The sequence below is a fragment of the Calypte anna genome, chromosome 1 (genome assembly GCF_003957555.1).
Source record: "Calypte anna isolate BGI_N300 chromosome 1, bCalAnn1_v1.p, whole genome shotgun sequence".
Lineage (NCBI taxonomy): Eukaryota > Metazoa > Chordata > Aves > Apodiformes > Trochilidae > Calypte > Calypte anna.
Window position 1 is genome coordinate 110724131 of NC_044244.1, and position 54131 is coordinate 110778261.

Genomic DNA, 54131 nt, shown 5'->3' on the forward strand with positions numbered 1-54131 from the left:
CTGCTTCACAGAATAAAGTTCTTAGGAGAGTAAACACTATGGGATCATTAAATTTTCAGAGAGAGATATTTCGGACATAACAGTGATTAAAAGTTTATTCAAAGTATTGTAACTTAGCCTTCTATGAATAAAAAATTACTGTTAAAAATAGTTTACCACAAATAAAAAACATTCCCTCAGAAATTTCCTCTTTTTTTTGGCTCTTTGTCTTTAGTTGTAGCAAATTACTCTGCTTCCTTTGATTCATCCTAGGAATCCTCTAAAGTATTAGCTCCTGGGGAGACAAACAAGACATAGAGATGCATTTTATTATAAAATACTAGTAACTAGACAAGAGGAACAACATATTGCCTGATCAATTATAGATGTAGACTTATGCTGAAAAAAATACATAAAATCCCACTCTTTGATTCAAGAAATAAAGAGCTAGAAGGAACTTTGAGAATATCTATCACCTTCCTGTGTTTTCACGTGTTGGAATCTGCATCTATGATGTCTCTTACATGGGTCCATGTGATTTTTTTTTTAAAAAAAAACAACTCAAAAAAAGTCCTCAATGGGAATACAATAACTGCTTCGCTGTGGTAGGCCAGAACATTTGTTAGAAGCAAGTTCACTCAAAAATGGTTCTTTGAGCCCAAGAGACTTTGAGACAAACCAGGTTCAATGAACTTTTGCCAAATTCAAAGCACAACTATGCGGGAAACCTGCTCAGATTTCCTATGGCTATGATCCAAGCCCAGAGATCCTGTAAGATGTCAGCCCTACATACCCCACCAGCCAGTTGGATGCACTCCTAAAGCAGGAGTGCACCTTCAGAGGTGATGGGTAAAAACTGAGAGCAGATATACTATAAAAAGTCCAAGAATTGAATGTTTAGTGTATACCTCTAGGCATTTTCACACAGTTTAATCATCTTTCTTTTCCCCATGGATAGTGCTTTGCTTTGATTTACTGTAAATTGGACTGATTACAAAAAGATAAATTTATCTTATGCTTTCATACATCAGATATGTAAGCTTGTAAATCTTCACACTTAATAAACACAAAAACCACAATTCAGTGGAGGCCTATAGGCTAAATATTAGTAAATATAGATGCATGGTTTTGTTGCTTCTTAATACTTCTGTATTTAAAACAGGCTTCTGAACTGTCTGGAAGAGAACCTAGGTATCTGAATGCCAAATCTCTTTGGTTTGTAAAAGAAAAAAATCAACCAAAGACTGATTAAACCACAATGCGTGACAATACCTTAAAATTTGTTTCTTCAGATTTGTTTTGCCTGCTTTTAAACTTCAGTTGGGAGAATAAGAATACACAATTCCACTCACAAGAGGAATATGAAGTGCACAAACACCCCCACGTATTTCCCAGATTTTGGAATCTTCTCTTATGTTTGTAACAAAAAAATGTTAGCAAATGCAAACAGTTACAAACTCAGCCCTGCAAGTTCTGTCAGCTGTACATGCACAGATGTGTCACTTCTAATTTGTGCTGTCACAGTGTATGAACTTGACAAATGAAAACCAGGTTACATCTACAGAGGACTGGCCCCCTTATGAGAGGTAGAGACTTCCATGGTCTCTTCAGCTTGATAATGGACCTCTCAGCAGCAGTATGACACTTCAAGCCCTGACTGAAAATGGAAGAATGAGCGTGCATGCCCCATGCCTCACCTTCTTCCTCCCAGTCTTTTTTTTCTTCTTCCTCTCCTGCAGCCACTTCTGGGGTAACATGTTCACTGTATTCTTCATTAGCAGAAGGCTCATCATCCCTACCTTCAGTATATTCATCAGTGACTGAAATAAGAGAAGTTAGAAATTCCAAAAACTTTAATTCTCACAAAATTGCAGTCTTTTCATTTAGTAGCTAATAACTCCTACTAAAGCCTGTAAGTTTTACTCATATGAGAAATCCCACAAAATCTTATGTAATTATTTATAATCAAGTTTGTATAACACTCCATGATATAGACTAAAATGATTCACAGACTTCCCAAGGCAATTGTTATCTCATTATGCTGTGAGATAAAGGACACACATCTATTGTGCACTTCATGAACAAGGCTTAGATGGATTTAAGCATCAATATTTGGAAAATTATTGAGGAAAAAAAACCTCAAAAAAACCACTCACACCACTTGCTACTAAACTTGAAAGCCACAGTTTCAGTTGATAGTCAAAGCATGAAGTTTCCAGCTGTCCAGCAGAACAAACCTTCAGCTGATGGTGTTTTCTCCTCTTCACTTGCTGGTCCTACTTCTGCTGCTTCTCCTGGTTTCACTTGGGAGGGTTCTTTGGGAGAAGGTGGATTTTCCCCATGGGGAGTCCAGAGTGTTAAATTGGTAGTTTCTGATGCTTTCCATTTTGGTACAACAGGTAATGTGGGTTCCTCCTCTTCTTCTTCCTCTCCTTTATCCTAGAAGATAATTCATGAAATCCAGCACCTCGTGGGTATTAAGGGAGTAATTAAGAGGAGTGAGTTGTGTACTGAAACCTCCTTATCTGGGCTCAAAATGGCAATGGCATGACCTTCTAAAGAGCTTACAGGGGGAGGAACTTCAGCAGCCACAAGTCTAGGAAGAGAACTGGCATCATTCTTTAAGGCAGAATTTTAGGCAGAATTTTGTCTCTCCCTTAAAGAGAATGGCTGCGAGGAGCCTAAGTCTCATCTTCTATGCCTCTCTACAGTAAAACAGTGACAAATGAGACTTGATGTCTGGTAGATGCTACACTATCTCACACAGCAACAGAGTGGCAAAATGCTCCTTCTGCCTCAATCTGCTTCTCTTCTGCTTAGGGAGGACCTTGGAATGGATCTACGAAGCACTAAGGTACTGCACAAAGGTTATGGTTTTGAAATTTGAAGATGTATTATTATTTTTTAAAGATCATACTTTATATTATCTGTATATAAAGGAGCCTTACTAATGAGAACATTACCTGTATTGCAAGCTAATTTATTTTAAATGGCCTTGTTCTGCAGTTACTACAACAACTAAAGAAAAAAGAAAAAAATTAATCTTACTTTTAGTGTCAGTACTGACCCTTGTTTTAATCAGTCACTACAGCCTTGACAACAGAAGAAATTATTGTTCCTAAAAGTAATGATTTTGAAGGCAAGTGCTCAACCTCAGGTTCTCAAATTCATGTTTACACTCTCATGTCAGTGGCCTATTATTCCCAACTCAGCACATCCAACAACTCCCAACTGAACTGAGGATAATAGATACACAACACTTTGGATATCCCAATGAATCTGATCTACTTCAATATCAGTATCTCTAAGGCATTTTATAGATAATTCAATAGATTTTATATAATGAGTTCTCTGATCTTCAGTATCATTTGCACCATTTCTTTTACCTGTACTGATTGTATGTATTCACCATGCTGTTCACATCCAATGTCAAAGACATATTTGCCACGACCTACAGGCTGCTCAAAGACACAAAAAAGTCAACAGAACTATGAAGTTAGTACATTCTAAGCATATATATATGCTTTAATACAAAATTCAAACAATAGTCAATAACAAAATATTTTAAAAGCAAAGAGAAATTTGGTATTATGTCCTACAGATTAATTTAGCTTTATATGGCACAAGAAATACTATGAAAGATTAGGAGCCTAGCTTCTCATTTTAAGTGGAAACAGATCATATTAAAGCAATTCCAGGGTAACTACTCAGTTGAATAGAGAGTTTTCCAGTACACTTACATTTCCATTCAAAAACTTGCCCTGAAATCTATGGTTTATGTGGATAAGTTCAGCATGTCCTTCCTGTTTTCCATCTACCCAGGCACCAACATACTTAGATCTTGTGTCATTATAGATATATGTACCTTGTCCATGTCTAAGGAGAAAATAATAATTTAGGTTTATATTAATGAACATTAAGAATTTAGGATGCTGTTACACTAGTGTGTGAAAACTGTATTATTATTTAAGCAGCTGAAATGGCTCAAGTTGGGCTAAATTGCCAAGGTTATTCAGTAGCATTTAATTTCTGCAGTCAGCCGTGCCTTGAAAGCAGCCTTTGCATTTTAATGCCACTGAGTGACTTGAAACATCAGTGTTAACAATGAAACAAACCTATTGTGGTTAAACCATTCTCCAGTATAAGTGTCTCCATTCGGGTAAGTGTACTTCCCATAGCCGTGCCTCAGGTCATTCACCCAGGAACCTTTAATGAGAATATAACAGAAACAGAAGAAGAGGTGGTGTAGTGGTCAGTTTGTAATGTTACCATAAACAGATTCCTTATCATTCCTTACACCATTCCTTACTCTAAGCCCTTGCTCTTTTTTCTTCTGCCTGTCCCTCTACCCACACACATATTTATGCAGCTACCCGACTTCCTTTTCATTTTGTCTGCCACTGTCTGTCTCCAGTTCTCTCTCTTCCCATTATAAACACAAGAAGCCATGTATATCTGTAGTGCAACAAAGCAATCAGACGCCTCTGATTACCGAGAAGTGGGTGTGAGCCGGTATCAAATCCACCTGTGCCCAATTAGGGCAGGCCCCTATTGAGCATGTGCAAGACCAGGGGGCCAATAAAAGGTGAAACTCACAGCCACAGACTAGCTCACTCCCAAGCACTGTATTACCTTTATTGCGTCACTAGTGCCCATCGCCTCCAAGGTGAGGCTTTCTGTGGAGTCTCAAACCCGGGGCTTTCGGTATTGCAGTACTGGGTCTTAACCAGCTGTGCCACGAGAGCCTCACCTTGGAGGCATGTTGTGTTGTGTTATGTGTTTTAGTTACTCTTCTTATTCAAACTTAAAATATTTTTACAATTTTAAGATAAATAAACACAGGTACATATGCTCCCATGAGACAAGTTTGAGCTGCTCTTTTTGCTCTCTGCATCTAACCCTCACAATATGAATATTCTTTCTTGCCTAGCTTAGGAAGGAAAGGAGAAAATATTGCCCCTTGATGTATTTCTATATTCAGTGTTTCAGGTACTCTCCTGGAAGAAGGGAAACAATGCAAGTTTCAGCTTCTTCAAACTTCAGAGACATCCCCACCCCCAAGTAAGTACTTGAATCAGTAGACTATTTTTTAAGGATGGACCCAATAAAGTCCTACAATACTTTATACTAAAAACATCTGTGGTCCTAGTTATCATTCAGAATTAAATAACTATACTCTCTTCTACCAAGATTGCACTTATTCATAAAAGATACTTAATATTTCTTAGGACCTGAAATGCCTCACTTGAAAGGAGACCATGACAAGAATGAACCACACTTCTCACAATAGTTTATGTCAGTTTCCACAAATAAAGCCCACACTTCTCAGAGCTTGTAGTAAAAATGAATAAAAGGAAAACATTTCATGGCTAATGAATCTTCTCAAGATTATACATTCTCCAATTCACCTGAAGTTCGGGGAGTGGGGGGATGAGGGGAGGAGTAATTGAGGGGCAAATATGTCCTTTCAGTTACAGAAATCCTTGCAACTGGATTCAGCGTTTTACCTTCGTATTTTGATCCATCTGGATAAAAAAAAGTACCATGGCCATGCTTTTTGTTTTGAAGATATCCTCCAACATAGAAAGCACCATTTTTAAATCTGTAGGTCCCCTGAAAGATAAAACACTTGTCAGTTCTTAATCTTGCTTCAATACAGTGCCTAAGCTAACAGGCTAACAGAACTGTGGAAAAACAAGCACAAACACTGCCTTTTGTCAACATCTTACCTGCCCACTTCTTAAACCATGTTCATATTCTCCATCATACGTATCACCATTGGGCAGACGTGCTTTTCCGCGGCCATGCCGTTCACCTTCTGAATTGCGTTCCCCGTCATACTCCTGATCAAAAGTGGAAAAAAGAGAGAAAAAAAAATATTCGTTTTATAGGACTAGACCTGGTTGAATCTAAAGTCATCAAACAAAGGAAAACAGGTGTTTGCTCAAAGCTGCTCCAACTCGTCTTGGATCAGAGACTACACGAGCATCTGGCCAGCAGCGGTACTGCTTGTCCGGACACCGTCGTCACCAGATCTTGGCATCCCGAGGCTTCCCTCCCTTCCTGACACTTTTCTGGAGAAGAGGGATGCCTCGCTTGCATCCCGCGGAGAAACAAAGGCAGCTCCCAACGAAAACCACCCAGTCCCACTTCCAGCACTCCCGCACCCACAGAAGAGCTCTCGGGAGCTTTCCCCGGCTCGGCACGGCCGAGTATATGAGCATGCGAGACACATTTGTAAGCACGTAAGACCCCCTGAGAGGTAACGATCGCTCTTCCCCGCTGCCGCTCCCCCATCCCCTGCCCAAGGTACTCGTCGCCATCAGCCCCTTCTTCTCCCCATCTCCCTCGGCGGCGGGTGCCCCCAACAGGGTCGGGCCCCTCGCCGCAGCAGGGACTCGGGAGACCGAGCCGAATCGCCTCTGCCCGTGCCGCTGCACCCCTCTCGCCCCGGCGGACCCCCAAATCGTTCTCGGCCTCTTCTTCCGCCTCCGAGCTCAGGTCCGACATGGCCGCGGCGCCGCTGTCACCGTGGCAACCGAGGCGCGCGGCGGAGAGCGGGGCGCTCGACGCCGCCGTTTGCTGCCATGGCAACGCCCGGCGGGGCCCGGAGGAAGGGGGCGGGGGGGCGGGGCTCGCGCTGCTGTCCCGGGTGCTGAGAGCAAGCACCGGGCACGCGCCTCGGGGCGGGGCGGGGGACGGGGGAGGGAGCGGGGTGAGGGTCGGAACCGGCACGTCCCGCCACGTCCCGGGTGGCTGACCAGTGCCGGTTCGGCACTGAGAGGATTCGTGGGAGGGCACCTTGCCGGGAGCGGAGAGCCCTGTCTGCCCAGGAGGCTGCGCGGGGGCTCTTGACGCGGAAGCGGTGGGAGGAATGAGGCGGCGGTCAGAGGACGGTCATGTTAATAAAGGCGGGGGAGGGGGTTCGGGGTTCGGGTCTGCGCCTTACACCGGCACTGATCTCCCTCCTGCTTCCTGCGTTGGGCTTTTCCCGACCTGTACCTTCAGCAGCCTGAAACAGGCTGGTGGCGTTTGAGATGAGACCTCGAGTCTTCAGAGAGCTCCCTGTAATCTGGCCTGGAAACGACGTCGTTTGGACTTTTTATTCTGTTTTGATGTTGGTTTTTTCGTGTGTTTTTGGTTTTCTTGTTTGTTTTAGTTTGTTTTTGGTCTTGGTTTTGGCTTGGTTTTTTTGGTTTTGTTTGCTTTGTTTTTTGCTTTTGTTTGTTTGGTTGGTTGTTTTGGTTTGGAGTTTTGGTTTTCTGTTTTGTTTTGATTTGGTTTTTTCCTGTCAGGATTAATTATGTTCAAAAATTCCAGCCCAGGGATCTTAAGGGGTTTTTTTTCCACCTTATGGTTTCAGCCTGATGCTGAGCCCTCGTTCACCTGCCCAGCAGGCCTGACATGTTGCCTCCATGAAGCTTGGTGAATCCTGATGGAAATTCAGTGCTCTCCTTAAATTGGAGCCAGAAGGCCAAGAGCTTTCAGCTCCAGACCTTGAAATCCCACTGGATTCCCACAGCTAACTTGGCAGCACACACCTGATGGTGCAGTTAGAGAGAGAAGACCCCTCCGGAGGCACCACAGGAACAGAAATCCTGGGACACTGTAGTGCTGTCAGCAGTCAGGGTCTGTATTCTGTATTCTGGGGTGCTCTGAAGAGATTCTGTTGTTTTCTGTGCAAAGCATAGCAGAATGGTCTATGTGGGTAGGTTGAGGGTTAGGACAGAGGTGGAGAAATACTCTGGCATTAATCACTGCTGGAGTTTAGCCACAGGATGTCATCGAACTACTGACAGGAAAACCCAGTGTTTCTGGCAAAAATGAATGGAGGGAGTACAACCCAACTGCTGTGGTGACAAGGGCCCAGTGAAGTTCTAACAGTTACTGATGAGACAGCAGCAACAATGCGTCAGGTTTCTACATCACATAAGCATCTTCTGTCATCCCTACAGTAACTTTTACTTCCACTAATATTTGTTTTCTCCTTTACTAACTATAATGGTCTTAATATGTCAGAAAATCTCTGAATGATGACCCTCCAAAACCCTCTTCTTGGTCAGCCTCAGTAGTGGCTCACAAAACTCTGATGACAAGCTCAGTCACCTCAGCCAGTCAAGATCCTCCCGCACTAATACGATTACAGTTAAATCCATGCTGGGAGGCAAGAAGAGGGCTCTCCTTTTTCAGAATTACAATAGTGGAAAAAAGTAGCTCACAGGGCAGAGGAGAGGGGATAGTACACCATAGTCAGCCTCACTCCATGTTAATATCCCATAGGGAAGGAATCTGTTTTGCATTTCATGTCACTTATATTTTAAATGTTTTTTATGTGAGCTGCAGTACTTAGAACCAATCACTCTTTAAAAAGATCTTATTTGCCTCAATATAAGATAGTGCTTTGTTATTCTTTACAGAGGAAAATGGCCTAAAATTCTGCCTTGGCTAAGGGAGTTGATGCTGACTGCATTCTAGCTCATGTCACCTCCAGCAGGGGTTGGGGACAAGTTGTCATGATGAATGCCAGGGGCACTTCACTTCTCTGCAAAGCAGCAGCTTCAAAGTGCTGGCAGAAGCTTAGCAGGACAGATCAGTTTGCACAGTAGTTCAGTGGCTGAGGTTTTATGAGAGGAGCCATGGGAGGATGTGTGTGATGAAAAGTGGTTATTGGATGAAGCAAGGGGCAGAGAAGGTGATGCTTCTGAGGCAGCAAAAGGAGGGACAAGTGGCTGGAAAATGTGGTGAAGGTCACCTTATGCTCTAGATCAAACCAGGATAAACCAGGGTCATCTCTATACAAAGATAAAGGATATATTCTGGTAATGTTATTAGTTTTCATAGGTGGGAATCTACCTAGTATTTAGAAAATAAATAAACAGTATTTATGTATTAAGATGTGTTGCTTTTGTGTCTTTTTGGTTGTAGTTGGGCAAAGATGAAAAAGGAAGAGAACTATTGTTAAATACCATCAAACAATTTGGGCTTCTGGGTCAACACTGCATTCCCAATTTGAGAGTGCTTTTCATTTGAGAAATTCAAAACTGCTGAAACTGAAGTTTGTTAGCTGGCAGAGCATTAACAAGCTATACATTTATTACATCATAATTGCATGGCTATTTCTCTTCCCTGCATGTCCCCAGCACTTCACTGGGAAGCCTGACTTGCATAATGGCTGCACTGTTAATAAGTAACTGCAGAGAATGCAAACTACTGCTCCAGTCACTCAGCTCCAGCAGAACTGGATGTGAGTGCACATCACCTGAAGCACAGTTTGCCTGCCTCCTCCTTTCTCATTCTTCATAATGCCTTAGTTTCTTCTTTTACTTAAGGATGTCTAAATTCTTTTATCTACAGTAAGGCAATAGGTCTAATTATAAAACTGGTTACCTATTCTGTGAGTGGCACACTAATTATAAGCAGATACTGAAGCTGAGACTTGTAAGGGAAAACATGTGTGGGATGCATATAGAGGGATGCACTCTCTTAAACTCACTGGCAAAAATAACCAGATATGTCTTTTGGCTTTGAACTTGTCCACAGGATGGACAGCCATGACACAGACTGGACTCAGTGACATGCCATCGGAGACACTCCCCCTAATGATCACTGCTGCTCTTGGTCTTTTTGCTGTTTCAGAGTCCTGAAGGAGAGGGTCGGAGGGAGAAATAGCTTATTTTTATTGTGAAAGAGAAAGGAACTATTCCTTCACAAAATTTAAACTGCTCTGTGCTTAGACATGACAGGTAGCTCAAACATCTGTGTCAGGATCATATAGGTCAGACTGAATAAGGGAGGCATAATTCGAAGTTTTTATTCCAAGAACCTGTCTTATATGGATGCATGTAGTTAATGACAAGGAGAATGTGTTTTTTAGTTTCTGGTTTTGTTCAATTTACATTTAGGTGTGTTTCAATATCCGATTAAATTTAAGCTTTAAGTATATTCATAATGAAAGAAGGGCTGCTATCATTCTGTCCTCTTCTGACCAAGGACCAATGTAAAACCATAAAGATTCCTAAGGTCCTGCTGATCTTGTACATAAATCTCATTTGGCAAAAGGCTCATGAGGATTAGTGTATGTGCTGATGATATGCTCTGCTTTTACTGCTGGTTCAGCTGGCAGCTAGCACTGACTGCCATTCACCCTGGCAGGAGAGGGCAGGAGATGCCATAGCTGCCAGTTTCCCTAGAAAAGCTCCTTCTTTGCAGATTAACCAGAGGCCCCATACAGATAAAGAGCTACAGGAAAAAAAAAAAAAAAGAAACACACTCTTATTGCCTGAGGTGCTTACAGACTGGAGGGGACAGTGACACAGGCAAGCAAAAGGCTGCTAGGCACAGGGCCCCATAAGGTACTCCTGCAGAAGACAGCCCTGACTGTCCTTTTCTTCTGCTTTGCAGGTCCTCACTTTGAATTTAGCCAGAGAGATCCTTTGTGGAGAAGAATGGCCAAAAGGCACATTTAAGGCCTGCCATGCCCCCGAGCTCTCTTTGGACTTTACCCTTGTGTTAGGAGTGGGGAGACTTTTGACAGAGAAGAGATTTTGCAGGCAAAATGCAGCAGCCTGGCCTCAGGGACTCCTTCCAGCACTGGCCAAATTTTGAAAATTACACGTTGCACAATGAACATTAGAAATGTCAGTACTACTTGGTTGCCTCCAAGTAATAATTAGCACCTCACTTCAAAGAGTTACTAAAAATACAGCAGGTTGCACAAAATAGGTCTGATGTGGTAAAGGTGCTAACTCATTCACATGAGTCCAGCTTTGGCATTCCTGCCCTCAAGGATCTCTGTCCTGCCATTCATCCTTCTTCCAAGGGCAATGATGCCTCTGTGAACCAGCTTTTCTTCTCCTGGCCCTAGGGAGATGCCTTTTCAAATTCTGCCTGTCAAAATTAACATGGAGAGTGGAGGTGATTTACCTGATTCACAGGATGGTTTCCTTACATTACATTACTGGCACAACTGGTTATGTTGAGAGGGCCAGTCCTCAGGCTATCAAGTCAATTTGAGTATTGCTCTGGGCTAAATGAGAGATGCAAATGTCCATTTTTTTGCTTTTGATAGGGGAGGGAAGGCTTGGCCAAGATTATGTCTTTTGGCAGCTATTTAAAGAACAGAAATCCGCAAGGAAATATTTTGTTATTGCTTAGAAGACAATTTAAAACTTTCTTCTTATAAAAGCTAAAACCACAGTCTTGTGTACTACATGGTCAGTATAAGATAGTAGCAAAATTTAAGCAAGAGCCGTCTGAAAAAACTTCATGAAATAAGCTCTCTTTCTCCTGAAACTTAAATATAAACCAGCGGATTCTATCCGCCTTTTGGAGGAAAATTTCAGGATAAAGGAATAAAAAATAATATCTACAGAGGGGTTCTTGTTTGGGAATAAACATTTCAGGTCCCTTTATACATAATATCAGGCAGACTTAAAGAATTCAAAATATTTTGAACAAAATATTTTCTTAGATTTTGTGAACATACAGTGGACAAAGCAGAAGTTACAGTAAGTAAAACTGTAAGTAACTGACAGTTACTGTGGGTAACTTCAGTATTTTGGAGGGGTTTTTTTCTCTGATTCAGAATGAAGACAGACTGAAATGTCAAAATCCTTTGCAAAATAGGAGCTTCTCTCAACACATCTCTTTTAAAGCCTATTTACAGGAAAAATGATAGCTGCTTAGTATGCCGGAATGCCAACTAAAGGTAGCCTCTTTTTGTGTCCATAAGCAAGCTAGAAAAACATGTAAATGACCTTTCTTCTCACCCAGTGCACAACTGCCTCCAAGTACAAGTAACAGAGGGATATCCTGAAGGCTGTGTGATAAGAAAAGAATAGGCTGTATGAAAGCTGTTCTTGAAATACCAGCAATATTTTTATGCATCTTTGCTAAATATAACCCTCTGGTCCCTTCCTGCAAAACGTCCAAAGGAAAGTATTCTGTTGTATTTATACCGTGCCTTCCATTTCCCTGACCTTACTGTTCATTTTGAAGTGTGTTATGAAGAGTGTTGAAGAGTTATGAAGAGTGCATTACATTCCTCAGACCTATGAGAAAACTGTCAGGTTTCTCTTTAGCATTCAGGATCTCCCTTTCCACTAAAGTTCAATGCAAACATATACAGGCTGCTTCTATTCCATTTAGGAGGTTGCTGCTCATGCCATTTCTCAAGACTTTTATGACAGTCAGTATTACTACTGCTACCAAGAAAATAGTTGGCATTCATGGGATGAAAAAATACGTTACGTTCAGTATAAGAATAAAGCAGTGTTAATATTATATTTTTCTCTGCTTTTCCCTGGAAGTGTTTTGGTTTTTTTTTCATTAAATAAACAAAACATCAAATTTAAGCTCCTTTATTTGGGCATAGCTTATACTGGCATAAAGCTATGGCAGCCCAATCCCTTTGTACATGCCATCTCAAATCTTAACCTGGTAACATGGAATTAATTCAACAGAAGAATCAAACAATTGAGGTAGATGGGACTAATTTGCTGTGTCCTCATTCTTGGCAGCTTGATACCTTCATAATTCATCTTCTCATACATGACTTGTAAAGCAGCTGCTTTAGTGTAAGCTCTTAGTTCTGGTCTGCTTTCTGTTTTACAGTATTTGTAACTGTTCTGGTATTTATTTTCTATTAAAAGATGCCTCAGTCCTCCCTTCTAATATAAATACTTTCCAGTGATTACATCTGCATGCATGGAGAAATGAAGTTTATCAGTAGTCTACCTGCCTATTTCAGTCTGTTTACTCGTCAGCAGTTACTTCTGCAGCCATTTCTTACTCTACCAGTCAGCTTTCCACTCAGTTTAAGAAGAGTAGAAATAAGGACAAAGTAACAAGATAAACTCTCCCATTTCCTGCTGGAAGCAGGATGAAATTTTTCAAGATAAGTTCCTCAAAATAGATGTTCTTTTGTAATAAAAAGTGGTCTCTATATTGCTTACAAAATCAATTCCTAATTGCAGAGCTTAGTTGTGTTTTGTGGTTTGTTGTTTTTTGTTTTGTTTTAATTCTGTGTTCTCAGTACATTCTTGTTCATTTTTCTGTGAGCAGGTGGCTTGAAGGTATGAGTGCTGATCTGAGCCTCTAACTACAGAACCTCCAACATAATTATAGGAGTCACCCAACCCTGTAGCAACAGGTCTCAGGCAGCAGCTCTCCCTGGGACTCTCTCCAGTAGATCCTACCTCAAAAGGAACCACCTTTGTTATAACTGCTTTTTTTACAGCTCTTTCTCTAGACAGCCTGATTTACCAGCCCTCTACCCTTCTGGAAAGCCTTGGGGAGCATACTGTCAGCACTGCTGAGCTCATTTTTTTGAATGGAACAAGAGACTGATCAGCAATTCACAGGGTTCAAATAAATACTATTATTCCTAAATATCTCCTGCACTCAGAGCAATATCTATATTTATGCAGGAGGCCTGAAGGCAGTTTTCTGCCCTCCCAACCCGCACATTCCACTTGCTGATGATTTTTTTTCTTCCTAAGCAGCCTTTAGTACTCAGGTACCAGCCTGCTCTGTCTGGGGAAAAGGCTGTGTGGGAGCACTGGTCTTGTCCAATGGTCCCTTTTCCTAAAGCTATGGACTGTTGTTTCTCACTAGCTTTCTGGCAAGCTAGATGTGATGAAAGTACCAGTCTGGAAAGCATGTAGCCATATTAGTGTGGCACTCTGCCGGCACTGAAATTTCCCATTAAAAGGCAGGACATACTGTACATATACTTCCAGACCACATTTGGCTTACTTCCAGCCCTTTCCAAGTGGCTACATCAGGGCTATACCTGTCTACTCCCAACCCTATGGGCATACCCTTCACAGCCTCTTTCTTTTTTTCCTTTTCTTTTGATTTTATTTTTTTTTTTTTTTTGTCTGCTGAAGCTCAATGGCAGATTACCTTTGGATGGCACCCAGCCTTGATGATAACTGTTTATACAATATCCCAGCTGCTCTGTTGGGAAAATAAAGCATGTAAAACTAATAAAGGTAAATAAAAGCCTCGGAATCCTGCTATTTGTGTGGAATACAGTCTGAGTAAATATTGATTTTTAAATAGTAAAATGATATTCAAGATCCCGTTATTATATAAGGAAGTTGTGAACTTTTCTAATCCCCTAGAACAAAGAGACCACTCAGTGGCTAAACAGATTAGCCTCTTCCATCTGTACACTTACGAATCATAGAACATACTTGTGCTATTTACTGGAAAGAAAATAAATACATTCATCAGGTAAAGGATGCAATAGCCTGTGTTAAGACCTCTGCTCAGCCAGCATCACCTATCCAGCAAAGGAAACACTATGCTGACACCCCCTGACCTCAAAGTGATTCACTACATCAGATCTTGAGGAGGTAAGAACACTGCTCTTGTTCAGCAGAAGAAAAATTTAACCAGGAAATTATATTCTCTTCTTTGAGAGAAGTGCCAGCAGAAGCATACATAGGCATCTGTCAGTGTGTACATCTTCACTGCTGTAAAAATGATTTTGCAAAAAAGAACACACCCTTTTCTGTTTCCTCTAGTATAAACATTGCCAGAGACTTAGAAAGCCAAGCAGCTGCCACACTTGCTACCCAATACAGGAATTTACTGGACCATATCCTTAATTTTTATTTCCTCTTGCAAAGGAACTGGCAAAATGTCCTTTCTATTATTTTCTGTGAGGCACTAGATTAACATACGTTCAAATTTTTTTTGTGTGTGTGTTCTGTTTTTTAACAGTTGACTCCTGGCTGTAGACCTCCTTTTTCCCCAATGGACCTTTGGCCTTTCTCTGATACCCTACACCAGCAGGCTCTTGTGCAACCAGCAGTGCAAGCTCATGCTGTCCCTCCTATCTGTGTTATTTATTTGATGGCTTCTGGCCACTGTAGCTGCTGGTGACCAGCACTGGCATAGCAGAGAGAGCAGCTGTGCCAAGGGTGGCAGCCAGGTTTCAGTGATGTTAGAGGAATAGATTAGGAGGGACCTTTATATTAATGGAACCTGAAGTCTCAACTTTTAAGTAGGAAGAATACCAGGTCTTTCTGTTGGCTGTTTGACTTGTCCTTTTCTGCAAGTTGCTTGTAACCTTACTCAAGCAAGGTTAAATTCTTCAAGGTATTTTAAAAAGGCCAAGCCAATACCAGTTTTAAAAAATGTGAGGATCCTGCAAGATGATTATAGTTTTTGTGGTCTTTTAGGATGATATAATAATAATACACAATATATACATAATAATATATAATAATATTAATTATACATACATATAAATACACTAATAATATATACATATAAATACACTGTGGTAGGTCTGACCTTTTCTGCTGTAAAGAGACTAAATCTTCATTTGTGTGTGCGTGCACCCCAGTCAGAATAGACACTGCCTGGGTGCCTTCCAAGTGCAACCACATAATTCCTGCAAATCACTGCTCTTGGAGGAACATCCCTTGTCCAGATTTATCTATACTAAATGCTTGTTGTAGCAGAAATCACAAGCATCAACATACACAGATGTTCTGCTCTGGCTGTGTTTGTCCCATCTCTATCTGATGTTAGCATGTGCTTTTGCACTCCGGGGAACAAACGCCCTCTCTGTAAGACAATGGCATTTCCATGATAAGCCTCATCAAAAGAATTAAGAGGCTCAAAGCCCTTCCTCGTTGCATTCATTCACCATCACACAGTAAATGTGGGGAGCTAAAGCAGCTCTGGGACATGCTTGTTTGCACTCCAGCTTCGAGTGTTATGAGTTTCTAAACTTAGCCTTGCTGCCCAGGGCATCAGCCATTTCAGCCCAGCTGATAGTGATTTGGGACAGATGATTTTTCTTTTGAATTCAAAAGAGACACAGCACTGTATTGTCAAAAAGCAACTATGCACTGCCATTTCCCTGAGGCACTGAATGGAAGTGTAGTCTTATACTGCAGGATAGCTCTGTAAAAACTGCAATAATCCAAGACCTTTTGATGCTGAATATGGGCATCACCTTTTATCTGTGAGCCAAAATCATACGGTAAGAGTGATGCTAAACAAGTTTTTCAAGTAAGAACTTAGTAGCATTTGTAGAGGTGATGTGAAAACTTCTTTTAGCCTCCAGTTCACTACTTAAAAATCCCTCCTACAAGGAAGTGAGCCTGAGCAGGAATCTGCCAGTGACAAGCTGAAAAGCAGGAGATTGTGCAGCATCCACCTGCATTTGAAACAGTCTGGTGCAGGGCTGAGAGCAAACATTATTGTAAGGGAGAAGGGCTTGCTTGTTGGGTGGGATAAAGCAAAGATGCGACTAAGATGGTGCTGCAAAGCTGAGCACTCCTGTGTTTGAAATGTGGGGCCTAAGTATTATCAAACTGGGACTTAAGGAGTTTATTTTAGTGGTACTACTGGCATAGCCAATGTGAGATGAGAGGGAAGAGATAAAATGAACCTGGACATTTAAGTGAGTATGGTCTGGGTTTCTTGTGCCAGCCAGATAAAATAGAAGAGACAAGGGGTTGTGCAGATAAATTAAGACCTGCATGAGGTAACTGTTAGCAGCTACTCAGCAGCTGACAGTTTTCAGATGACCCGGTGTGTGTTTTCTTAATGCGAATTTCCTTCGCGAAATACCCGTGCCAGCAGCCTGCTCAGGGTCGCGCTGGCGATGCCGGGCCACCCCTCAGGGGCTCCGGGAGGAGGAGAGGCCGCCGAGATGACAGGTGGGTCGGCAGAGATAGCTGGCAGCACCGGCCCAAGGAGCGGCTTCTCTCTCCGCAGCAGGCCGGGGGCGGGACCCCGCCGAGGAGCCGCCGTCGCCCCCTCAGCTCAGAGAGCGGCTACCGGCGCGGAAGGCCGGGCCGGGCCGGGGGCACCGGTGGCCGTGGCAGGCTTCAACCCGCTTACAGAAGCGGGACGGAGCCTCCGCGGGGCGCGCTACCGCTACGGACCGGACCGGCCCGGCCCGCCCCGGGGCTGTCAGCTGAGCCGTGCTGCGCTGATCCCAGCCGTGGCTCGGCCCGGCCCGCCCCGCCAACGTGGGGCGCCCTCCTCCTCGTCCTCCACTGCACGGCGCGGCGGGGAGGGGCCCGGACGGACCGGTCCCGTCGGGAAGCTCCCGCGGCCGGGCGCGGCTGCGGACAGCCGCCCGGCCGATCGGCTCGGCTTGGCTCGGCTCGGCTCGGCTCGGCGCAGCGCAGGCCAGGCAGGAAGCAGGAAGCTACCGGCGGCGGGAGGGTGAGAGAGCAACGGTGGCGGGTGGGCAGCCAGCGGGCAGGGGGCGGCCGCCGTGCACCTGCCGTGCCCGCTGCGGGGGCGGAGCGGGGGCGTCGCTGCCGCTTCCCGCCTGTGCGGCGGCGGCCCCTTCCCCTGCGGGACTGCTCGGGGGCGGCGGCCGGGCGGGGGTAACGCCGGTTCTCTGCCGGAGGCAGGGAGAAGCGGTGGTGCGGGGGCTCAGGCGTTCATCTCCTCTGCCGCCCGTTTCCTTCACCTTTTGTCTTGCTTTTCCCCTTCTATTTCTTTGAGGCTCGGTTTGCTGTAAGCCCCCCTCCCCTTCCCCCACCCCAGCCGGCGCGGTCAGGCCCCGGACCGGGTTGCTTTGGGAGTGCCTCCGGGTGCGTGTGGTAGCGGGGGGGGAAGCCGCCGGCTTCTGCCTTTCAGGGTGCGGGGGGTGCAGGCAGGGGCTCGCCGAGCACTTTGTAACCCCCGGAGGCAGAGGCCGGTGCCCTGGGCTGGCACTGACCCGCTGGAAACCTCCCCGCGGAGGTTCCCGGAGGCCCCAGCACCTCGTACCGCGGGGGAAGGCCGCCTGGCTGCCGGGCTGGCCCCGCAGGGTGAGGGTGTGCGGCCCTGGGCCTGGATGGAGGTTAAGGTTAGGTGATGACCCCACCGGGTCATTGGGTGATGCGGTAGCTCCCGGTGTGGTGCAGGGGCCGGGATGTAGGTATGTGGGTCGCTGGGTGTTCGCAAAGACTGTTGTCCCCCGTTGTTAAACCGGGCTTAACTATTTTCCACTTTTCTGTACTTAGAGGAAGGAACGTGGTCATTTCAGGCACAAAGCTGATAGGATTTGGTTGTTTATGGCTTAGGTGCTGAGCTGCTGGGATATTTAGCACAATGTACATTTGATCCACGTGTGTTAAAAGGCCTTTTTGAGTCCTTAAGGGCATCCTGATGAGGACTTGCATTACTCGCTGTTTATACATACACAGAATTAATGTCTACTCTCCAGGGATGCTGTGCCCCAACGGGGCAGGAGCTTCAGGTTCTCCCTCCAGTGCTCAGCACAGCCGGGACAAGGTTGGTAGTGTTGTTAGCAGTGGTAAAGGCCTGTCACAAATGACTGTATTTCCTTGAAACAGGGAGGGAACTTTGTTTCAGCCACCACAGTCAAAAGCATGAAAGAGAAATAAAAAGTTTGGGTGGAAAACAATGGTAAATAGAGTGAGGGTGAAGTTCTCTAAGTGCTGCTGGTAGTCCAGTCATCTGTCACTCTGGATTTATGGCAAGGATGTGCTGTTAGGAGTGGTGGTGGGGTATGATCTCTGCAGCAGGTGCATAGATGTGCCATCTTGTGTGACCACTTAGCCCTGAAACCTTATGTAAAATGAGTGAAGTTTTTCTGCTTACACTAAAGCTGTTAAATAGTAACCTGCTAAACAATTACTTTCCTGCAATGACAATCATCTTGTCACATTATATTTTAAGGAAACCACTTAAAGAGGTTTATGACCTCAGACTTCATTGTTTGCTGGCCTTTGCTTGTTTGCCCAGTAGATAGCACTTTTTTTCCCAGTAGATATCACTTTTTTCCCCAGTGGATATTATTTTATTCCCAGTGGATATCACTTTTTTCCCAGTGGATATCACGTCACTTAAAATATAGTCAATTAAATTATAACTTTGGTGTTACAGATAGCTGTGAGAGAGGGGAAATGGGTTTTGGGATCACCCTGAAACAGGTCTGTTACGCTCCTCCTCTTGGATGCTTGTGCCCACCTCTTTTGGTTATTACTTTTCTTCCACTGGCACTATTCTTCCACTGGCCACTAGTTCATTTCAATGAAGCAGAAAATTACTGACAAGCAGTTGTTGGTCTGAAATCAGAGTTCAGGTGACTGAACTATCTTGCCATGGCTGTAAAGGGCAGTCTCACCTGTCCTCCCTACCCTTATGGTCTTGCTGCCTCATATTCATCCCGTGTAGCAGGTTTTGTGGCCACAGTGTGAGTTAATAATCGGCTGTTGATCAGCTGTTTTTCAGGACAGGATTTCTGATGGATCAGCCACTTGAATGACCTGTGCAGGACTGCAAGGTCTGACTCAGAGGGAGTTGGGGACCTGAAGCTGGGGGTGGGAGGACAGTTGTACTTTCCCTAATCCCAGCAGCACAGGAGGTAGGAAACTCATTGAGTGGGAATGATTATGGGGTTTGCTGATGAATCGCACAACCAGTTATCTGATGCAGGGGATGGAGGTGGAACATGCCAAACAAGATTTGCAAGTTAATTCACTTTTAGGGGAGCAAGGTGTCAAACTGCACCAGGCCACTGTGGAAAACTTAAAGGAATGAAAAAAATGTAGCTTAAGGTAGCAGACCCTTGATCTTTTGATAGGCTACTCTGGTATGTGGGGAGGTGGCAGTTTTCCTCCATTCTTGAGGAAAAAGCCTATGTGGGCAATGAAGCTTTCAAGTTGCCAATTTTGACACAGCAGATGCTCTTTGGTGTTGATACTTAGATGACTGAGTAGTAGTTTTGATTTCTATACTAAGATGGGGGAATAAGATGAGAGAGACTCAAACCTTTGCCTGCCCTGGGGCAGCACCTAAAATTCCCTGGGTAAGACAAACCTTTGGTCTTGGGAGGTGTGTTCTCCTCAAAGGAGATTTTGCTTTAGCTCTCCTCCTGTTGTTCACCAGGAGACCCAGTCCTACGTTCTGCCAGCTTCCTGTCAGGAGTAGGGCAGTGGCTGGTGCTGACTGTAAGCCCCACTTGCTGGGCTGCCAGGAGGTTAAGGGTGGTTAAGTTGCAGATCCTGGTGTGTATTTTGGCATCCTGCTGGGGAGGCTCTGCTTCGAGCACACAGGGGAGGCTTGGTTTGCATGCATGAGTTGCAGTCACACCTTTTGTCTGCAGTTCCTTTTGTCACCTTACTCAACAGTTGGCTGGGGCTTGCTGGGCAATAACAGTGCAGCTGGTTCCTCTTGTGGTGTGTGTGCTAGAGTACTGTGCATCTTTTTCTGTTGAGTGGCTTTGGCCAAAATGTCAAGAAATGTGAGGAACTCTTTTTGAGATTACAAACAACTGAACTGATGCTGCTAAAGTCTCCCTCTTTTCCTGCATGCCACGTACACACAAGAGCCTGACTTCTCCCTGGTGTTGGGTGAGCTGGTGTAGGGAGCTCAAGTGAAAAACTTGTTTTTCTTTTTCCCTGACAACGTGGTGGTTTGTTCAGTGCTGATACTGGGACAGGCAAATAGGGCCCGCACCCACTATCAAGCTGAAAGGGTCTCTTCCAAGGTGAAAAATACTACAGCCATTTTGGAACAAATTTCAACCTCATGATTGTTTCTGATGTGCTAAAATAGAATTTTGTAAGGTGGGGAGTTGTCTGGTTTTAGTCCTTCTGCAATTAAACCAGAGCGTTTTGGTATCAGCTGGCTTTGAATCATGTTCTAAGTACATCTTTGCCTTGTGCCCCCTCTGCTTTATACTGTGCTGACTTCTCAAATTAGATCATACGTGATAAAATTCAGAAAAGGGCTGCAATTTACATTGGGTTGAAGTTCTCTGTTACACTTCTGTGTCTGGATGGTTATTTATGGTCGTTACTTGGCTCTGAAATAGATAATAGCTAATTCAAATGTTATTATTAGAAAATATTACAATAACTTGATAAGAATATTTACTTACCAGCTTCTCTTATTTGAAGATCAGCAATTTAAAAAAGCAGACTGAAGAATTTGCCACGTCGTGACTGAAGGTATAAGAAAAAACCTACAGAGAGATCAACTCAGCAACGTATCTTCCACATTTGTTAACAGGCTACCTTTGCACAGCTTTGGGAGGATTTTTACCCCACATTCTGAAGAACAGAGAACACTGTTGCAAGTGTATAATTGTGTTGCCTAAAATTTGATACCAGCAGTAGAGTAGATGGCTCAGCTTCCTCCCGGGATCCGCTTTATCACTTCATTTTCACGAGATCAGTGGTAAGACTTGAAGTATGGTGGTGATCTTTGTTTTGGACAATGTGAGTTTTTATCTAGGGAAATTGATACTGTTGCTTTGTTCTATTTTTGCTTTTTCATGTTTTAATTAAGAAAACATAGTTACATAATAAATAAATATTACTGACATTAAAAAGGGAAATACTTGTTTGGGGAGACCCAAACAGACCCTTACTAGTCAAGTGTGCTAAAAAATAAAGCCTTTTATCCTTTGCAAAGTATGTCCTTTCAAAGGATAAATTTCAGATTTTTATTTTCAGATTCTTAGATGGGAGGAATGCTTGAGGTTAGTTTTTCTTTCCTTAACCAGAAGTGTATTTTCTGCCCCATAATTCGATGCATAATATATAGTTGTAGAATTACAGTTTTAGTTCTTGCTGCTGTAATATTTAAAGCAAACCAAAACAAACTCTTTGCTTTAGGAAAATGAATCCTAGAAGTTGAATGGCATCAGTTCTTGTGCTTTCTGAGATGGAATACAGAGTCAATTGCCTGTGAATAACAAAAAATAACAAATGAAAGGCCAAGCACTTCCCATTTGAGCAATTTTATTACATGTTTTTCTAGTAGAGCAGCATGAACAAAGTCATTTCAGTTTTATCACTGTGAAGATATTTTCAGTGTGGTAGTAAATAACTCACTAGATAACTCACTATTATTGGTTTTTTTTAATATCTCTATGAATAAGCCAGAAATAGAAAATCCCTTGTTATAGCAACATTTATAATGTTATATCAACATTATAAAATTATGGGAAAGAGTTGATTAAAAATTAGGGACCATAACAGGCTGCGTGATATCAAATCTTTTTATATATTTACTTTTATTTACAGGTGTTAATTTAAAGATCAAAGCTAGAAAGGACCAGTATCTACACTCTGGTCTCTGCATTGTTTTAAGCAAAAATCCAAAAAACACTCTCCCTTAACAACTACACTGCTTCAGGTAGTGAGTAGAATAGATCAGATTATCTTTGTTTAAAGCTTGCAAGGAAGATGCCCTTTTAATTCAGATGAACCACAGAGAAAGACTCAAGGATGCCAGTGAGGTACAAGGGAAAATTCCTTCCCAATCCCAAAGCTGCTTAGTTATGTTTATGTGTCCAGCTGACAGCAGATACAGGCAGTGTCAGTCCCCTGTCTGTCTGCAGAAATAGCTGATTTCTGTGGTTACAGAGGATGGCAGAAGCAAAGCAAAATCCTAAGAGCAGTAAGGAAAGAAAGAATAAGCCAGAATAATCAGACTGACAATTCACAGAGCTATCATTTGTCCTAATTGTACCAGAAAAACAGATGAGGCAGGGAAATGTGAAATCTGACTAGCAGTATGTTTAATTTTGAACTGTCTTTTAGTAGCTCTCTAGGATAGGTTGCAAAGAAGGCATATCAACTCTGTGGACCCCAGAGCACTGCCACATTGTCCTATCTGTACCTCTGTGCTACCAAGCTCCTTCCCAAAGCCAAATCAAAGCAAATGTTGTAAAGCAGTGTAAGTGCTAGGGTGGTTTTCAGAGAACATGAAAAAAAGTTTTCTTCTTCTATTTCAAGATTACTAGTGACTTCTATCATGTAACTTAGTGCTCAAAGTAATTCTGAGCAAAACAATTTTCAAATATTCTCTTTTTTTTTTTTTCTTATATTGTAGGTATAGAGCCTTCATTTTCTCTCTTACTTTCTTGTTGTATGCCAGCTTCCATTTATCAAGGAAACCTATTAGCATAGTTAAGGTAAGCAATGTTGCATCCTTGTTTAAACATCCTTCTTCTCCTGTCAAACACGGAAGTAGTAATCTTCTTAAGGATTTCCTTTTGTGAAAGGCAGAGTTAAACTTTAACTTGCCATGGTTTAAAAGATGAAAAACTGATAAAGCTAGTATGAAGTGACATTTACTTGATAAACTTTAGTGAGGCCACACCTAGAATACTGCACGTACATGTAATCTCTGGTTTTACAACTATACTTACACTTAATTCATGTGAGTGAATTTACATTCATGTTTGAGAAAAGTTGCTCATAACTGGTGAATAAAACATGGTAAAATTCTACAAGACTGTTCCAAATACTGTTGAGCATCATAGTCATAGTTGTCTGTGCACTTGGGACTGTTCCCAGTGAAGCTGGTGGCAAAATATTATCTAATTCAAGGTTTGTTAGTTTAATCTTTGGCCTCTATAAATTTCCAAACACAAATCAAGCCCCCAGGGCTGTATTGTTTATAACTGATGAGTGACAGTGGACAAAGTAGTGTGATGTTAATGAAGAATTTTGAAATTCTGCAGCATATGAAACACCAGTTTGCTATACCATGTTATTTCTAACCACATAATTGCTCTTTCATGTAGTGGTGGTTTCATCCAGCAAAATACCAAGCAATTAATAATGGCTAACAATTTTGCTGATTTCAGTGGGTTTGACACAGGTTGATAAGAGCTAAAATAGTTTAATTCCTTGTTATATGGCAATTAACAGTCTCAAATGAATTTTCCATTTTCAAATTTGCTTTCTATATCAGGGAGAACTGCATAAGCATTGTGCTGCCTTGCATGAAGTTGAACTTAGCTCCTACAAAGAATATGCTGCCCAAATTCAGCCTGTCAAAAAAACATCTAATGTATCTCAGTGTGGTTGGGAGCCATTTGGTAAGGGTTGTTTTTGTCTGGTTTTGTTTGGTTTTGTGGGGTTTTTTCCTACTAACAAACTGATATAATTACATTATTTGCCTCTTGCTGTTTCTTTTTCACATGTAGAGGGATTCAGGATATGTGTATGGAAGGGGTTGGTTTTTTTTCCATATTCTCATTGGGCTTTTGAAGAAAGTTGTGACTTATCTTATGATGTGTTCCCTACTGAAAGTCACTTAAAGAATGGACATTATTTTACCTGCTACAGCTATGAGATGGTTTCACAACATTGGTTTCCAGTCAGAAAATGGCATTTGTCTGTTAAAGAAAACAAGAGTGAAGAATAAAAAAAAAACATTATAATTTTCTTCCCATTTAATTCAAGGTCTAGCAATCATTTAAATGAAAACACTTGGTGTTTATCTAAATTGGAACTTTTCGGAGTCCTATTCTGCCAGAAAGAATAGTTTTCTCCCCATTTTAATGGAGAAAAATGAGAGACTTTGCTGCAGAATAGAGTTTTCAGTTTCCTGAATAGCTTGTGAACAAAGCTTTTCACTTAAATAGAAAAAATATTTGCCTACTTAAAATTAAATTTGAATTTAATTGTATTTGAGTGTAATAGAGGTTTTGAATCATTCCTTGACACTTCTATCACTACCAAGCACATCAGTGGAGTAGTCCATTCTGTCAATGTGACAGTCCACTCCAGTCCACCTAGCCATCCATTATAATTGTTCTTTTATTAGCAATAAAAAAAATCCTACTCTGTTCAAAGGTAATCAAAGGTCTGAAGTCAGTGTTTCTATGAACAAAATTCTGTGTATCAACTGCCTGCTGCAAGGTAAACAGTCTGCTGAAATTATTTAATCCCACAGGCTTCCAAATGTAGTGCAACGCAGTCAAACTTGGTTGATGTTCCTTGTCTCTGGCCCAAGGGGAGACTGAGTTTGCTTGTCTAAAACACTACTTAGCTTTCTTAACAGAGGCTTCTGAGCAACAGTGTCCTCCTTTTTCCATGAACACACAGGTTACTGCAAAGCTGCCCCTTTGGGTTGGCACTATAGACTAGAAAATACTACCATTTTTTTCCAAACATGTTACTGGCAAAAGGGTCAGCTATCAAGGGGATTTTTTTTTAATGTTTTGCAAAATTTATACAGAAGTCTAGAAGTGCCTACAGAAAATTAAATGTCAGTAAATTTTCACTAATAATTTTCTTGTAATATCTAAAAATATTTGGTAAGTTATCGGTACATTTAAACTGATAATTTGCTTTGAAAATTATTCTTAGATAAGAACAACTACAAACAGTTACTGGGAGCACTGGATTACTCGTTTCTGTGTGCATATGCAATTGGAATGTATCTAAGGTAATCCTCACTCTCTTGGAAACCTGCTTTATATTGCTGTTAATTTCTGAGGCTGTACTACTTTTGAGATACTGTCCTTTCCTACTATGAAGTTTCTGGTGAAGAGAGTAAGATCTTGGTTGCTGAGGAGAAAAAAAACATCATTCTGAGTCCCCAGTGGTGTCATATGTGTTGATGTTTAGAAAGCTTCTTACCTGCACCCATCCTGACTGCCTTGTGCAGGAATGCTTTCCAACTTGTTGTCTAGCTTGTCTTTTCTTCATATGGGTGGTGAAGGAATATATGCTGGAATATCTGTCCTCAAACTTGTATCAGGCTCCAACTTGCACATGTAGACTAAACGGATTGTTCTGACTTCCATTATGATCAGGACAGAAGCAGACACCTCCTAAAAAAATAATACTGTACCCATCTTAATAAGTGCAACATTAGCTGATGTGTGGAGAGGCTTATTTTTATTGACTAAAAACAGAACCTTCATAACTGGAATCATTAGCAAGGGGGACAAGTCTCACTTTAAATGGCTGGAGATATGTCCCACCTTACAGGCCATTTGGGAAATAACTCCACAAGCAAATGGCTTCCAGTGTGTTCCAGGTGACTATCTCCCTGAAAGGTGGTTGTCCAGGTGTCAGCACCTGGAAACTAGTGAGCATGAAATGATTGGTCTTTTTTTTCTGGCAAGTGCTAAAAATTTCTCATTTGTTGCTGCGGAGGAAAGCAGCAGTTACCAGTAAAGTTTATCCTTAACCATAATTAAACAATTAATGAACAACAAAGTATTTTTTTTTCTGTGTATGATCTCTTTTTTAATTATTACCTTTCTTTTTATTTCCTTCCACATTCCAAGTGGAATCATAGGAGAGCGGTTACCTATCCGGTACTACCTGACCGTCGGGATGCTCGCTAGCGGATTCTTCACTGCAATGTTTGGATTGGGTTATTTCTATAATATACATAGTCTGTGGTTTTACATAATGGCTCAGGTAGGCATAATGTTATTTAGTTACTCTTGATTTTCCATGGTGCTGTTTAGGTTTGCATCAGGCTTTTTCAGCTGTAAACAGTGATTAGTGGTTGGATGTAAATGCTGGCATACATTGTTGTTGATGACAAGCAGAAGTAAAAGAGAGGATAGCACCAAGCATGTGGGGTTTTTTTGAAACATGTTTTTTAAGTGAAAAATGTCTTTGGAAACAAATGAAAGTGTTTCAGACTGTGTAAAATCAGTGATCAAATCTTTGCAAGCTTTAATGTGGGTGAGTTCTAAAACAAATGTATTTGCTTTTGTCAGTCTGCCAAGACCTGAGTGATGCATCCTGGCTTCCTCTGCAGAAGAATTACATTTATACTGCTAATGATGAACAGTCTCCCACATTGGTGTGGCTGAAAACAGGCAGCTTCTTTAACAAAATTGATTGTTTGGGTTTTTTTAGAGCATTTGTAAATCTAATCAGGTGTCACAAGCATATTTGCCATTGACCTAAGCTGGAATTTAAGCCAGGACCAGGATATGGTTAGCACTTCTGAGTCATTTTGGATAGGTCTGCACCTTGCACTACTGCTCTCTTTGTGTTATTGCAGTAGCACTTTCACCACAGGCAAGTTTGCATGGCATTGTGCAACAAGGCATGCAGTGAGACTGATTTGGGTACTGCAAGCTGTTACAACCATTTCACCAAGTTATCCACTTAACCATGTCACTGCCCTAGTGCTCTTGGTTTATGTGGTTTCTCAAGACAGGAACTGGCTCCTTAAGGGTTAAACTATGTCTACCAAGTGAAGTTGTCAGCAAGTCCTGTAATGCCATGGGTGGTCTTGTACCCCCAGCCTGATTGGGTTTTGTTGGCTAGAGTGAGGTTTTTCTACTGCATGTTCAAATGCTTGTTGTTGATGTGAATTTTTGCATTGTGATCTTGTGCTAATGTTTCATTCTGGATAGTTTTTTGGCGTTGAGTAAGGATTATGATCTCTGAAATACAGAGGCTGAAATAGTTTTGTCTTCAGCCTGAATATAGCAAGTGAAGTTTTTCCTCTCAGTTTATTTATCAGTTGTCTGTTAAGCATTTAAAATTAATGTGCAGAGTTACCCAGTCTCCCCTACAGTTTTCTTTTTCCTGGCTTTGATTGCAAACATGCTTTGGAGTATGTTCAAATTGAGATAAGTACTACAGTTCTGTTTGAGCATGGGGAATTTGTTTCTGTGTTGAGGTTAGTGCAGTGTGTTTTTTGGTAAGCATGTGATTCATTTTGTCTTTTGTGTGTTAAATCATAAAGTAACTGGGGAGGTGTAGGTAGAGGGAAGAATCTCTGCAAAATGTTGTAACTTGTTTATTATTGGAAAAGACTGCTTTACAGACCCACCACTAAATTTGTAAATCCAAAGGATTTGTGTAGGTTTATTTTCCCAACTCATCCGGAATTGTGTAGGAACCTCACTTATTTTAAAGTATGTTTATTTATTGTTATTTTTATATGCTTTCAGATAGCTAATGGCTTGGTGCAAACTACTGGCTGGCCGAGTGTCGTTACATGTATTGGCAACTGGTTTGGAAAAGGAAGGTAAATAATATATAATCCCAGATTTTGGAAGTACAAATATATTCTGGGCTGTAATATTATAGTAAATTTAAATATCTTTCTCTTGCTTCCATTTATTTGGGGGAGCAAACAAGTGGTTAGGCAGATCTTTGAGTTTTCTTAGTTACACTGATTATATATCAGTTTGAAATATTCTCTCATGTTAAAACAGTGTTCTGTGGTAGCTCTTTAGACTTAATTTTTCAGATTAAATATTTCAGAATTGAATTAAGAATAGTTCTTGCACATATTAATCTACACCCAATTTTAATGAAGGCTGTTATTATGCCATTTATTGTGGACTTTCCTATGTTTTCATTTATGATTCAAAGTAGTTGTGAGTATAACTCTAGAAGTATCTTTTTGTCTAACACACTTACAGAAACTTGAAAATTAAATTAAAAAGGGAAATACATGGGAACTGATTAACCTTTTGGTTTTGTCACTCTCTTTAAATATTTTTTCCCTTAATCCTGCATAGAGATCATTCATGATGTTTATTTTGTCATACTCTATAGGAGTTTTCCATAAATTTTGCAAGAACTGCATGTTACTAGTAAGACTAGTGTAGTGCTGTCCATTGTAGATACCTACCATTGAATGAACATCTGTTGTCAATCAGTTCAAGACAGGGACATATGAAAATTAAGTATAGGCTTTCCATATAAAATCATGGGACAGTTAAGAAGGTGTAGACTCAAACTAGTTGTCTGTAGTCCCTTGCAGCCTTTTTGGTGGGTGGTAGGAAATGCAGAAATACAGTCGGACAATACTGAAAAAAATTGGCAAGTCTGTTCAAAACAAATATGTTTATTCAGATTTCCTCTTGTGTAAAAGCAAGAGCCTTTACTTCAGGGAGGCTGCATAGTGGACTGATGGATAGGTTTGAACGTCAGTGGTCCGGTTCTTTTCATTTTGCTACAAATTTATGAAACACGAGCAGACCTCTTAGATCTTGCCTTTAGCCAAAGGAAAAAGATTTGGTTTACTTCCAATTAGATTGCTCCGGGTAAACTCCTGCTGAGAGCGGAGAAATTTTCCCATGACTTATGAGGGGAAAAAAAACCTTTTGCTAAATCTCACAAGTACAGTAAGATTTTTGTGGTTTACATTAGCTCAGCTGGAGCTGTTCTACACTGCTCCATTTGCAGGCAGACAGTATTCTGATGTGTGTGTTAGCCAAGCTTGTGCAGGTGTTATCTTCTGCTAATGCCTAGCACGTTCAGAATGTGAACAAACAGCACTGAATTTGCTTCACCTGTCCTGTGCAAATTGTTTTCTTTTGCTTGATAAGTATCTCCTGAAAGCATCAGATAATCAGTGCAATGTATTTGCAGGAGGACTTTCATTCCCAATAGCATTAGACTTAGCATGCACATGCTACCCAACACCTGCATACTTGTTTTTATCAAAGAAACTCTGTCCAGAAATATGCAAGCCCTAGTTGTGCCTTCAAATGCCGTTAAATGTGGGATGAGTTCTGTCATGCACAGAGAAGTATTTAGGATGCTACAATTGATATTTAGGTGCCTTGAAATTGCCAGGTGAAAGACTGTAGCATGAAGAAGCGGTCAATGAAAGAACAGTAAGATTGCAAATATTCCAATCAATATTTCAATGCAGCAGATGAGCAGTCATTTTTATACACATTTCCCAAGAGAATAATGGATATTGTTGGAATTGTTAAAGTTTGTGGCTTTATTTTTAAATGCAGGAGAGGTTTGATCATGGGAATCTGGAATTCACACACTTCAGTAGGAAATATCTTGGGATCCTTAATTGCTGCTTATTGGGTGTCTACGTGCTGGGGTCTCTCCTTCGTGGTGCCTGGTGTGATCGTTGCTGGGATGGGGATGGTTTGTTTCCTGTTTCTTATTGAACGTAAGTGCTTTAATGGGATTGAACCATGGAGGGCTCATTATGAGTGAGGAACACCAGCTATTCAGGCTGAATAACTTGGTGAAAAGTATATTTCTCAAGCCATGCCAATACTTAGAGAACTTCTTCCTAGAACACTAGATGGACCTTTGTATGTCTAAGGGACTTATACACTCAGACTCCATCATACCTTAGAGAGTAACACTTCAGAATTCAGTCCACTGCACTGTCCTTACTTCTCTGTCTTTATAAATTGTTCATGTGTATTGTAGCATAGCAGAATGTCACACCTGGCTGTGGTGTATATTCTGTGCTACCATTCAACCCATGCCATACATATTCTGTGATAGAAAATACAGAACTCAGCTGACAGAGCAAGTTTTGTCACTTCAAATTAGAAATAAAAAAGGAATGTCTCCAACTTGTCCCTTCATAGACACAGAAATACTCGGATGATTGCTCGTGTTGCTTTAACTGTCCTATCTTGGAAAGTAAAAAGTTCTGCAGAAAGCTGTATGAGAATGCTGTAATGAGCTGGACTGCCAGAATAGCACTTAATGTGGTCATAGGAGGGGAGGGATATCATGGAGCACCCTTTTCTTTTTCCCTAGAGCTACAGTTACACTTTTCTGGCGGGACTGTATCTGTGCATTTTGTTTATTGTTTGTAAATTACTGGTGTCTTAAGAGATACTTATTATGCTTGTTTTCACTTTTAACCATGTGTGGCATTTTATTTCAGATCCTAAAGATGTAAGTTGTTCCTGCACACCATCCAGTGTAAGTGATTTACTATTTTGATTTTTGCCTCCTAGTGCAAGTTCTTTATGGTTGTTGTAGAAATCAGATAATCTGTGTGGCTGGTTTGTGCCCTGCTGTTATAACTGACCCTATACTTGAGGGAATAATTGATCTTTTTGTGTTTCACTGTTAAACCAGTAGCTAACTTGCTATTAAAGCAGTGTGAATTATGAGGTGAATGAGTTTGCTTTAATTATGATATTGGAATAGATTATTGTACTACAGTAAACCAAGTGGAAACTGGTTTTGAGTTTTCTTACTCATCTTCCTGGCCATCTTCAAAGCATTTTGGCCTGTCTCTTGCCTTCATTGCTTAGGTGTGACATAATGGAATAGCTGCCAACCACATCTTATCTCACTGTTTGTGAACCCTGTGTTAGGTATTTCAGAAAGGAAAAGCAAGCAGCCCTTCTGCTGCCATAGTGTCAATTAACCATACATCTGTGGGCTTGGGGATGGAAAGTGAGATGTTCCCTTGAATAGAGGGAAGGACAGTAGGAGCATATACCTATAGAAAAGAGGAAGCAAGGGATGGATACGAAGCTGAGGTGAAGAGATTGGAGCAAACAGTTGTGAAAAGGAGAGAGAAACAATTTGTGCTTAGTGGTAATGGACACAAAAGATCATTGCTTCATTTTTTGTGACATCACATAATAATTTAGGTTGGAATGGACAAACTTCTGGATATTGTATGGTCCTACCCTCTGCTTGTAGGAGGTTTAAATTTGACAGAATCAAAAAGCTTAGGACTGGGCTGTAAAATATTGAAATCCTCAACAATGGAGTTATTGTTTATACATAGGTTTGGGGGTTTTATTAAAAAAGTTTGCATTGAATTTTAAAAATGCATTCATCACATGTTTTACTGGCATGGAGGCAGCAGATCTTGCTATTGTGAGAGTTTATAATTCAAGGGCTTAAATTTTGAGTAAGATAGTGAACTTCACTGAGCTGTAAATACACTATCACACACAAACTATGGAATGCATGCTGCCTAGATCACAAGGGAAAATGCAGCTCTCTTAGTAAGAGTTTTAAAGTCCAACATTGATATTGACTACTTAAGATATTATTGAAGCAGGACTGAAGCGTGTGCGGGTCTGTGCAAAATGTTTAAGCTTTCATTGTGTTGCTGAACATTGTGTGTACACTTCCTTGTGCCATTGTGGCAGCTAAACTTGTAACTTTTAATTGTTTCTAAAAGAAAAGCTTTCTCCTTAAGTATTAAATAGACAAGGGTGCTCAGAGCCCCATCCAACCTGACCTTGAGCACTTCAGGCAGGAGGCAGCCACAACTTCCCTGGGCAGCCTGTGCCAGTGCCTCACCACCCTCACAGGAATCATAGAATCATAGAATTGGCTGGGTTGGAAGGGACCTCAGAGATCATCAAGTCCAACCCTTGATCCACTACCACTGCAGTTACCAGACCATGGCACTGAGTGCCACATCCAGTCTCTTTTTAAATATCTCCAGGGACGGAGACTACTTCCCTGGGCAGCCCATTCCAATGTCTGATCACCTTCTTGGTAAAGAAATTCTTTCTAATGTCCAACCTAAACCTCCCCCGGCACAACTTAAGACCGTGCCCTCTTGTCTTGCTGAGAGTTGCCTGGGAAAAGAGACCAACCCCCCCCTGGCTACACCCTCCTTTCAGGGAGTTGTAGACAGCGATGAGGTCTCCTCGGAGCCTCCTCTTCTCCAGGCTGAACAGCCCCAGCTCCCTCAGCCTATCCTCACAGGGTCTGTGCTTAAGTCCCTTCACCAGCCTGGTTGCCCTCCTTTGGACCCGCTCCAGGCCCTCAATCTCCTTCCTAAACTGAGGGGCCCAGAACTGGACACAGGACTCGAGGTGCGGCCTCACCAGCGCTGAGTACAGGGGCAGAATCACTTCCCTGGACCTGCTGGCCACACTGTTCCTGATACAGGCCAGGATGCCATTGGCCTTCTTGGCCACCTGGGCACACTGCTGGCTCATGTTCAGCTTCCTGGCAATCCAAACTCCAAGGTCTCTCTCTGTCTGGCTGAGCCCAGTTTCAGCCCCTTCCCCCTTCAAACCTAGTTTAAAGCCCTCCTTATCAGCCCTGCCAACTTGTGGGCTAGAGTCCTTTTTCCTTTTTCTTCCTAATATCTCATCTAAATCTGCCCTCTTTCAGTTTAAAACCATCGCCCATTGTCCTATCTCTCCCTGCCCTTGTAAAAATTCCCTCCCTAGCTTTCCTGTAGTCTTCCTTCAGGTACTGGAAGGCTGCTATGAAGTCTCTCTGGAGGCTTCTCCAGGCTGAACAACCCCAGCTCTCTGTCTGTCTCCATAGCAGAAGGGCTTCAGTGAAGATTATTCCTTTCCTGCCTCGTGTTACTGTGATGCAAAGAGAAGGGAGGCAGTATAGATCTGGGCAATGGATCTGCCACATCTTCTGCTAGTTCTTTGGAAGAATACTAAGAGGAGACTGACAAGAAAGATCTTAGGGTTTCCCATGTGGAAGGGCAGATCAGGGATATGGGGGGAAGTGTCAGAGGGAAGGTCCCAAGGGAATACCACAGGTGTTTTCCTATAGTAGAGGATTATATGTGGAGGCTGTCTGCATATATAAGTATATGGGAACTATACCTTCTAGTTTTCAAGCTTCACAGTAGATGGTACAGAGATGATTGCTTGTTTTTTACCCCTGTCCTCCAGTAGTTTCAAATAGATAGCTTTTTACATTTTAAATGGTCTCTTCTTCTTGAATAGTAACTGGAGGTGATTTTTCTAGTGAGTGTTACCTCTTCTATACTAGTTAATGAATTTTATTTTCCCTCATACAGAGTACTCCTGATAGAGCTTCTGAATGGTTTGTGAAAACTCCTTAGTTTGTTACTGTCAGATAAGGTGTGCTCACAATGCACTCTATTTTTCATTTAATTCTCTTTTACTTCCTGAAGGCAACATCTGTCAAATCAGAGAATATTTTAAGTGACTCTTAGAGACTCCTAGAGGAGGCACTTTTTTCCTTAGCTTTCATGAAGTTAAGTAATGCTCCTGTGAGCACCTTGGCTGCTGTTTGTAATATCCAGAGCATAATGTTTACAGAATTTGCTGTTAAGCTTAATGGAAGTAAATGTTTTTATATTTGTTTCAAATACACTTTTACTGAAAAACATAGCTAAAGACTTTAACACAATATGTTCCTCACAAGTCTCAAGGAGTTGGCATGAAAAAAAGCCCTACATTCAATATCTACTTGCTGTCATATTTTTAACAAAAATGTAACAGTTTAGAGGTTTTTTTCTCCTTCCATTCACCACCCCTTCTCCTAGTCACAGGAAGTGGCTATGATTTGACCTGATCTTCTCTAGGATACAAGCAAGATCACTGCTTCAGGCACAGTCTCATCTGTGTAGGGATGCATTTGACCTTCTGTTTCCCTGGAAACCTTGCTATCCAGAGCAAAAGACATCAGTTTTTCCTTCTCTGTTCCATATATTCACATCTGCATCTCTAGCAGAAGGCTTACGAAAGTGCTTACCCACCTGCCTTGGACCTTTCTCAGATTAAGATTTGCTGTTGTGTTGGGCAGCTGTATGCCATTGGAATTGCTCAAACATTTCAGCCCTCTGTGGTCTGCAGAGTGCAAGGGATTCTAAGTCCTTGGTGAATAGGACTCATGGATTCTTTTTGCTGCAGGAAGGGTGGCTTTAGAAGTTAAGGAAATTAATATGGTAAGAATAGAAGTCCAATAAGATGTACAAATGCAGATGTAGTGGTGACTGTTTCTGTAAAGAAAAAAATAATTTCTCCTTGAAGAGAGGTATGTCTAATGTAATAGACTGCTATTATGTGGAATAAAAAATTTCAGCCATTTTATATAAGGCAGGCATAAAATGCTAGCTGTCTTTTTTTTTGTCTTTTTTTTTTTTTTTTCCCTCAGTCATTTCAGGTGACAACCCCAATGTGCTTTTTTAAACAATTGGCAATGTTTCTTCTAAGAAATTAAAGAAACATACACATTTGATTTGCTCACAAAGTGTATTAGGTCACTTTGGACAGTTGTCTGGATTAGGTGCAGGCAGCTCTGCCAGCTTGTGCCAAAAGCTGAACCTCATTGTAGATGAATGAGGCCAGTGAAATTTAAGGAAAACTAAAATATGTGTTCAACATGAAAGAAGGACTTAGGGTAGATTTATTTTAAGATTTATAGATCAGATTCATCTTTGTGTGGTATCACTATCTTGGATGAATTTGGTCTACTGTTTATTTACAGCGTGATCGTGAGCCCAATATTTCTACAGAGTTTGTAGTGGTGAGTAATCTAATTTCATTGAGTTGTTCAGAAGCACAGACAGAGAGCCAGGCACGGAGCCTTGAATGCACAGTTCTTACTCTTTAATCACTGATTTTTTGGACCGTGCTTCCTTTGCTGGTATTTACCTTGGCTCTGGTTTATGAATATGAAATTGTTTCAAAACATATCCTTGAGTACAATAAAGTGCTTTTAAATGCTACCATTGGAGGCTTAATATATGGCTTTCCAAAAGCCTGTACCTCTGACAAATGCCAGCAAGAAGTCTGCGTGCTTTATTAAGCACTGGTGCACTTCCATAATGAAAGTTAAAGGGTAGATTTAATAGCACCTAGGACTTGTTTAATTGCTTCTTGTCTTTTTTCCCCTGTAAGTTTTTTTCCATAGGTAAACATGTTAGCTGCAGTGTGTTCATACAGACCTATCTTTATGCTCTAGGAACTTATTTTAACCTAACTTTGCATTTCCGGGAAACTTAGCTCTCTTCAACTCCTGTGGCAAAGTGCTTGAACATTTAAAAGATACCAGGCTGCAATTTTTATCTTCTGGAAAGGAGAAAGAAGTTTAAGTATTAAGTATGCAGCCTCTCAGTCTAGTCCTTATGCCCAGACATTTCCTCCTTACCACAGTAAATCTTATTTTTTACATTCAAATTAAAGTTTTTCATTTTTTCTCTGCTGAGCTGCTGAATAAAGGTGTAATTACTTGTCTCTAGGAAATGGATTTTCTCCCCACAAATTATTATAAATCACTTTTTTACTAAAAGGCTGATTTTCTGTAAGATAAAGTTTTAAAATCTGGTTTATCAGATCCTGGGGGTTTGAGTGGTATTTGTTTATTTTGGGGAGTGCATGACCATGACTGATTGCTCTTTAGCACTACATTGAGCATCAATTCTTGCCCCTCAGGTTGGGTTTTTTGCCTTCTTAGTGGAATTTGGTTTATTAATGGTAGTTTATCTAAAAAATACTGCAACATACATCCATGTATTTTTGTTGAGGGAAGAGTAATGTATTGATTCTTTTCAAATTAAAGTGTTCAGTGAGGATGGACATGGTTTTTTTATTTGTGGTGGGAGTTTTGAGGGGATTTATTTGAGGCAGGTTTGGGAAAATCTTTTATTTTTTATATATGTGGCATTCAGAGTGTGATTATACACTTAAATAAACTTTACATCCCTAAGGAGTGTATGCTGCCTCTTGTGACCTATGTGCCTCTTGCATGCCTACTTTGAGAATGTGTGTTTCATTTGACAGACAAACCTTAATTTCCCTGGCAAATCTTTTTAGAACAAGGATATCTCAGAATGATGATTTCCAAATAATGCAGTTTTGTGTATGAACGGATATACTAATGCACTTGCTAATAAGCAAATATAAAAAAGCAGGTCCATCTGGGGCCTAAAATATGGCTTATTGCCTCAATTTTTGTACTGAGCATGCTGGAGTACTCAGGCTCTTCATTAAGAATCCTGCCACCCAAGAGCAGAGTCCATTTCTGTATTAGAAGAATAGAGGGAGCACAAACTAAAGGGATTCACGTTAATCTTAGAAGGGTAGGGAAATAAAGAATCAAGGTTTACCTGAAACAAATCAACTTCTGTAGTTGCTACTAGGATTGTCTGGTTATGAGAGAAAATGAATGCAATGTTAATGAAACTTCTGTAGAAGAAAAAAGCAGTTAAAAATGTTAAGAATGGCTCTACTGTGCCCTGAATTTAATATGCTGCTTCTGTATAAAGACAGTAGGAAATGAGGCTTCAAATATTTTAAATTGCATTTTATTTCCATTGCAATAGGTCTGCATAAGAACTTAAAATACCCAAAATGCACAGTCATTAGATTAAAGATGCTCGATTTGGGGTTATGTTTGTGTTTCAATGAACAAACACTTTTGTTGTTGAGAAATTATTAACACTATTGTAATCCTTTAAAAAGCAAGCAACAAAAGCGTGGCATTTATTTGTCTTTGTTTTTTCAGAGTTCTAAAACCTTTCTCAATGGTGCATCTCGATTCAGAGTCCAGACACCAACCTTAAATGCTAAGGAAACCAGCAAGCCTCAGGTAAAATTTAACATTATTATTGTAAAGTAGTGTAAAAGACTTCCAAAAGCTCACATGGAATATTTACAGTAGATTTACTGTTGTTAAAAATTCTACTTCTCCTTTCAAACATAAATGCACAAATGTAATTTCAGAAAAGGGAAATAGGCATTACTACAAAAAGAGCTGGATAATGTTGCATGCTTGCTCAATTGGTCGTAATTTGTGATTTTCATGCAATTCCAGCAAAAATAAGGTTGTACCAAATATCTTTAAAATGGCCCATTTGAAATCTTATATCTATTTATGCATGTTTGTTCCCTCTGTGCCATCTCACTTCTCTCCCTTAATGTAGTGAAATATGTAGTGAAAATGTTATAAATGGAGGCAGAGAGTTCTAAATATGAAAAATTATTCACAGGAATCCTGCTTAAAACTTATAATGGTAAATGCTGGCAATCCTCACTTGAAATTGGCCTCTGGACTTACCCATTTGTGGATAAAAAGACATTTTATCTTGTGACAGACAGTAACAGCAAATTTTCATTTGCAGTATTGTATTTGTATTCAGTACACTTGGCACACCCTATCCTGAGCAGAAAACTTTTTTAACTTCTTTCAGGCTTTTACAGGAAAACAGAAACTTCCTGTTCTATTCATCCTTTGCCCATAGAATAATCATCAGCATTCACAGGGTATAATATTCAGTGTTGATGAAAAGGTTTTGAAATTTTTGCTAAGGAAACACTGAGCAGTCCAACTTCAAACCTTTTCTATACTGAGTTTATTCATGCTCATTTTTGAGCTGCCCAAAAACAGTTTACAGTCCAGAAATAGCTTGCCAATACTATTTTACAAATAGGTGGCAAATAAGGGGAGAAGGTGTATGGATATCAGTAGGTGTCTTCAGACATGTTGTGAAAACAGCTCAAATGTAGTCAGCAAATAAGTGGGCAAAATCATAGAATCATAGAACTGGCTGGGTTGGAAGGGACCTCAGAGATCATCGAGCCCAACCCTTTTACCACCGTTGCGGTTGCTAGACCATGGCACTGAGTGCCACATCCAGTCTCTTTTTAAATATCTCCAGGGATGGAGAATCCACTACTTCCCTGGGCAGCCCATTCCAATGCTTGATCACCCTCTCCGTAAAGAAATTCTTTCTAATATCCAACCTAAACTTCCCCTGGCACAACTTAAGACCATGCCCTCTTGTCTTGCTGAGAGTTGCCTGGGAAAAGAGACCAACCCCCCTCTGGCTACCTCCTCCTTTCAGGGAGATGTAGAGAGTGATGAGGTCTCCTCTGAGCCTCCTCTTCTCCAGGCTGAGAGGTTTCATTTCTAGAGGTTCATTTCTAGAGGTTTCATTTCTAACTGTTCTCATACCTTTGCTATCAGCCTGCGCAAAGGGTCTGCTTAACGAGTGAGCAAGAAAGTGTTCTTGCTTCTCACACTGACTGGGGTTTCCTTGTGAGTAGGATGAGTGGGACAGAAGCACAACATGGACAACAAAGCATCAGGGTGCTTGCTGCTGCTGGCAATCCTGTCGTTATTCCCTTTTTCTCTTGCTGTTCACCCTGCCAGCTGGATTTTATGTTTGTTGTACAGAGTACTAACAAGACTTTAAAAAGAAATTAATAAAAAAATAAAAATCCCTGTTTGTTCCTATTTGGGACCCCGTTATTTTCTGCCAGGGACAAAATAATCTTATTCCTGTCCAAGTGTAGTTAAACATCTTTCCTTTTTACAGTGGTTGTGTTACAATTACACTTAGCTGATTATTGCAGTGAGCTTTTGTGCCTCTAAAAACAGCAGATGTTTTGGGTTTGAGCTTGTCTCCTCCCAGCACAATGGAATAGCAGTTTTTACTGATTTTTTTTTTTTTTAATGAACTCTTATATTACTGTAAAAAGAAAGCAAATATTCAAGGTATGCAGTGATTGAAAGCAGAATGTGTTCCCTGCTGCATAACCTGAATACCCCTGTGTGTTCATTAATGCTTGTATCAGGTTGGCCTCTTAAAAACTGCACAAAATTGAGGGATAATGAATCCTTCCTCAGAGATCAAAAGTCTGCCATATGCCTAATCATGCTTTATGACAAGCTGGCAAAGCTGAGCGCTATTATCTCTGCCAAACACAAACTGCTGTTTTTATTTATTATTTAACTATGTGCAGTATGGAAATCCCATATTGGTAAACTCCAGGTTTTTGTAATCTGTTGATTGCAATCCTCAAATGACATAAATGTGAAAATATATACATATATATAAAGTGATTGCTTAACATAATGCACTCAGTATGCAAAACTCAATTGGAAAGATAACCTATACTTAAATCAGTGAATAAGCTGATTTTATGGAGTCTGAAAAATGGGCTTAATATTTGTACAGAAATGAGATACTACGTGCTTTTATATAGAAATGTGTTGTAGTGCTGAGTAGAATGTCAGTTTGAACTAGACTATGTTTACGTAGTGAGGTAAGGGAAGACTGGAAATAGTTTTATTCCATTGAACTGTAATCTTTGGTTTTTGTGACTTGAAATTTTTCCACACTAGAACAGGAATTTGAGTCCTTAGTGGAGTATATGCACTCAGGTATAAACAACCAGGCTTATTTCACGAGATAGTCTGTGTATACTTTCTCTATGTTCTGTATACTCTCTGTATACTGTATACTGTAAATCCAAATCAAGAGATTTTTAAAAGCTGCAATTTTCTGTGATAAAATAGATTTTTTATTATTATTATTATTGTTGTTGTTTTTATTATTGCTGATGTTATTGTTATTATTATTATTATGGACTTACTTGATTCCTTGCTACATGTTATGTGGCATTGTTTTTTTTTTTTCCCCAAACATTGTTACTTTGGGAAATTGCAGGATCCAGAGATGCAGCATTTACTTGTTGACAGTGACAACTGCAGTGTGTCACTGAGCTCCAGCACCCTTGCAGTCACTGGGGAAGGCAGACATGGGACAGCAGCTATCAGCTTCCTTGGAGCCTTGCGAATACCTGTGAGTGCACATGCTTTCTTGCCTGTTGCCTTGAGATTTAAGTTGTGCCTTGACATTCATATTTCCATTTACATTCGAAATGGAGTGGTGGATGTCTTTAACTTTGCATCATGAGCTTTGATTGGCAGCTGAGGAGTACATAGGCTAAAGCAGATTCTGGTATGCAACACAAGGTGTGCCACTCTCAGAAGAGAAGTGAAATAGATACAGCAGTATTCTCTTTCCCGGTAAGAGGCATAAGCTAATTGGTTGCATCTTAGAAACTATAAGCCTCTAGTACCTATGTAATTATTTTTTTTTATTATTTTATTTTTTTTTACTGAGAGGCTGGCCAAACGCTGGAGCAAGCTCCCCAGAGAGGTGGTCAATTCTCCAGTCCTGTCAGTGTTTGAGATATTTGGACAAAGCCCTCAATGCTTTAACTTTTGGTCAGGCAGTTGGACTAGATAATAACTGTAGGTATCTTCCAACTGAGTTGGTCTGTTCTACTGTAAAATCTATTCTGGAAGTTTACTGGTCTTAGTTAATGACATTGAGGATGAAATAGCAGGCTGAGTCCATAAGCACTTCCCTGTGTCAGAACTTCCCTCCATGGCTTCCTTTTTACACTACTCAGCATTGTTTTTAAAAACTTTAATTTTAAAATCTCTTCCGCATCTTACCTTGAGAAGTTTTAGACAGCCCAAATGTTTGGATTGACAGTAAAAGGAAAGAAAATTTCTTTTGGGTTAGGAACCATTATCCTTTGATTTTCCTCTTAGTTTGAAGCTTAGCAGATTCAGCATGTTGCACAAGTAGAATTAGATGCAAATTTATTTGGACCAGGTGTAAAGATAGGGTAGGAAATCCCCAGCACTCAACCACTGGATTTCTGCATGTTCTCCTCCTGTCCAGTATCATCCTCTGTCAACTGTTTTTCCTCTGGTGAAGTGGAAGCAATGGGTAGAAAGATTGCTGCTGCTGCCACCTGCAATCTCTGTAATTCTGTGGTATTTTTCCTGACTGTTGTAGGAAAGGGTCACAGTTTTATGTGAAGTAGAGCCAGCTGTGTATGTATGTTGTCCATGCAGATCACTGGAGTACTCTGTACTAGGGATCTCAGAAATCCTGTTTCAAACAGGAAGGTGTTAGATAGTGAGGGAAATGAATACATGTTAATTTGGCAGTGCAGTTGCAGCTCAGTGCAGTAAGTATCCTTTTCTTGTACCTGGCAGGAAAGAGGATGGAACAAATTAGTATTTTAATTAGGCATGTGCCCTGTCTGTAGTGTGTTCTTACCAGATACTGATATGAACTGCTTCATACTGCTTAACTGACTTTTTGGAAAGAGTTAAGCAATGAGGGAGGAATTTTAGACCCATCTGAAGGAAGGATCTGAAGAACACAAAAATACACCAATTTCTCAGGAATGCACTCCAAACCTGTTATAATGCCATATAAAAATTCCTTACATGAGGAAAGTAAGTGATGAACGTGTCCCAAATGGTATTAGAGCCTTACTGTTTATTTTTTTGTTCTCTCTTCAGTCAGTTCAATACAATTAGGAGTAGAGAAAGCATGTAAATAAAATACCACAGTCTTCTCTAATTGTAAGCTTTGAGCTGTCAGGAAAAGAATGCTTCTTGGGTATTCTTGATGGAGAGAGAAAAACCTAAATGCTTCTTAGAAACCATTTTCATAATGGTCTTTGAAAGCAAATAGTAGCCTGTGTCAAGATACTAACTTCTTCTTTTCTCTGTTTTCTCAGGGAGTCATAGAGTTCTCCCTTTGTCTTCTGTTTGCAAAGCTGGTGAGCTATACTTTCCTCTTCTGGCTTCCCCTCTATATCACAAATGTAGGTAAGTATTACCATATGGGGGTACAGAATTATAGCTACAGAGTGTCTTGAAATAAGAGCTTGAAATAAAGAAGAAAATAAATGTTACTGCTTCTGAAATAAGCTATCTTTGTTACAGTAGCAGGAAAAATTTAAGTTGCCAACTAACATACTTCTCAATTTTATGAAATCAGTATTATTTATTATAAGATTTTTTCAAAACAAAGGAATAAAATAAAGGAAATCAGTATTATTTATTATAAGATTTTTTCAAAACAAAGGAATAAAATAAAGGAACAAAAATAAGAATCTGGCTTATCTTAAGCAATTTTGAGCATAAATGCTGTGTCTTTGGCTCTTGCCAACCAGTCAAAAAGGTTTACTTTCTAGTAATGTTTTTACATGATTGAAGTGGCTTATTAAAACATGTAAAAAAATATAAATAAGCTGCTTTAGCACTTCAGTACTGCTTTTTTTATTTGTGCTGTAGAGAAAAGATTTCTACCTAGCCAGAGCAATTCATATCCTTGTGAGCCTCTTCTTTTGGAGGAGAATTAATATTTATAAATATTTTAGGAGCAAGTGCCAGGAGGATAGAGTCAAGCTTTCCTCAGAGGTGACAAACAATAAGACAAAGGGCAGTGGTTATAAACTGAAGCATGGGCAGTTCCCTATAAATATTAGGAAGAATTTTTTCACTGTGAGGGTGACAGAGCACTGGAGAGGCTGCCCAGGGAGGTTGTGGAGTTTCCTTCCCTGGAGACATTCAAAGCCCACCTGGATGCATTCCTGTGTGACCTGCTGGAGATGACCATGCTCTGGCAGGGGGGTTGGACTTGATGATCTTTTGAGGTCCCTTCCAACCCGTAACTTTCTGTGACTCTATGATGTGACCTCTGAACCCCCAGCTAACAAAAAAGCTGTGCTGGACAAATAAGGGACTAACAACCAGCAGAGAGACACAGTTTGAACACCCTATAAAAATACAGAGCTGCAAACCCTATTGCAAAAGGCTGTGTGGGCTCTAGATAATCAGTGCTTCTGCAAAACTGGGTACCTTGAAATCAGTGAGCTTTTAATAGAAAGGTTAATTATATTTACCACAGTACTGCCATCTGTGCTGTGGCAGACATTGGTAAGCTTATTGTAGAGCTACTGATAGCACTGTTTTAGCACATATTGCTCTTCCAAATGTATTTAAAAAAATTGTGAAGGGGTTTAGAAAATCAGCTCCTTTTGAAACTTCACTGTTAACACAATAGGACTGTGTAGCCCAGCTTTCTGATACACTTTTGGAAATATGACCCCATAGCATATCAGTAACTGCTACTACTAAGTAGCTTATTCCTGTGAACAAATACTACTGCCATAATATGCCTTTGCCCTAGCATGACAAGACTGTGTTGATTTCTGTGTTTTCTAGTCTGGAAATGAGACAAATGTTTTTCTTTTGTCACTAGAACATCTAGATGCCAAAAGAGCTGGGGACCTTTCCACACTGTTTGATGTGGGTGGAATCTTTGGTAAGTCTTTTGATAAGAAATCTTTTGGTAAGCATTGGCGATATTTAATCCTTAAGCAGACAAGTTCAGAAAAAACTGTGGTATGCATAGCTTACTTATATTATTAATCCTTGTCCCTTATGTCCACTGAAGAAAAGTGTCAGTAAAAGTAGTAAGTTGAGAACTAGGCTGGTTGTTGAAAGCCTAGCAAAATATCTTAAAATTGAACAACTCACAAAGGCAGTGATGTTCTCCAGTTCACATTGCAAGAACCAAATAATGTGGAACTTTTTAGATTCATGAGCTCTGGCCCATGACTCTTGGTCACGTCACCTCTCAAAATACTTCCTTTTGCTTCTCTAACATAACAGAACTATCCCAGCTTATATAGCTGTGTGGGTTTTATTGGCACAGAGGTAAATGTTTGTGTTTTTTTTTTCTTGATGTCTCATATAACTGTATGTGATTAACTTGGGAGATTATAAGAATAATAGTAAGACTGAGGCTATTGATTTGTAATTTTCAAGCTGACCATTGAAGAATTATGCCAGTACAGACATAATAGCTCCCAATAAAACAAGCAGCAGCATCTTGGTGCCCAGCTGATATGTGTGACCTGCCATCCCCTCCACTTCCCTTGATTCCCTTATGGAAATAAGCCCTGTATCAATCTACTGGAAAAAGATGCTCATAGTGGAGAAGTTTCACAGGATTAAGAGTTACATAGACCCTGGTAGTTCAAGATGCAGGTGTCAAGGTGTGTTGCAGTTACTGTTCCAGTTTTGTTCTGGATGTGACTTTTGCCATTTTTCATTACTCATTTCATTCCAGATAGCTGAAAGCCAGAGTTAACAGCACCTGAGAGATGGGGGTGACTTCTTTCAGGAGCATCTTATTTCACTGTGAATGCAATCTTATCAAGGTGCCACATGCTCCTTAGACCTTTGGCGTATACATTTAAATTCAAGCAGGATGTGAGCACTTTGGAGATAGGCAGCTGGGAATGTTGAGACAGGTCCAGCAATATTTAGGAACCTGGAGAATGTAGAGAACTTCCTTTCCTTCTCCCTATACCAAGTTCCTTTTATATTATTTTAGCAACTCTTTCCCTCAGGCCTTTCAGCCCCCTCCTGCCACACTCTCGGGTTAGTATGTCTGTATACAGCTGTTGGCAAATACAAGAAGTAAGGAACAGCAAAGAACCAAATAATTTCATTTGCCCCAAGATCTGTAATAGCTCATTTCCCCTGGCTGCAGTGCCACACAGATAAAATACTCAGGAGCCAATTTTATTGTTGCATGTGAAACGTTGAGACCAGTGAGGAGGAGTGGGCAAAGGTGGATTCCAGCACGCCCAGCAGTATGGCCATGTGGCACCTAGTGAAAAGGCTTCTTTCATTCAAAAGCAGCAGAATAATGATTTCTAAATATTTCTTCCATATCTGTACTGCCTGGTCATCTTGGATTTTTGGTGAGAAACAGGGGTGTGCTTTTCTATCTTCCAAGTCAAAACTGGTTGGGCTAATAAGGATATTGGTAAGTGAGATTTCTGTTGTCAGTCTTGTGCTCTGTGCCCCTGTGAATAAGCAGACATTAAAAGTCATATCCTGTTGTTTTAATCTGGGTCAGGTTTCATTAAGTACAACATGTCTTTTGTGTAAAACATGCACAGACTGGTTTCCTCACACCTATCTTTTCTTTCAGGTGGAATTTTGGCAGGCTTGATCTCAGACAGGCTGGAGAAGAGAGCATCAACTTGTGGAATGATGTTGTTGCTTGCAGCACCCACAGTAAGAGTCCACCCCTCTCTTAAGAGCTGCAGCTGAGACTTTGACAGCATTCTTTGGGAAGTTCTGCAAACATCTTCCAGCTTGGATATAAAGAGTTTAGGCCAGGTTAAAAGCTGGCATGAAAAGTTGAACATGTGAGCAAGTACAGGCATTTGGGTTACCTTTACTGAACAAGCAAACAAGTCTATTGCATTGCTTGTTAGAAGGCTATATGGAAATTTTATCACTGTCATCTGGGCAGAATTTTATCTACTCCAAGGCTAAAATTTCTGTGCTGTAACTATTGGTAAACTGTCAGTTGAACATAGTAAGTGCATTTTTCTTTAAGTTTTGTTTTTTTGGGAGCAGTATTGTGTGCTGTGGTGAAGCTGGGTACTGGAGTTGAAAACACAGGCTTTTTTTCTGAAAAAGAGTTAAGTTTATGTTGAGGAATAGGAGCATGCCCCTTATTTCCCTCATTTGTCCAATGAAGCAATCATCCTGCTGTGGTCTAAAAGTGCTTAATAACACCTGGAGTGCTAGAGCTATCTTTTACATAAATCCCAGCTAAGATACTTGTCCTTACTGTGTGGAAAATGGGAGCCTAAGGTTGGTACATATGTTGGTATTCACCATGTTTGGTTTTTTGCCTTTGCAGCTGTACATGTTCTCTGCAGTCAGTAAAATGGGCCTTGAAGCTACTGTGGGTGAGTATTTCTTAAGTCATATTCTGCCTGGCTTTAAGGGAACTTTTCATTTATGATCCCTCAATGGAAAAGGGATGGAAAAGGGAAACCTTCTTTTTGTTTTATTTTTTTCTCTGAGAGGAAGAAGTATGGAATCTAATTCCCTAGGTTTTCTCTTGAAGGGTTTTTAATGCAGTATCAAAGGAGATTACAAAACAAGTAAGGGGTGGCATGAAAACAATGATTTAGTTAAGGTCATTTGTCTTCTTTCTTGAGCTTGTTGCATCAGCATTGGCTGTCTGAGTTGTTAAAGGCCACTTGTGGTGCTTTTGACAGCAACACTAACTTTGCTTGTTTAGGCTGAATTAGCTTGTGTGTTTCTATCTGTTACCTCAGAACAGAAGCTGAAGCACAAGTGCTGACAGTCGTGTTTCTTCTACCTAAAGGCCTGTTAAGTTTTAGGGCCCTCTGGTGCTTGGTGCTGTACAAGCAGAGAAGGGGATTATGAGTGGTTCCTTGTGAGTATTCCCTGTTCTTAGGGTCAGTTTAGTCAGACTTTGCTCTTTCTCTGATCTACCTGGATCATTAAAGGCCCTGAGAGGTCCATTTTGACTTGGCCTTATCTCCTCTTGCATTTGAGACTACACATCATGGAGTAAGCATTGCAGGGAGATGTAAGTGTTGCTTTTCTTCCTTTCCTATTTCTGTAATGTGGCCAGAGTAGCCAAGGAATCATTTGAGAACCACAAGTTCATGATGTCTCCTGTTGCCATGGCTGACTGTCATCCGAGTAACTCATGTTTTTCTGGTTTTGTTCCACTTGCAACAGTGATGCTGCTCATCAGTGGTGCCCTGGTGAATGGTCCTTACGCGCTGATCACCACTGCCGTCTCTGCCGACTTGGTGAGTTTGGCTTCCCCTCTGCTTTGAGTGTAGCTGCTTTGGCCTCCAGAGAGAGCCCTTTGACTTCTGCAGAGTCACCAGTGAAGGGGCTGCATTGTCCTAAAGTCAAAGGGATAAGGAGCTGGACAGGCAGCACTGAACTCAGCCATTGGGATTGTTTTAGAGCTGGCATGTTAATATGATTGTCATGCTTCTAAGAGACTTCTAAATAACTCATGTCTACTAATAAGACAGACCTAATCTTGTAGATGGCAGCCCAAAGGGAATGTGAAGGCTGCATGCAAGGCCAAGTTTCAAAGCAGGTGCCTTCTGCCTTCTATACTTTGCATCTTTAAATGAGGGGAGGAGCTGTATCTGTGTGAAAGATGAGCTGGGGTCTTAATTCCCGTCAGTGTGGAAAGCTGTACCTGGCACATACCTTTACTTTTGTCCATGGTACCCTCTGCCCTTTCTTGTATAGTTACTCTGGTTGCTAGCAGTTCCAGTTGGATCAGGTCAGTCAGTCACAAAGTGCCACATCAGCCCTGGTGCTTTTCATTATGTAGGCACTGGAAGGTTGCTTTCAGAGTTCCTTATTCCTTAAGGCACCAACCAAGAAGGACAAGTCCTCTTATAACAAATGCTCTAAATATAGGAAACAGAGCAGGACAGAAATGTCCAAATGTCATCGGGAGCACTATCCTTGGCCTGAAGGTCTTGGCAAGGCAAAGGTAGCTACCATGCATTGTCCATTTTATCCTCATCCTTGTTGAAGGGACTGCTAGCTAGAAAGTGTTGCCTGAAATTGCAAGATCACTGAATGGAAGTTGGTTGAAAATGCCAGCCAGTTCCTTAGATGTCAGCAATCAAGCATCTGATGTGAGCAAATGTAAATTGCTGATTACCTGAATGGATTCTCTGTGTTCTGGAGATAAAGGACCTTCTCTGATTAGCAGTTCTCTATTCAGTTTTTCTCATTCCTTTTATCATTAAGCTTTGTTCTGAAGACCTGGATTCTAAAATTGGAACTGAACAGCTTCTTTTCACTCAAAAATTCTCTTAGTATTTCAGTACATATCCATAATTCTAGCACTCTACTATTCGTGCCACAGCAGTGGGGTTTTTGGTTATTTTTCCACAGAGCTTTGCTTCATTAGCAGGCGAAAAGATGACTGTGGAAGCACCCTTGAAGCATAATGCAAAGCTGAAGTGCCATCCTTGTTGCTTGAATCCACAGAAGAACAGAAAGCTTTGTGACTCCTGTGGTTAAAGATCATGATTTAGTAAAGGAGAACACTATAGGCTACAGGTTAATAGGGTAGAAGGTTCCTTAGGTAGTAATGAAGGCTTTTGAGATAGGCTATTTAGGGCATCTCGGTGTATATGTAACATGGAGGGGTGTGAGCTGAATTGCCACAGTAAGGACTTTTTCTGAGTTGACTTCTGAAGTGGTTAGAGGGGTTCTAAACAGTCTTTGTCACTTCAGGGTACCCATAAAAGCCTGAAAGGGAATGCAAGAGCCTTGTCCACGGTGACAGCGATCATTGACGGAACAGGATCTGTAGGTAAGCCAGAGCTGTAAGGGAGCCTGCCTTAACTGTGGTGAGTAATAACAAAAGATCTCTGAGAAACTGCATTCTCTCCCAGTCACATATTGCCAGGAACTCCATACAACTCTGGAAATGGGGAGTAGAGAAAATACAGTCTTAAGCCTCTCTAGTGGTTCCACACCTGGGTGGTAAACTGATACTGTGCACAGACAGGAAAAATAGATACCATTGGGCTGTTTCTGAGATCAGGTATATTTTGTTCATACCCCTCTTCCTGGACTGACCTGTGGAAGGGAAATTTGAGTAGGATTCAGCTACTCAGGATGAGCATTTTGTTGGGCCAAAGAGTGGCATTTCTCAAACTTGTAGTCTTCCAACTTCCCCTGTGTTAGGTTTCCCATTGGCTTGCAGCAGTACCACTATTGTTTTGCACTTTCTGAGAAATTTTAATACAGAAGGTAATACTGAGGTCACTAGGTGGAGAAATTTATATTCTAACTCAGAATAACTGTCTTTCAGCATGATAAATCTTATATTGCATCATTCTGACAATATCAATATTACATTTTAGGTGCGGCTTTGGGGCCTCTCTTAGCTGGGCTGATTTCCCCATCTGGTTGGAACAATGTGTTTTACATGCTCATGGTGGCAGATGCATGTGCCTTGCTAGTAAGTCTGAAAATACTCTTTAGTTGCCATGTGTTTCCTTTGTGCTAAGCTATCTCAACACACGAATTTTCCTTTTGCAATTTCAATACTCCATGTTATAAGAAACTTCCAATTGTATAGGAAATTTTCAATTGAAGAGCAAAGTTTGCTCATTTTGAAATTCTCATCTAATTTTAATCAAAAGTGCAGATTAATTCTGATGCACTTTAATTTCTGAGCAAATACACGTTTGTTAATTGCTGGCTGAGCAGATTTCAGTAGGCATAATTGCATCAACCTTCAAATGTAAACCTAGAAGATGCCTCATCTTCTGCTCACAGAAGAATTATTCTGTTTTCCTTCAAGCCAGTTTAGTGAAGCAGTAAGAAATGCTTTGCTACATTGTTATGTCACCAAAATCACCATGATAATGAAGCTGTTGAAAGTGAATACATCACATTCTCCAGATGGACCCTAAAACTGCTGTAGTAGGTTAAATGCAGAACTGACATCCAAACTTTTGACAGTAACCAGGAACAGATGTTTAGGGAAAAAGTGTGACACGCATTTGGTGACTTGATACAAAGAGCAACCATTTTCCTTTTTTCTCCTGTTTGAGGTTCTGCGTGGTAGACAGGAATATCTGAAAATTTAGAATTTTTCCATTTTTTTTTCTTCTGACTTGCCCTCCTTTGCTTTTAAAGACCAAACAGAACATAAGGCAAGGCAGTTCTTGCTGTACCTTTGAGTTTGATCTTACTGCACCAACTTGTAGGTTAGCCTGTAGGTTATGTTTTTGCGTTTGCCACAGATTTCCCTGGCTGGCATCTCTACCAGCTTTGTTCTCCAGCAGTGAGAAATGCTGCTATGACCACCTCAGAGATATCCTGAAGCAACACTTGCTTCTGAAGTCCTGGGTAGAAGAGCTCATGAAAGGGCAGTGTGACTGTGAAACACTTCAGAACTACTCCTTCCCCTGAGCTGGCTGTGCCTAAACAAAACCCCATGTCTGCAGAGGTCTTTGTTCCTTCAGAGGAGCTAATGCTGAGTGTGTCAGATCACTTTCCTGACACAGGAAAAGCAGAAAGTCTTGCTTGCAATTGAGGCTTTTCTTCTAAATCCAAGTTTGACCTAAAATTTTAATTTTTTTTCCATATTTAAGATGTTAAATCTTTGGAAAGGAACTAAATAAATTAGATAAGTCAGTAGTTGAATTATGTGTTTCCACTAGTAGTCAGCAGCCACTGTAAATCCTGATTTGTGCTGTTTTCAATATGAGGTGTTCCGTGCTGCAAGGTGACACTGAGGAAACTGTTGCAGTTTTCCCAAGTAGATTTAAAGCTCTGCTTTTTTTCTTCTACACTTACTCATTAAAACCAAATGCAAAAAATCCCGTATTTCTTTAACTAATCCTGTTGGTTAAAATGCCTTTCTAAAGCTCTGCTTTTGAGAGGGTTGACTCCATGCTGTTGTAAGAAAGCCTGGTTTTTGTAATTCTTTTTCTCCTTTTGCTGTTTCTTGCAGCACACCATACAAATGTCTCTATCCAACTGTTAATTTCTTCAAAGATATCTGGAGGGGTCTTAGCCTCTTACTTGGTATCCAGTTCTGTCATGCTTGGCCACTCACATACCTCTGAAATGTGTTGGATGTAACTTCTTAAAACAGCAGTGCTTACAATAGTGAAGAAACTTCCATTTATAACACTGAGGCTCTGAGAATAAGGAAACCTGTAACAGTGAGGAACCCTGGAAGTTCTGCCTTATATGTGTATGAGAGTCATCAAATTTTGTTTGTAAAATCACTTTCCTGGGTCATATATTAGTACACTGTTTAAAGAACAGTTGAAAGTCCTGATCCTGCAAGCACAAGTAAACATGACTGACTAATTGTGTGATTAAAGCTTTCCACACACATGACTGTTTTGCAGAGTAGCAGCTAAAATACTTTTACTCTACAGAATTTCTATCTGCCGGGTTTTCTTGAAGTCTTGAGTTCCCTCTGCTGGTTTCTTTACACATATGCTGGTAAAATAACTTTGGGAAGTCATTCTGCTTCTTCTGAAGAAATTAATCTTTCAGTTGCAAAAAGGAATTTATTTTCTTCTTCCTATTCACTGTGAAAGCTCCTCTTCCAAACAATGACTGAGCATCTGTATGTATTTTAAATTATTCTTCTCTTTCACAGTGTTCAGCACAGTATGGTTATGAGGAACTCTTTAGATAAGTGCATTTTTTCCTGAAACTTAGCTTATTTGTATATTTGTATAGATATTAACACAGATATCATGACTGTTTTTACAGTTCTTACTGCGTCTTATTGAGAAGGAGCTTCGGTGTAACACAGATCATACCCTGTAAGTGTTATGCATGGCTGTTGCTATTTAATAACTCTTGCTTCACACCTCTGTTTTTTCCTGTCTGATTGCTGTTCTTTTCCAGGTTTAAAGAACACTGAGTGAAGAGCCAGATTTGGAAAAATGACTGTGTCAGTGACAGAACTCTTCCCTGAAAAAAAACCTTCATGGAATGCATTAATCTATATTTAAGAGATTTTGTTTAGTGAAGAACGTTTACTGGAAGCAATGCAAGAAATGCAACTAGTAAATCCCTGAAGCTCTTATTTTTGCACATGAATAAGTACCTCAGGATGGCAACTACTCATCAGATGAAGAGACAGAAACTTTGGGAAGGTTTTAGCAGTGCGCCTCAACTGAGCCAAAGAGAAATACCAAGTGCCTCTTTATTTCTTTTCATAGAATGTTTTTAATTTAAATGCTGAACTGTGTCTTTTCCAAAAAAACAACTTGAAACTAGAGCAGGAGAAAGCTGTAGCAGTCTAGTAGCTGAAATGTCCCAGTGTCAGTGAGAAAAGTATATGCTTACGTCATCCTGCACACACCACGGGCATCCCTTTGTAGAGGACCATATCAGTTGACTATTAAGATGCACTGCTATTAGTATTTTGAATCTGCTCAGACAATAATAACCTCACCATAATATTAGAATTTAACTACAGTACTACTTCTAATCCCCAAGACAACATCCAGTCTTTTGGTAGGTAATGAAATGGAATTTTCCATTGCAGTGTTCAGCAGTTAGCAGTTTTCACAGATTCTCTGGGTGGATGTTAGCCTTCAGTTAGGATTGTGCAAAAAGGAGTCGTAAGCAACACAAAGTAGATGATAAGTCAGAATTTCCAGTTGAGGGCTGTAAGGATTTTTCAGGGCCTTATAAACCAGCTGCAAATATCACATAGTTGCTCTGCTGCTGCCCTAGGCTGGGTTCAAATGAGAGGTTGTTCCTTTGGGGTGGCATAGGACTGTTCAGCCCTGCAGGACTGAGGAGATGAGCTGCTTCAGCACTCACTGCCACAGTGATCTCTGTTGTGTGCTCCCTGATTTCAGTGCTTGGTGTGCAGATGGAAGTCATAATCAGATCAGGGCCTTAATAACCAGAAGTCTTTCAAGTGGCTAGTTTCAAAATACATTTATACCAGAAAAGAAAAATTGCCTAGGTAGCAGGTTGTAAGAGAACATTTCAGTAACTAGTGTTACCCAGCAAAAAAACTGTATGCAGAACATAAAAATTCTATGTACAGCTATCTCCTTTGCAAAACAGATGTTTCTGTGTTCTTTTTTTTTTTTTAAGATGTACAAAGTAAAAAAGATTTTTCTGTATGAGGTGTTTGTACTTAGAACATCTAGAAGGCTAGATAATTTAAAATGTGAATTAACTGTATTAAAGCTTTAGGCATATGTCTTGTTCAGAACTATGCTCTAAGTTTTGTTTGAGCAATGCAGTAATCTATACACTTGATTAAGGAAATAGCACACTCTAAAATAGTCCTGTAAAACATGGAAAAATGCCTCATCAGCTGCTGGTGTTGTGTTCCATGTGCTGGCACAACAGTTAATTTCCAAGACTGTTCTGTAATTTTTCAGCCTTTGATCAGTTATTTCACTGGTTTCATTCAGCCCATGCTTTATGCTTGGCTTGAACAGTACAAGAATGTGTTTGTTCAGCAAAACAGTTAAAAATGGAGATCCAAGGAAGACCTCATGCCCACAAAGACTCAAGGGGAGGTACCAAAGTCCTTGCAAGTGAATGCTGTACATAGGCCCTGCACCTGCAGTCCCCTTGATGAATGGTTTTTGAGTTCACACATTTTGAGTAAACCTGCTGAGACAAGTGGGGATACTCAGCATGCATCTGTGAACCTGTGCTGCTTTGGGGCTTGAGGCTGTAGTTAAATGGGACAGAATTCTGCAATTCTGCAGCAGTGTTCCTTGAAAGGATTTCCATCCTGGTGGCATGGCACACTGCCCCTCTCCTGGCCAGGCTGGCTCTCTGGAGGGCTGCTGGGTGGACCAGGGGACTGCTCCAGCCTCTGATGGGGTGGTTAATAGTATTGCAACCATAAAACACCTGTTCTGGTACAGCTTCACTGGCTGTGTGAGGAGGCAGGGATGGAAGGCTTCTTTAACTGAAGATGTCAGTTCCTCCCCCCAAAAAAGGTATGTACAGTTACATACTAATTTATCAAAACAGCTCAAACTCTTTAACTGTGCTGTGCTCAGATTCTGAGAGGCCGTGGGCTGAAGTATTTGGTTAAAATGCTCTCAGTTGTGTTTAACAGTTAGAGGTTGTAAAGATATTTAACTGTGTTTTGGGTTTCACATGTTTTACTTGTAGGGACTGCTGCTGTTTATTTATTTATTTATTTAAATAGCTTTTGCACTGCAGTGACTTGGGTACGGGGTGATGACAATGTTGGAGGTGCCAGGCTGAGTCCTTCCTTCCATCAGTTGTGAGAGGGAGTTAGGAATCGTAGTGTACAAATGTCACATCCATGTTGATGTGCAGCGTTTTGGTTCCTCACAGCTACAAATTTGTTGGGCAACAAGATAAATATTTTATTTTTCTTTCATAAAAACCCTAAAGGTCCCCCTGATTGTGAATAAATGGTGTGTTTTATTAGTGTCAGGTGTCAATGCCCATTAATCTGGAAATGAGCAAGACTGACAGAATTTTTTATGTAGAAATGTAAGTGACCAGTAGGTAGAGCCAAATTCTTATGACTGTAGGGTTGGTTTGTTGATTGGGGTTTTTTGTTTGTTTTTTTTTTAATGATGGTTATTGTGAGTTTTACTCATTTACTGTCTTGTGTTGAATAAAAATAGATTCTTCTTTGAAATGAGAAATGTTGATTACTTAATCTTTTATATCTCCACAAGTAAATGCTTCATTTATTGATTGAAAGGATAGGTATCCAGGCTGGAACATGTCTCCTGTCTCTTGTGAGGGTAATGAAAATGAGTCATAAGGAAAACAAATTAGAACCTTTTGTTTCGAAAGCAGTGCCTGTCTCAACTTGAACATATAATTTTTTTTCATTTTGTGGGATTGTGGGTTGTACAACATCAGTTTTTCCAATCAGCTGCATCAGATGGGTATGTTCTGCCTCCTTACTTCAGTCTGGTAAGAAAGGAAGATGCTCACCTGAACTGGGGA

At 40.7% G+C, this 54131-nt stretch overlaps 2 protein-coding genes across 9 annotated transcripts; one reads left to right on the plus strand and one right to left on the minus strand.

The window, feature by feature from the left end:
• Positions 1-248: 248 nt before the first annotated feature.
• RSPH1 (radial spoke head component 1) lies at positions 249-6542 on the minus strand. Its single transcript, XM_030456154.1, has 9 exons — positions 6439-6542; positions 5709-5822; positions 5487-5592; positions 4095-4185; positions 3720-3855; positions 3366-3437; positions 2217-2418; positions 1677-1799; positions 249-274 (listed from the first exon to the last, which is right to left on the minus strand). Exons 1-9 carry the CDS (start codon positions 6487-6489, stop codon positions 249-251), a joined length of 921 nt encoding a protein of 306 aa, XP_030312014.1. The 5' UTR covers positions 6490-6542.
• A 10055-nt stretch (positions 6543-16597) lies between these two features.
• On the plus strand, positions 16598-53821 carry SLC37A1 (solute carrier family 37 member 1). 8 transcript variants are annotated; one of them, XM_030450919.1, is made up of 20 exons: positions 16598-16664; positions 20986-21153; positions 22816-22897; positions 23683-23809; positions 25086-25164; positions 26015-26150; positions 27650-27726; positions 29459-29625; positions 30364-30401; positions 36684-36767; positions 39631-39765; positions 41513-41603; positions 43042-43104; positions 44788-44873; positions 45511-45559; positions 46368-46441; positions 47907-47985; positions 48542-48639; positions 50922-50974; positions 51060-53821. In XM_030450919.1, exons 2-20 carry the CDS (start codon positions 21098-21100, stop codon positions 51073-51075), a joined length of 1590 nt encoding a protein of 529 aa, XP_030306779.1. In that variant the 5' UTR covers positions 16598-16664; positions 20986-21097; the 3' UTR covers positions 51076-53821. The 8 variants fall into 8 exon arrangements, with proteins under 8 accessions (XP_030306779.1, XP_030306752.1, XP_030306748.1 ...); XM_030450892.1 differs by having other exon boundaries at positions 16616-16664; positions 20874-21153; XM_030450888.1 differs by lacking the exon at positions 16598-16664 and adding an exon at positions 17035-17178 and having other exon boundaries at positions 20858-21153.
• The last annotated feature ends 310 nt before the right edge of the window (positions 53822-54131 follow it).

Bases quoted from the DNA above. Each gene is read 5' to 3' on its own strand.
- SLC37A1 (XM_030450919.1), top strand. From the start codon at position 21,098: ATGGCTCAGCTTCCTCCCGGGATCCGCTTTATCACTTCATTTTCACGA. The intron at 26,151-27,649 runs GTAGGCATAATG...ATATGCTTTCAG, and splicing joins GGTTTTACATAATGGCTCAG to ATAGCTAATGGCTTGGTGCA. The intron at 27,727-29,458 runs GTAAATAATATA...TTTTAAATGCAG, and splicing joins AACTGGTTTGGAAAAGGAAG to GAGAGGTTTGATCATGGGAA.
- RSPH1 (XM_030456154.1), bottom strand. From the start codon at position 6,489: ATGTCGGACCTGAGCTCGGAGGCGGAAGAAGAGGCCGAGAACGATTTG. The intron at 5,593-5,708 runs GTAAGATGTTGA...TTTATCTTTCAG, and splicing joins ATGGTTTAAGAAGTGGGCAG to GGGACCTACAGATTTAAAAA. The intron at 2,419-3,365 runs GTAAAAGAAATG...ATTATCTTCTAG, and splicing joins AATACATACAATCAGTACAG to GATAAAGGAGAGGAAGAAGA.